This window comes from Erythranthe guttata, chromosome 11, assembly GCF_056151865.1.
Source record: "Erythranthe guttata isolate IM_541 chromosome 11, IM_541, whole genome shotgun sequence".
Lineage (NCBI taxonomy): Eukaryota > Viridiplantae > Streptophyta > Magnoliopsida > Lamiales > Phrymaceae > Erythranthe > Erythranthe guttata.
Genome location: NC_142543.1, coordinates 4,441,717 through 4,495,925, shown reverse-complemented (window position 1 = coordinate 4,495,925; position 54,209 = coordinate 4,441,717). Strand labels below are relative to the sequence as shown.

Sequence of the window (54,209 nt, the reverse complement as noted above, 5' to 3'; positions counted from 1 at the left end):
ATTGTTAAATTACGGATTCTTGAGTCTATCTTTCATTTTGGTGTAGAAACAACTAATTGCGTCGGTAGGAAAGTCGAATACCTTAAGCCGTATGCCATTCTAAGATTTTAGGTTATCTAGCTCGTTTCATCTTTGGAATTAATTGCAATGCTTTGACCAATCCGGCAACTTTGTGGGTGTGTTGTCTGAAAACCCTCACGAGACACAACTCGTCCTTTGGGGGTACCCAGGGGTTCAAAGGCTTGTTGCATACGCTAAATGCAATCGTGATTCCCTACGTTAGTGGCCTAGGTTTAGTTTTTCTTTCGTTTGTCGTTTTTGTTTTTGTGTCGTAGTTTTGTTTTGATTTACTCGGGACGAGTAAAGATCTAAGTTTGAGGGTGTGATAAGTGTTCGTTTTGCACAACTTTTACTTATCTAATCTTCGTGTTTTGGTCTTCATTCGTCCGAGTTTTCGGTTTTATTTGTATATATTATGTTGTTTTTGTTTTATTTATATTTTAGGTAAAGATAGGCTATTTTTGCCGATTCGAGACGATTTTGGAAGCGAAGCCGAGAACCAAGCCAAACACGTGCAAAAGTGCATTCTCGCGGATTGTGGCAGTGTTTGGTATTTCGAGCATAACTTTTGCATACGACCTCCGATTTAGCTGATTCAAGTGGATTTAGAAAGCTAACTTCAAGGGCTACAACTTTTGTGAAATGCATAATTGTCAAATTCGGGCTTAAAAATGGTGAAAACAGTGTTTGAAGTTGATGCAGAGGCCAGATCGCGATCCAGAATCACCGGATCGCGATCTGGGGGCAAATTCCAGTAGCAGCGAGAAATTGGGGCAGATCGCGATCTGCACTTCCTGGATCGCGATCTGGGAAGGCGGTTCACAGTTTTCAAGGTTGCCAGATCGCGATCCAAGAAGCCCAGATCGCGATCTGGGCACAGAAATCGAGACTAGATATTTTTCTTTGATTTTTCACTATAAATAGAAGGTCTCATTTTCATTTTTCGATATCTCGATAAGATCTCGACTCTCTCTCGACTTTTTCTTCGGTTTTCTCTTCGGTTCTCGCCAGTTCTTCGCGGGAAGCTTCGACGAGGGTTTCGACTCGGGTTTTTCATAAGCTTTTCTTTACGTTTAGTTTATAATTTCTCGTGTTCTTCATTTTGATGCTATGTTTGTAATGAACTGAGCATTTTCTTTTAGGGAAATGAAACCTTGTATATATTGATTTTGATTTCCAGATCTGTGATCTATTTGTCGTTCTTTGATTCTGTTTATGTTTTCCTGTATTAAATGCTTTCGATTGTTTGGCCAACAATTGAATTGATTCTAAATGGGAATGAACTCGAGAGAGGATTTCTCGTTTGATTTTAGGAAAGCATAGCTCGGGTTGTGGAAACGGAGACGTGATGCACCTCGGGTAGCCCTTAAGGACTTGACCTAAATGCTCTCTTAATATCAGGTTCTGAACGGAGACGTCGGACCTGTGGGTAGACTCTAACTACACTGGAGACGGGGGTTAGGGTACTTTAGTGTCTGGGTTAGCGAACATAGAATTGACAATAGATTCGGATTTGTAGATCTTTATCGATAATACACTGGTGGATTTTACCCTAGAAGCCATCACACGTCGGAATTCCTCGCGTATACTGGCGGACCGTTGTTTTTATTATTTTTGTTTCCTTTTGGCTTCATGTCATCTCCCATCTTTTTCTCCCGTCTAGATAAAGTTTAGGATAGTATAATTACGGTACTTGGTAGATTTAGGAACTTAATTCCCTGTGGATCGATATCTGGAATTCACTATTCTACAAAACGCGATACTGTACACTTGCGGTTTTTCATACGTAGGTTTTACGCGTATCAACAACTCGGACGACTCAAACCAATACATTTTGCTCTGAACAAAACAAACGTTCGTAAATTGCGAACCAAACATTATAATCCATGGACAAAATAAAAAAAAAAAAAAAAAAAAACAATTCCCAACAATTTCTGATCTTTTTCACGCAACTTTTCTTCAACACCAAGCAGCTATAAAGACGACGACTATGCACCTCGATCTCGCCCAAAAATACTTGCGTATATCTACCCAAATCTCGCATACAGATTCACGCAGAGAATATCTTGTACAACTACAAACAAGGAAACGGTTATGGAAAAATATTATATATATATATATATATATATATATATATATATATATATATATTTGATTTATTTAAAAAAGCTACTGTTAAGGGTAATTATGTCTAATCCTATTTTAAAAAGGGGCCTCACTAATTAAATTGGAATATAAGTGTAGGCAAAAGTCTTAAAAGTCAAATACTTTTTACTCATAATATTTTTCATTTGAGGGGTATTGCATATTTCCCCTTAATTCTAATTAGTTTTGTCACGATCTATATATTAAGACGACATGCAATAAAGCTCAAGTACTAATTAAGTGCGCGTGCAGCATCAACACCTTGAAAGAATATTCTAGTATCATCTAGATAGGGCTACTGGGGGCCCCCTCAAGATAGATATTCACACCAAACAAGATATTTGTGTAAGGCATTAACATCGTGGTTTAATATTTGTGACATTGTTTATATATAATTAATTATAATAATGTAATATAATAGAGACGACGATATGTAAAATATCTTCTTTTGGGCTGAGTTTTTTTTTTTTTTTAATTCCATGTTAACTTTATTTTTCTTTCAATCGAATAACAATTGGTCCGCTTAAACTTTGGGGTGCGTACCACTTATGCCCTTCTAATTATTTAAAAAAAACGAAACTTATTGACAACAATAGAAAAAATATATAAATTACCTTAATAAAGATTATGAAATCCAGTACATCATAAATATTTGGGGGTTTTTGTGATAAAAGTCACCAACCAAGCATGTTTATTATTCTAGGTTTACGGGCTATATCTCTTTCACAATAAGCTCATCCCTTAATATTTATTATAAATAAAGGAAACACTCATGTATATCCCAATATTATCCTCAACCATTTATACCCAATTCTTAATTGTAACCCCAATTTAATCAATTTTGTCCACAAAAATCCAATTTTGACTACAAAAATTCAATTTTATCCTCAACCATTTATTCAATTCTTTTTTAGTGTTTTTTTAAGTATTTTTTTTTTTTGGTTTTTTTTTTTACGTCCGACGCTAAACGTTGACCGTAATTGTGCTGTCACTGACAGTAAATTAACGTAATTATACTGTCAATGACAGTAAATTAACGTAATTGTACTGCCATTGACAATACATTTATGTAATTGTGCTGCCGTTGACAATAAATTAATGTAATATTATTATTTTTTATTTTTTGTTGTTTTTTTTTATTTTGTTTGATTTGTTGACAAGTCAACGTTATTATATTACTGTCGTGGACAGTAAAATAACTGTAAACACAATAATATTACTGTCAACAACATCAATATTATTATGTTTTTGGGTTTTTTGTTTTGTTTAAGTTATTCACGGAGTAACGTAATAATATTACTGTCTATTATTGTAATATTACTGTAAACACAATAATATTACTGTGGTTGACGGTAATATTACTGTTGTTATAGTAATATTGTTGTCAACCACATCAATATTATTATTTTGTTTGAATTTTTTGTTTGTTTGTGTTATTCATGGAGTAACGTAATAATATTACTGTCTATCATTGTAATATTACTGTGGTTCACGGTAATATTACTGTTGTTATAGTAATATTACTGTCACTCACAGTAATATTAATTCTTTTGGCTTTTTATTATGTTTACATTTGTTGAACGGTCAACATAGTAATATTACTCTATTACACAATAATAATGAGTTTTGTTATGTTAATATTATTGTGCTTGAGATTAATATAGCAATATTACTGTGTTAAACTGTAGTTTAGTTTAATTTTACTGTGTTTAACAATAATATAGTTAATATTACTGTCAATCACAGTAATATTGATGTTTAAACGAAAAAAAAAGGTTACAGAAAGATAGAAAAGAAGAAAAAAAAAAGTCAACGCCGGAGACCGGCGAAAAAATCCGGAAGAAATTTTTTTTTTTTGAAAAAAATAAATTTTGGGTCAAAATTGAATAATTTGTGAAATTTGGGGTCAAATTGAGGTTAAATAAAGTTAATGATGAAATTGGAGCATATTAAAGTATGAGGGGTTATTTTAGTCCTTTACAAAAATATGGACCATGTGTGGACTTATTGGTAAAAAAGTTTTTTGTCTTGATCTCTTTATAAATAAGTACACATTGATGAGCTTATTTGTAAAGACCCCTAAATATCTATATATAATATAAAAAGAGGATCTATGCCCTCAATGATTGACATGTGGCAAATTATGATGTCATTTATCAAAATTGCTTAGTTGGAGTTCAATTGATGAGGTGGATTCTTCAATTGGTCAGTTGTCAATTTTATTTTGGTATGTATTCAATTTATTTTCTATTTAACATTTATACACTCATTTAAAAAATTACCACGTGTATATATATTATTTTCAAAATTAATATTTTATAAATTCGTAATAAAAAAAAATCTTATTTACATTTCCTGTATTTCAAAATATATTTATTGGTAGTCTTTTTAAAAAAAATCAGTATACTCAATTTTTTTACGAATATTCAAATAATTTTCATTTTTTTTAATGTTCAACTATTAAAATGAAGGAATACGGTTTTTTTTTTTCCAATATTTTGTAATATTCGAATATCCATTCAATAAAAAAAAATATTAAAAAAATATATCAATATCGTTTAATAATGCATTAAAATTCGATTTCAAATTAACATATTAATAATATATTATGAAATTTATAATTTTATTATTAAAATACAAAAAAAAAAAAAAAAAACCGTGTATGTTTTATGTATTTTAAAATTTTCTAAAATCAGAATATACATTTTATGATATGGACTTTGATTTCTTACCGAATTAAGATGACTAGATTTAATTGATATAGTTAGTTTAAGGAAAATATTCAATAACCATAAATATTGTTTAATATCTTAAAATCGGTTCCTAATCAAATAGAAATCAAATCATCCGAATTGAATTGATTTGATTTCTTACCTTTTCTTTTTTTCGGTTTCCATCTATAATCGTATCATTTGAATTTTGAATTCAAAAATTTTCCTAATTACTATATACTTATCAAAACTATATAAACCCCCATCTATTTATTTCACCCTACACTACTCTTCTTCACCCATTTCATTTGAGTTGTTTTTGTTTTTCGTTTTTCGTTTTCTCTTTTTGGTTTTTTTTTGTTGTAATTTTTTTTCAATTGATTTCATGCATTTATCGTATTATAATTTAATTTAGATGGTTTAAATCCGTTTAATATTTTTATTTAATTGAAGAACTATGCTAATGCTTTTTCGTTATATATTTCTTGCAGATGTTGTTTACGAATCCAACTTATGTTTTATGTGCTACATTGTTACGGTTTGCATATAATCTTTGTAATTTCATTTATTTATTTTTTTATGTAAAAGTTTGTATTTAGTTTTTTAATTTAATTAACTTATATATTTATCATTATCCAAAAAATCGATTATTGTTTTGTCAAACAAAAATGAGAGAATAATTGACACTGAATCATGTATTGCATGTGGAAACGTGAAAATCAAAGATTTTTTATTTTTCTTTGGTTTTGAAAAGAGGATTGACAGTATTGTTGTATGTACAAGTTTCACCACAATTGACATGTATCATCTTTTGAATGTTTTGTTATAAATAATAAAAACAAACAATTTATGTACTTTTGCCTCATTAGTGCAATTTGGAGTTTTATTTTATTTTCTTATAGTTTACATATTTTACATTCATTAAAGTTTTCTATTTGATGTTTCAATCTTAATTTTTTTTGAACAAATTACTACATAAACATTAAGAATATTCAAATATATTACTTTGAACGTCCATTTTTTATGAATATTCAAATAAATTTTAGGAAAAAAATTTCATTGTAGTAATCGACTAATTTTAATAATAAAACACATTTTTTTTAGTTTTCGTAATTATAGAATATTGGGATATGCATTCAATAGATTATATTTGTTTAAAATACAACATATAAATATTTTTATTATTTTATTATTTTATTTCATAAAATATAATCGTATATTAATAAAATACAATAATGTACAATAAAAATTATTCTTTTCTTTTATCTAAAAAATATATAATATTATTTTTTTGTAAGAGATAAAATTTCCATATGAGTATTACTTTTTCTTTCATAAAACTAAAATAATAATATATATATATATATATATATATATATATATATTCAATAATCTCTATTTTAAGATTTGATTCATTCAAATCAACTTTATCTTTTATTCTTTATTCCGGATTATGAATATATCAAATAAGGACAATTTTTACATTTTCTCAGAACTATATTTTTCCCATATTATATGCATCATAAAATAAGATAAATTATGTCTTTTATTGTGGTTTAACTTTTCTCGAATTAGGTGGTTCAATTAGATGTCAATCAAAATTAGTTATTTCCAAATTAACTTAATACTTATTTATTATTTGCCATGATTAACTATTTCCAAATCAATTCAAATCAAATCAAATCATTTCATTATATAATCAATGATTTGAAAATTTTAGATTGCCGCTCATTTCAAAATTCAAATTTTGAATTTTTAAAATATTTCCAAAATTATGTAATAATCCATGCTATATAATCTCCTACAACAATGTGATTTTCAACACTCGATCCAACTACTTCATATTATCATATCCAATTATGTTTCCGTTTTAATATTTATATATAATTTGCAGCACTTGATCCAACTACTTCATATGATGATCTACTTCATATTATCATATGTAATTGTCTTTCAATGTTAATAATTACATGTAATTTTCAGCACTCGATCCTCCACCTTCTTTTGTTCCAATTTTTTTTCCTCAACACGCACTCGATCCAAATACATATCATTAATATTCCTCACGTTTCTTTTAAATTTTAATGTTTTTTTTATTCAAATGGGATTTATAGTTGTAGGATCTGGTATTTTATAAAATTAGATCCATTTTCAAGCTTAATTTAAATAAAATATTAAAACATCAAGTAAAACATTTTTTAGTACGCATTTTTCAACTATTGGCACTACGTATGTTTCATCGCTGTAAATTTTTATTAGTTGGATATATACCCCCTAACTTTATGCAATTCGTTTTTATATATGAAATTAATTACTAAAATTTTGGATAGCTTTATGCCCTAATTTTAATTACTCCTCATCATAATCTTCATTCAAATTACTCTCATCAAACTAAATCAATAATGTTTTCACCTATATTTTTTTTTAGTTTCTTCGATTATTCCAAAATCTAAAGGGATAGAAAATTCTATTATTGGTAATAATTGGTAGATGGTTTATTATTTTTTTTTGTAATGATTTTTTTTTAATAATTTCCATATACTTACTTTTTATTTACCCGTCATTTTCGGTCAAAATTATATTAGTATCATTATTTGAGTTGCATCAGTATTAGTAGTAGCATTACCATTAGCAGTAGTAGTAGAATTAGAATTAGAATTAGCATTAGTATATTAAGATTATAATTAGTATATTAGGATTAACATTAGCATTAGTATATTCGAATTAGTATTATCATTAGTATATTAGGATTAACATTAGTGTATTAGGATTAGCATTAGCATTGGCATTAGCATTAGTATATAAATATTAATTTAGTATTATTATTAATAATAGTATTTGTATTAGCATTAGGATTAAGATTATGATTAGCATTAGCATTACCGTTAGCATATTAGAATTAATATTAGTATGAATATGAGTATGCATATTAGTATGAATATTAGCTTTATGATTATGATGCATATTAGTATTAGCATTATGATTAGAATTATTATTGAAAATTAGCATTAACATTAGCATTAGCATTAGCATTGGCCTTAGCATTAGCATATTAAGAAAAATATTAAAATTAGTGTTAGCATTAGCATATTTGCATTTCTATAATGATTAGAATTATAATTCGCATTATTATTAACTATAATTAGAATTAATATTAGAATTAAAATTAGGATTATGATTATGATTATGATTAAGATTAAAATTATGATTGAAATTAGTATTAGGATTACAATTAGGGTTAGTATTAGTATTAATGTTAGGACTATGATTAGGATTATCATTAGAATTACTAATAGTTGTAGTATTATTATCATATTAGTCTTACTATTAGTATATTACTATTAGTATTAGTAATGGTAATGGTAATGGTAATGATAATGGTAATGGTAATTGTAAAGGTAATGGTAATTATAATGGTAATGGTAATGATTGATATTGGTATCAATATTGATATTGGTCTTTGTATTGATGTTAGTATTGGTGATGGTAATGGTAATGGTAATGATAATGGTAATGGTAATGCTAATGATATTAGTATTGGTGATGGTAACGGCAGTGGTAACAGTAATGATAACGATAAATGTTATGGTAATGGTAATGGTAATGGTAATGGTAATGGTAATGGTATTGATAATGGTATTGGTATTGGTATTGGTATTGGTATTGATATTAGTATTTGTACTGATATTGGTATTAGTACTGATAATGTTATTGGAATTGGTAATTGTATTGATATTGGTATTGGTATATATTGGTATTGATAATTGTATTTATATTGGTATTGGTATTGCTATTGATATTGATATTGGTATATTAGTATTGGTATTAGTATTAGTATTAGTATTAGTATTAGTATTAGTATTAGTATTAATATTAGTATTAGTATATTAGTATCAGTATTAGTATATTAGTATTAGTATTAGTATTAGTATTAGTATTAGCATTTGTATATTAATATTAACATTATCGAATCAATATAAGTAATAGTATTAGTAATAGAATTAGTATATTAGGATTATCATTAGCATTAGTATTAGCATTAGCATATAAGTATTAGTATTAGGATTAGTATTAGTGTTACTTAGTATTATAATTAAAATTAGAATTAACATTAGTATATTAGAAATTATATTGGTATGAATATTAGTATTGATATTAGATTATATATAATTAAAATTAGTATTAATATCAGGATTAGAATTATAATTAGAATTAGGATTTGCATTACCAATAGCATAAGCATATAAAGATTGGTATTAAGACTACCGTTAGTATTAACATATTTGCATTTCTATAGGGATTGGAATTATTATTCGTTTTATTATTAAGATTAAGATTATGATTATAATTAGTATTAAGATTAAGATTAGCATTACCATTAGGATTACAATTTGAGTTAGAACAATGATTGAGATGAGTATTAGAATTAAGATTAGAGTTAATACCAGAATTATGATTAACAATAAAATTAAGATTACTAACACAGTAATAGTATTATTATCATATTAGTATTAGTATTAGCATTAGTAATGGTAATGGTAATGGTAATGATTGGTACTGATAATGATAATGACAATGGTAATGGTACTGGTATTGGTGACGGTAATTGCAATGGTAATGGTCATGGTAATGATATTGATATTGGCGATGGTAATGGTAATGGTAACAATAACGGTAACGGTAACGGTAATGGTATTGGTATTTGTATTCATATTAGTACTGGTAATGGTACTGGTATTCATTACTTACACAATACGGAATATATTTTTTATTTTCTTTTACTTTTCTACTACTTTGTATTGCATATCATTGATCTTACTATTTTGAGGACTTTTTTTAAATTAAATATTTATTTTTACGATAAATACTCCGTGCAACGCACGGGTGAAGTACTAGTTTTATATATGTAAGACAATACGATCATAATTTTTTTCTTTCTATTTTACTATTAGTTTATTTAATTTATTTTCAATTTTTTATTATTATATCTAATTAATATTTCAAAATATTTTCATTTTAATTTAAAGGGAGTATTAGTTAGAATGGGTCTTAAGAGACAGGTCCCTAGTGACAAAACTAAATAGAACTAAATGACAACCTCAACTAAACATTTGCTTCACATCCTTTATTAAATTCATTCCAAAAATGCCATTTTACTCATTTTTATTTTATTGTTTTTTACTTTATCATTTTTACATTATTATAAACAAAATATTTTTTTCTGTTTTTTTTTATTTGAAAATTACGAATTTATTTTTTCGTTTTTATTAAAAATAAAGCAGATTTTAAAAACTACTATGGTGTACAATAATATATTATGGTACACTGTTGTATTATAAATTAAAGTATTAATATAAAAAAAAATCACTTTTTCTACATTATATTGAAAATTACAAAAACATCGTATTTTTCGTTTTTTTAAATTCAAATTACATTTTTTTTTTATTTAATCTATTTTTTTTAATATTGTAGTAGACTGTAGTATACTGTGGTGTACTATGATCTACTACGGTGTACTACAAAACCCTAGCAGCCAACAACACAAATCTCACCAACCCTAGCCGTCAAAACCTAGCCGCCTACCTTCGCAGCCGTCGCAATCATAGTCAACTATCGACATTGAGAAAACCTAGATTTACTATTTTTAACCCAAATCAAACAAAATTTCTTGAAGATCAAGAAAATCAGAGGCAATTAATAAAGAATATACTTTCAATTAAATTTCCACCATAACCACATCCCTCACCGCTTCATCGACCTCCACAGCCCCCACCACGGCCGCCACAACCACCATAGCGGGACAGCCCCATCGCCATCGACCTCCACAACCCCCACCACGGCCGCTACAACCACCATAGCGGGACAACCCCCGTCGCCGCCTCGACCACTATGGCGGGTCAGCCCCGGCTCGCATCGACTATCAAAGCCCCATGCCGCCACCTCCACCACCACGACCCCCCGCTGCCGCCTCGTGCAACACAACCCTTTGCCTTGTGCTACAACCGGAGAAGAAAGCAAGAGATATAGAGATGGAAAGATGATAGAGAAAAAAAACGAGAGAGAACGTGTGAGAGGGAGAGAACGCGTGAGAGAGAGAACGGAGAGAATACCGAAAGAATAAAATAAATCTGAATAAAAAAACGTGAATATATGTAGGTTAGGGGATTTAGGGTATAAGGGCAAGATTGGGATATAAAAAAAATTAGGGATGTGGCTCATATATTATTTCAAATTAAGGATTTAATTAAAAGAATGAATTTGGACTTGTCATTTAGTTCAAATTAGGTTTAGTTTGAGGGACTCCTAGCATATTACCCCTAGTTAGAACCCTCCTCTGCATTTTTTTTTTGGTAAATAACACTTAACCCCCTTGTGGTTTAAACATTTTGTACATCCCCTTAAATTAGGCACATAACCCCTTTGTGGTTTTGACATTTTGCACATGACCCCCTTTGATATAAAATTATGCACATAACCCCTTGAATAGAAAACTGGAAAATACTAAATTACTCCTAAAAAATAGACTTAGTTTCTTAAGAAAATTAAAATTCGAAATCAACTATAATATAATATATTATATAGAAAATAGTAAGTAATAATCATAGTTAATAATAATATTAAAGCTTTGAAATATGTAGAATTATTTTACCGAATTATAATTGAACAAAGAAATTGGTAGTTCATAATTTTATATCTACTTTAATCCTTTTATATTTGATTTGTAGCATATGAGATTTTCAAATTGGTTTCTAAATTGAATAACTTGTCAATCGTACAATAACTAGTATTTTATACATTTTGTGTTGTTAAACTAAAAAAACACAATAATATATTATATTTCTCATTGTACAAAAAAATATATTAAGCTTTTGATTTTATAGTATAGTCATTTTAAAATTAAAACAATAAATTTTGACATGATAGATAGAGTAACCAACGAACAGTTGATATAGTTGCAATTTGGCTAAACTTTAGGAGTAATTTAGTTTTTTCCAGTTTTCTATTCAAGGGAGTTATGTGCCTAATTTCATATCATAAGGGGGTCATGTGCAAAATATCAAAAGCACAAGGGAGTTATGTGCCTAATTTCATATCATAAGGGATCATGTGCAAAAAGTCAAAACCACAAGGGGATTATGTGCTTAATTTCATACCATAAGAGGGTCATGTGCAAAATATCCAAACCACAAGGGGGTTAAGTGCTATTTACCCTTTTTTTTTATAAGAATGAGTCCAACCATTTTCACTTATTAGTGATAGACCCACTTTATCCTTTATCCCAAATCTACCATCCCCATTATTCACTCCATATCATCTACTACTTATAATTTTTTTATAGATAATTTAAATAAATTTTCGTTTTCTTTAAAAAACTAGCAAAAATGACTTTAAAAAATATTTTTTTCTTTATTTTTTTTTAATTATTTTTTTTTAATTTCAATTTTTTTGTTTGGAATCAACTATAAAAATTCCGAAACCAACTACAATATTTCCGAAATCGACTATAATTTTGATTTTTTTTATTTCATTTTTCTTAATTTTCATTTTCAGGTTTTTGGGCTTTTATGCATTATGCACTGTACGTTAGACCATATTTGGTCTTCCACCCCAGCTTCCTCTTTTCGCCTTTGACTCTTCATGAATGTGGTTATTGAAGGCTTCGTTAAATTTGATATCAATGGGCCATTAATTTATATATCACGTAACAGTGTTATACTATCAAAGGAAATCTTAGGATGTATTAAATATGCCCAAAGAGGACTCACTTTGACCAAAATAATATTTTCAATTAATGCTTGATCGACTGCTGCCAATCCGTAATAGCATCTTTCATGATCTTCTCCTGCCTCGTCGGAAAAGGAATGCTGCTCTGATTTGGGTGTTGTATGCCAAATGAATGTTCTCCCTGATTTGTTGGGATTCTTGATCATATGACAAAACCAACGCCCCTATGTAGGTGCAAATTAAAGATTCCGTATTCATTCCCGTCGTCGGAGGCCCAGAGTTCGCGGGTCTCTGTGATGAAGCTCCAACATCCACCGGTCACCCCACCCCGACCAACACTAGCTCTTCGCTTGTCGGACTATCGCCTTCGTCGGTGGAATGGCTTTCAGTCATTCGCCATATGGAGTATGTTCATCCCTATATATCCTCTAGTGAAAGGGTATATTGCATGGCACATCCACCAGAGATAGATATGATACAAACAACCGCATAAATAACACCCAATGTGGATATAATGGCCATGGCTAAGTTCCTCTTACGAAGTGAACAAACAACACACCAGTCCAAAAATATGTTTCTAGTTGAATATAAATCGCTCGTGTCCTATCTTCTCCACCACTATTCCATGTACATGACTCCGAATTTTTGACATCGTACTTTCGACCGCTTCTCTATTTATCTCCTTTCGTGTCAAAACTCGCACAATCAATATTGTACATCTGTGTTGACGTATGTATTCTTCCATGCTTCCGAAGGATCGGAGGATTGCTTTCCACCTTCTCGTCCTCTGTTAATTTTAGCCGAGGTCGTAAACGAGTGAGAATGTCTTTCATAGATTCAATCACTGAATAAACTGATGAAAAATTATTTACCCAAGTCTCATGAAGAGAAAGAAAATCTCACGATGAAAGAGAAGCTCTCATATAGAGAGAGAGAGAGAGAGAGAGAGAGAGAGAGAGAGAGAGAGAGAGAGAGAGAGAGAGAGAGAGAGAGAGAGAGAGAGAGAGCATGAGTGTTTTTGTAGATAATTTGAAATGTGATAATCTCTCCAACTTACTGTACAAAATTTCCTAATGAAACATGTTTTTTCTGAAGGAAAAAAAAAACATAGAATAAAAATAAGGGCAAATTACAGCCACCCCTGAGGTAAGGTCAAATTACGAAGAAAAAAACCCTCTTGTTTGCATAATTACAGCCACCCCTCAACTATGTAATGCCTTACGGGAAAACCCTTTCAGTTTGTAAATTGAGAGGTGTTCATTCGATACAACCACCAAATTTCTCTATCTCTCAGAGATATGTTATCTCATTTCTCTCTATTTTCTCTTCTTTCTCTACCTCTGCTGCCCCGCTGCAACCTCTCTTGATTGCACTGGCGTCATCTTCGCCCTGATGTCTTCTCTCTGTCGTTCCCCATCGTCCCAATGACGAAATAGGTGGAGAATCATCCACACTGTCACGATGCACATTGTTTCTTGATTTCCATCATGGATTAGCAACCTAGATCCTTATTCACAATAATATCATTGATTTCAAAGTGAAGATTGGTCATTTGCTTCAAATTTTGAAGTATTCCTCTATTTTTCATTTTTTTGGGATTCTCCGCGTTAGTTTTTCGCTGGAGAAAATGATAGATATTTTAAGTTGTTTTCGCTAGAATTTGAGTATTTTTTGAAATTGGAAAGATTTGCATAAAGAGGAATCATGGGTGCTTGAGATGACGAGTATCGTAGTGTTGGAATTTTCATAATTTCCAATAATTAGTATTGAGTAATATTAATTAAATTAAGTAAAGATTAATTTCATTTATTTACTTGATCATAATCATGAAGTAAAGTGAATGAAAATTGTCTTGATTAAATGGTTAAAGTTCAAAAGATGCGCGCTCGATGTGATCGAGAGATGGACTAGTTTGGGTTTAGGTGTCTACAAATATTACTTTTGGGGAAATTTAGTAATTAATCAAATTAGTTGACCCAAAATCTAAATAATAAAATATTTTGCCCAAACCAAATATTTAATTAATTGGCCCATGACCAATTAATTTTCTACGTTTTGAACTCAACACAACCTTCTGCTTCTTCTTCCAACCATTGCAACCATCTATGAATTGATCTCTACCGCCTATAAATAAAGGCAAAATCTGGCTAGTTTTGTACTGAATTTAATCGGCAATTACGAGATAGTTCTTCATATTCTTCTTTCCCTCCGTCAAAGTTTCGTTCGTTGTTCAAGTTCGCCGTGGGTGGAATATTCGTGCAAATATTTGACAACCGATCGTTGTACCTTGGGAGACTACCGGGAAGAGATTATGCATTGTTGACAGCCCGGAAATATTGTCTTAAGGGAATTGCTTTGGCAAGCCTCGATCGTTCTTTGTGTTTTTCACAATTCCTCTTTTCGACAAACAAGTAAGTATTTTTTGTTTACGCAGATTGTTATTTATAATTATACCAACATGTAGTGGGCAATATGGTTGCCTGGGGCAAACAATTATGCGATGAGTATAATAGAGCGAAAATAGTTATTCCAGAAGACTTGACCAAAAAAAATTCAATTAAGGTAAATTTTAAAGATGCATTTTACATGTGGTGAAAATTTATTTAAAGTCGCAATAGTAGCACAAGACTTGAGTGTATAAAGGAAAGAGTACAACCATCACAAAAACGTGACGAGGAAATGAGATTACAAGGGACTTGTCCCTCCCAATTTGAACGTACAACGAGCCCATTTCACTAGCAAAATTACGATTTCTAAGAATGTCGCGACTTATTAGAGTCTTTTGATGTTTGTTCGTTTTCTTTTACGAGACGAAGTGGGATGAGTATTGTATAAGTATTACAGCCTATTCTTTAACGCAAGCGGATTTTGTAGATAATTTGGAATGTGATATTCTCTCCAAGCTACTAGGTACAAAATTGCCTAGTAAAACATATATGTTTTTCTTCAAGGAGAAAAAAAATAGAATATTAAAATAATAATAATAATAATAATAATTAATAAAAAGAAAAATGGGGTGCATAAAAAATATCGGTCCCAGCCTCAAGATTGGAGGTGTTGCAAAATCTGACAGCCTCTGATATCATTTCACCGCCGCATCCGTATTCTTCACTTTTTTTTCTTTCTTAAGAAACTCAACTTGTTATCCGGCCAATCAAAAGAAAGTAGGCAAACTTGCCCATATCATCATCATATAATAATATAATAATTTCTTACTAAAAAATATATTTATATAATTTAGGGTAAATTCCATTTCCACCCTTGTACTTTAGCTTAATATCACTTTACTCCCTATTACTCTCGATTGCATTGATTTGCCCCCCCTGCACATGAAATTTTGTCTGAAATGTGGCCCTCGCTTTTAATTGTCAGACATTTGACATTAACACCATTTGATCTAAGCTCTGAAGTTACAAAAACGTCACCCCTCTCAGTTCAAATAATTATAAAAAAAATAATAATAATAATAATAATAAACAACAAAAAAAAAAAAAAAAATTCAAGACAACGAAAAAACATAATCCACGACGGCAGCCACAACTTATTATTTATTTTCTTAATTTTTTTAAATAATTATTTAAACTCGGAGATATGGTTTTTTTTTTGTAATGTTCAAACTTAGATCAAACGGTGTTAAGTCCAAAGGTCTAAAAACTAACGGCGAGGGACACACTGCGACAATTTTTCAAGTACAAGTGGACAAATCGATGCAATCGAGAGTAGGAGGGGGTAAAGTGATATCGAGCTAAAGTACAAGGGGGGAAAGTGTAAATTTATCCTATAATTTAACATAAAAAAAGGGGATAAATACCATGTAGTATATGTATATCCATTCAATGAAGAAAGTCCTTACAGAAGAGGAAAACGCAGTTGTGCATAAAACAAAGTTTATCCGTTTACCTCGATTTCCGTTCAATTCTCCACCTCTAAATTTATCTACTAAACAAAATCTCTCTATTAAGGGACTATCTTGAAAAAAAAATTTATCGGAAAAACCAAAAAAAAAAAAGAAAAGAAAATATGATGGGAAGGCAGCAGCAGAACAATCATCAGGATTACCAGCAGTCATCCAAGATATTCTACGAGCTATCAGCTCTAGTTTTGAATATTATGCGATCGCCTCCCTTGTCGATTGATTTTTCCGATCAAACTCCGGCGATCCAACGGCGGGGTAGGGAGGTGGGGGGGCCGTCTTTTCAGCAGATAACTCCGGCGGGTTTCGCGTCTCTGCTACTTGGGGTTTCGTTATCCCTGATGCTGTGTGGATCGGTGACTTTTTTCCTTGGTTTTATATTGATGCCGTGGGTTCTTGGATTGGTCGTTTTCTTGTACTTTGTCGGCATAGTTTCGAGCGTTTCGATGATTGGGAGATCCATTTTTTGTCATAATTATTCCCCTTCTCCGCCCAGGAAAGATTTTCCTTGTAAGATTTCTTCTCTTCTTCTTCTCCAAGATTCAAGATTCGATTTTTTTTTTTTTTAAATTAGGGTTTTGTGTTATCTGCTTTGATGATTGTTAATTGTTGATTTGTTTGCTCTGTTTATATGTATTGAGGATTGATATGTGTTTTTGTGCTGTTCTTGATTTGCCCTTGATTTCATCCTGCAGTTTTATTTGTTGTTGTTGCTCAATTCTTTTGGCATTTAAATCCTTGGGTTTTCTTACAGGATAATCTATTGTTGACTTTGTTTAGATTTGCCTTTTAAGATTTTTTTTTTCCATTTTTTAAGTTCTTACATGATAATACAAAAGTAATCACAAAAAAAAAACCCTTGAGTTTGGGTAATTAGAACCCCCATTAGTTATGAATCTTCATACACGTCCACCCTCACCGTGTCAAATTTAGTGGAATCTTCTCGATTATGTGGAATATTGTACAGTTTGTATCCGTTTTACCTCATTCGAGCGTCACATTTTGAACCAAGATGATCATAATATATGTTCTTGGCTTGTAAATATCAGATTGGTATGATATTGATACATTGATTGTGGTGTATAAGTAACTGCAGTTTTGCACAAAACGAATATACAGTAGAGAAGATTCCTCAGAATTTAAAAGATAAAAGATAGTTGAGAGGTGATTTTAATTACCTAATCAAAAGGAGTTTTTTTCATAATTTAACCTTACCTCGTGGGGTGGCGGGAATTTACCGTACAAAAATTGTAGCTAATTCTTCTTATCATACACTCATTGAGTTTTCTAGCTGCGCCTGCGTTATTACAGGGCAGGCCTATTGGTTTATGGTTGACCAAACATTTAGTTTTTTTTTTTTTTTTTTTTTTTTTTTGTGGTTAAAAGATTCTCATTATCACTGGATAGACAATATTGAATGCCGGGCCGGGCGCACATGAAATTTCGTCGACAATGTATATGCTATATCTTTTATGATATTTTTGGAGCTTGTAACATTGGATGATAAGACTTTCCAGTGTGTGATTAATGATAATTAGTAAGTTTACTCTTCAGAAATCAAGAAAGTTCGTGAAAATCATACTATATTTTTTGAAAGAAAAATTAAGTCGGGAGGTCCGTGCTTTTTTGTGCAATAGCTTATTTACAGGACTTACTTTTATGTTCTTGAAACATTTTGTGAGATATTTTAAAAGAGCTTTCAAACTCAGCCGAAAAATCCTCCCATGTCGATAAGGCTTTCATTTGCCGAGATTGTAAAAGGGATCTCATTCAAATCGATAATGTGCATTGCTCGAGATCTTAAGGCTAGTATATAGCCATTTTTTTTAATTACTCTGTCTCTTTACAGTTCCTTCATCCGTGGTTGGCTTAGAAGTTTATTCATCGAATTACGTCTGGTTCAGAAGATGAACACAATTTTCCTACATCATTTAGCTTATATATTAATTGTTATAGGGGGCACAATTCTTCATGTTTATTTCTCGAGAAAAATGTAATTATTTTTTATTTATTTATTTATTAATTTATTTTATTGATCCCTTGCATTGCAGCGTGGAAGCTTTTGTGACGACAATTTAGATATGAGCTGGTGCGAAGGACTTAAAAGCAGCGCACTTTTGCTGTTTGGTTTCCGTACCGGTTCAAATTGACGTACTCCAGTTGGGGAACTGTGGATACTACTTTTCTCGTTCGAGGGATTCTACGAACATGTGGATTTATTGAAGAATGAACTGTGATACATTTCATTAGCCTTGTTTTTTTTTTTTTTTCTTGCTGGTTTGCTAGGAACATCTATTATATGTTGCTGCATGTTCTCTCTCTTGAAAGAGATTCTTTTTTTTTTTTTTTTTTTTTTTGGAGCTTTTAAATATGTATATGAATTGTAGACTGTATGATAATTCCTATCTTCTGAGAAATGAATTATGTTTGCTGAAATTGATAAGATATGTGTTGGGCATATACAAATTGAGGGTATTCTGGTCTTTGTTCATTGTGTTTTACTCTTTTTTTTTGGGGCCCATTTGAGATACCCTGTGAAAGTGAAACTACTACAAAATAATTCTTTTTATTATTAATTTTTTGAATTTTTTTTCTCGTACAAATGATTGTTATTTATAGTTATGTTCTTTCTTTTTGCCCAGAAATTATGGTCGATTAATTATGTACACACATAATATCATCACAAATTTATACCAAAAAAAATTCACCAACATCAAAAACAAAATTCACAATTTAAAAATTATATTATACATCAATTAGTAACCAACAAATACAGATCAAAACACACCAACACATGCATATAGTATTATGTCACTATAAGTTACTACACATGACTATAGCAATGTGTAGCATGTAGTTGACTCCAATAAACACTATTGTGGGCCGGAAGAATCGTCGTCGTCGAAATAGACGTGCATTATTAAAAGACCATAGGAACATATCCATAGCTCCAAAATGTATGACATTACCATCAAAAGAAAGAGCTTGACGAGAGCAATCCAATGGCAGGTAACCCATCGAATTCTGACCGGTGGAGAGAAAGCTATGGCTCCAAGAAACACCACTATTGGCCGGAAAACTGAGGCGAAAATTCGGACCAATATACGGTAGAAAACTCAAGTGTTCACGAGTCCACTATATATGGACACTTAATTGAGTTTTAAAATACAGTTCGGTTTCGATTTTGGATTATAGATCCAATTGAGTCGGCTAACAAGCCCGTCAACCACGAAATGAATGAGTCCAATCGAGACTGGATATGACCGAGAAACATGAACCATGAACATGTCTAGTAAGTCCTATGCTTAGTAATCTTAAATTCACAAGTAGATTTTTAACTTCAAAATCTTTTTTCGATTTTGAATTTTTGTGTGGTGTGCAATTTTTTTGAATTATACTATTAAAAGAAATATATTTCTCAAATATTGAAATATGAAAATTTATTAAACCTAAAACGATACTTTTTCTTATTCCTTTTAAAGAAATTCAAATATATCAACATTGTGTTTTTTTTTTCTTGAAATAAAGGGAAGCCCCACACAACTCACATATTGCCCATTGACTAAATTTTTATTATCGTGCAATACTCGCGAATTGCAGAAAATATGTAAACTACGCAAGGCATAAGCTGCAACAACTTGTAAATGGGTTCAAACTCGGTGATTCAATTCGCGCTTTCTTAATCTACCAACTAAAACTAAGATTCAAACTCAGATCTTTAGTGATGCCTAACTGTACATTGAACGTAATAATGGAGTTAACATTTGGCGTTTATACTGCATACCTGTAATATAAGAAGTGAATAAAGTTGTAAAACACCATTTTCAACAACCTACTCCAACGATGTTATATATTTTACACAACTATAATTTTTTTTTTATCGCTTAAATTAATAGTTTGAATTTGCAATTCAAATCCCATATTATAAATATTTATAATTATAAAAACTTTTTTGATATATGTTAATTTCAAAAAAAAAGTTGAGTTTTGAATGGCGCAGTTATACTATTCGAATATTAAATTAATTAATAGAACAATAATTAACTTCTAATTATAATTAGTAATAAATATAAAGTTAATTTCCAATATTAATGTAATTATTTTAAAAATATTCAGTATAGAGTACACTAATGTATTTTTTTTTAAATATTTTCTTAGTTGTTTAAATTATAACATTGTTTTTCCAATATCAGAAACTTGATAAACCAAAGTTATAATTTGAATATAGTGTATAATTTACATTAGGTTTTTGGAGTATGGATTCTTTAGGTTAGTTTAAATTTTAAATATAAAAAGGTTATTATAAATTAATTAAAATAATCTATATAATATATAAAAGTTGAATTTCATAGCTAATTGATTGACATTTGGCAATTTCAATTGGTGACATGTCCTCAATTTCATCCCAAGTGGCGAATTGATTGGTGGAAATAAATCATCAAAAAACATGTCATCATTTTCCAAAATTAAAGCTAATTAAATATATTTAATTATTTTATTAATATATTTATAGCCTACCATTTATAAAATGCTCTAAATATATCAACTTTCTTAGAAACTATAAATAAATTTATTTTTGAATTTAATTTTATAATTAATTTAATTTTAATTTAGTTAAATTCGATTTAAATTCTTCACTTATTATTGCATTATTGGTGGTGTTACGGAAATTTTGAGTTTTAATTCATAAATTTGGATTTATATTAAAAAAAATATTGCAGAATAAATTATTTGATATTATACATTTCACATTTCACATGACCAGAGAATATGCATTTTTTTACTAATTTAATATTATATATTAACATTATCTGTAAAAAAGAAAGATACATGTTCAAATTTATTATATTGCGAAAATTGATACTATTTTTTTTCTGCCATGTGTAGTGTAATGTACTCCCAATTATTTACCATATTGAAAATTATACTACATGAATTTCGTGTTATTATTTAAAAAAAAATATTTTCTCTTCATTGAATCCAGTGAAAATAAATTTTACGATTGATTTAACCATTTAAATCATATACTAATTAAAATACAAATTTTATCATGATTATACTAATAAGTTGAATAACCTAAGTTAAGTTTAACAATTGATAAAAAAAAAACGAATTGATTGTATATATTTCAAAATATAATAATGTTATTCTAAATCTTTGGTATTAAATTCGTTTATCCACTTTATTTAATACCAAAAATTAAGAATATCAATTGTTTTATTTAAAATGTATAATGGTCGTATATACTATATATTATAATAATTAAGTAAATATATAGAGCAACTCCAACACAAAAGTATCAAAATTAGTTTCCGAATATTTATGTGCTATTTAATATTTTATTTTAATATTTATCTAAATGTATTTGCTCCAACCATATGTATTAAATAGTTGTTAATTAAATATATCTAATTGCCACATGTTATTTTCTAAATTGGCACTGAGGTGGTTAAATTCATAACTCATGTTTGATATTTTATTCTGCATGATTGCATAATATATTTTTTACATACTGAAAGATGAAATATCAAACTACAATCCTTATTTCATCACTCAATTGGAAATAAAAATTACTATAAAAGAAATGTCACGTCTGCAAGGGTAGACTACATACTTTTTGGGACATTACTTGGAATAAAAAAGATTCCGTAAAAAATCACACCATAAGGGGGTCGTGTAAGACCGAAACAAACATCCGGGGGATTTTGGTAATCACCGATAAGTGGGGGTGTTTTCTGTAATTTAGCCTAAGTTTAGGAGAATTTTCATAATTTATCTTATTAACAACAATTATTGTTCTTCTACGTCTTAACGTTTGCTTATACCCTTATAATATTTTAAATAATTTTAATGTCAGTTTGAAAATAAAATGAAATATTAATTTTTAATATATTTAAATGTGTTTTTTTATGCTTCAGCTACCACACATAAGAAATTTGATATAAAGGTTTGAGATTGAATATAATTGTTTTTTATACTAAATAATAGATCATTGCAAAAAAAAAAAAAAAAATGTTGCAAAATTAGAATTTGTGATTAATATTAGTATTAGAATTAGAATTATAATTAATATTCTTTGAATTCGTATTAGTATTAATACTAGAAATAGGATTCAGATTGTAATTAGGATTAATATAATATTAAAATTAATATTAGGATTATGATTAATATTAGTATTAGAATTATAATTAAGATTATGATTATGCTTAGTACGATATTTAGTGACATGCATTAGTATTAGGATTATGATTAGCATTAGGATTGGGATTAGAATTATAATTAAGATTAGAATTAGAATTAACATTAGCATTATTAGTATTAAAATTATTATATGATAAGTGTTAGGAATAGGATTATGATTATGATTATGATTATAATTATGATTAGTGTTATGAATAAGATTAGGAATATGACAAGGATTTGGATAATATTAGAATTACAATTTTAAGTAGCATTAGCATTAACATTAACAATATTAACATATTAGTATTAGTAATAGTATTAGTAATAATATTAGTATTAATATTAGTATTAATATATGTATTAGTATTAGTATTAGTATTAATATAAGTATTAGTATTAGTATTAGTATTAGTATTAGTATTAGTATTAGTATTAGTATTAGTATTAGTATTAGTATTAGTATTAATATTAGTATTAGTATTAGTATTAGATTAGTATTAGTAATAATAATAGTATTAGTATTAGTACAAATATTAGTATTAACATAAGTATAATTATCCATATCAATATTAGTATTGGTATCAGTATCAATATCAATATCAATATCAGTATCAGTATCAGTACCAATATCAGTATCAATATTAGTATTGGTATCAGTATCGGTATCGGTATCGGTATCGGTATCGGTATCGGTATCGGTATCGGTATCGGTATCGGTATCGGTATCGGTATCGGTATCAGTATCAGTATTTGTATCAGTATCAATATCAGTATATGTATCATTAACATTAGATCATTAACATTAAAATTAGTTTTAGCATTTATATTAGTATTAATAATAGTATTAGTATCAGTATTAGTATTAATATTACTATTAATAATAGTATTAGTACTAATATTAGTATTAATATCAGTACAAATATCCTTATTAGTATTAGTATCGGTATCCGTACCAGTATCAGTATAAGTATCAGTATCAGTATCAATATATGTATCAATATCGGTATCAGTTTCAGTATCAGTATCAGTATGAGTAACATATTAGTATCAATTCCTGTATCAGTATCAGTATCAGTATCATCATCAATATTAGTATTAGTATCTGTATTATTAGTATAATATTAGTATTAGTATTTTTATCAATATCAGTATCAGTATGAGTAACAATATTAGTATCAGTATTAGTATGAGTATCAGTATGATTATGAGTATCAATATTAGTATGAGTATCAGTATTAGTATTAGTATTAATATTAGTATTAGTATTAGTATTAGTATTAGTATTAGTATTAATATTACTATGAATATCAATATGACTATCAACATCAGTATCAATATTAACATCAGTATCAGTATAAGTATCAGTATCAGTGTCAGTATCAGTATCAGTATCAATATCAGTATTTGTATCAGTATCAGTATCAATATCAGTAAGTATTAGTATTAGTATTAGTTTTAATATTAGTATTAGTATTAATATTAGTATTAGTATTAGTATTAGTATTAGTATTAGTATTAGTATTAGTATTAGTATTAGTATTAGTATTAGTATTAGTATTAGTATTAGTATTATTATTAGTATTAGTATTAGTATTAGTATTAGTATTAGTATTAAGATTAGAAGTAGTATTAGTACGAGTATCAGTATTAGTATTAGTATCAATATTAATATAAGTATTACTATTATTATCATTATCAATATTAATATTAGTATTAGTATTAGTATTAGTATTAGTATTAGTATTAGTATTAGTATTAGTATTAGTATTAGTATTAGTATTAGTATTAGTATTAGTATTAGTATTAGTATTAGTATTAGTATTAGTGTTAGTATTATTATAAGTATTACTATCAATATTAGTATCAATATTGATATAAGTATTGGTATTATTATTGGTGGGATATACATCTTATCTCTTTTGCAATATTTATAAGTTGTTTTGTTGTTTGAGTAATGTGCATCACTAATTGAATGTTGTTAGTTATAAACTTGCAGGTTATTTGAATATCTATTGTGTTACCTCTATACTATTGTGTTTGTTGTTAAGTTAGTTATTTTGCAGAAGATTCACATGGTGTAGTAGATGCATTCCATGAAATAGAGTTTTACCATATGTTTTAAATGATTTCACTTAATCTTTATATCATGTTTTGCGCCCTTCGCATATTCTTCTTTGTTATATTTAATTGAATTTCATATGTTACAACTCTGAATTAATAGATAACTTTTTTTTTATTTCCTCCCATTTTGTTTTATTTGAATTGGTGTTGTTAGAGAGAGATAATCGTTTAAATATTATTATTTTTCTCATTTTGAAACTTACCTCCGTGCAACGCACGGGTGAAGTACTAGTACTAGGAAAAAGAAATCAGAGAGAAAAAAAGAAGGGAAGAAACAAAAACTTAACCGTCGACAGCAGGGTTCGAACCTGCGCGGGCGAAGCCCAACAGATTTCAAGTCTGTCTCCTTAACCACTCGGACATATCGACTGATGTTACTTGGAGCGGAACTAAATAACTATAATCTCTTATATATTTAATTTCAACACCACATTTCTTTCTCTGATTTAGTGTGAAACACCGTATTTGAAATTTCTTTTTTTGATGATTACCGTATTCGAAATTTCGATTTCCGATTAAAAATCCAAACATAATGTTGTATAAGCCATAAGGTATGAATAGTACTAAATTCCTTAATTACTATGTTAGTGTAATACTTTTTTTTTTTTGTTATTAAGTTATGTATTAAATTGGTCATTTTATTTTATTTTCACTTTTAAAATGTTATCCCATGCATCGTATAGGAAAAAAATGCAAGTTAGTGTTAAATCAAGAAACATATTAATGACAAATTGGGACACTATTTTTTTTATTTTAATGAACGAGGATAAACATACACTCTCGTATAACAGCTTGCAAACTATATGACAGATGTAAACTAACTAGACTAATCATGTGTGACAAACTCGACCTCACGACCATTAACAAGGAAATTCAAACCCGAATCAATTAACGCAAACTCACTTACTCCAACCACTAGATAATCTGTTACATGACGTAAATTAGGAAAATGTCATTTAGTTGAAGAGTGTATGACGTGAAAAACTGGGATTCTAATGTTGCTTCCACAAGTTTATTGCTCAACCAAAGTTAGTTAAAATTTAACTAATTTCTAGTATATTTATTTATTGGAAGATATATCTATCAAATGGCAAATGGCAAATGTGAATATACTTATCTTTATCATGTATAAAAAGTTATCTAGAATTTTCCAAGGTCAAGACCATGAAAAAAAAAGTACTAACTCTTCTTTTTGAAATAATAAAATTTATTGCAAAGAATAAGCTTCCAAAATGGCAAAATAATTGACACTCATAAACAAATTATTTGCTCTTGAAATTATAATGGACCAAGATTCAATATTAAGATATTATTGCATATGAAACTTATTTTTTAAATTGTATATAGTGAATTTCAATTTCGATGCAAGTCTAGTGGGGAAAAAATTATAAAAAACTTAAAAAAAAAAACTGAAAGTAAAAAATAATTATTATATAATGGATTTTGATACCCAAAAAATCATTTTTATTTAAAAAAAAAAAAGAGAAAAGAAAATTTATTTATTTTAAATCAAAATGAAAAAAACGAAAATATATATAAAAAACTAATTTAAAATAAAAAACTGAAAAGAAAAAATAAAATAGAATTATAAGAATATATAATAAACAATGAAATCAAATTCACTAAATATATATGGGTAAATTTTGGTAATCTACATCTAATGATTTTATTATATAAATTTAAAATTTGGGATTATCATAATAAGGAACTTCATGGTTTTTGTCAAATTGCCCTTATATTATATTCTAAGTTGAATTAGAATTATGCTCTAATTAGGATTCAACCACTGATTAATATAAATATTACATCGACCCCATTGTATGTTCCGACGAATCTATTATAGAATTTCGTGCTCTCTACCATATTCTCTGTACTAGCATCTGAGTTGAGCATCGAAGGGGTTTTCATCGGATCAACCTCAGCATTTTATAGGTTTGATCTTCAAGCATCCATCTCTTCGTGGTTGGATCATCCGCTTGCGTGCAAGAAATATAACTCGTGTTCCCGTACAAATCTATCAAGGTAATCTTTTTATACATATATATATATATATATATATATATATATATATATATATATATATATATATATATATATATATAAAAGATGATTTTGTTTTTTCAAATTAAGGTTAAGGTTATGATGCTGCACTGTCAATGCTAAACAATGATAATGATTGACATAATACTAATAGGCCCCGTTTGGTTGCCAAGATAAGCCATGATTAACTAAATAGTTGGACTTAATTTGATGTTTGGTATCCTCAATAACTTGCCGGGTCGACCCGCCAAAATTATATAATCATGGTTTATCTTGTCTTATCTTGGCTTATCTTGCCTTTTAATGAGTTTTTTTTGTTGGACCTTTCAAGCTCCAATAAAATAATTGGGTCTCATTAGATTATTTAATCTTATCTCGGCTAATCTTATCTTGTCAACCAAACGGGGCCATAGTATATAAAAATATTTAACAAAAGAAAAAGTTAACTCATGTTAATAGTAACCATAGTTGAGTTTCCCAATGCCATGCCATGATTAAAAATTAACCACGGTTAGTTAAAATTATCCCCAATTAGATAGATGCCCATATCGTAATTCTCAAGTGTGTGTGTGCGCCTCCTCCTTTAAAAAAAAAAAAAAAAAGAAAAAGAAAAAAACCAAAAAAAGAAAAAAATAGAAAAACAAAGAGCAGCGAAAATCGTCTGCGGAGAATATCTTCTTTTCCCTGAAAAATCAAAATTGGGAGAAATTTTTGGGGGCGAATTGAAAAATAGTAAACTTATTTTCCAGTGATGGAGCTCTGCGATTCAATTGAATAGTGACCATACGTATTTCTCTCGATTAAGGTAGTCCTCTCTCTACCCTACGGTTGTATTCTCTGCTTTATGGTACTGATCATCGTTTTCTAGGGTTTTGTTTTTCCGACAACGATAATGTGATTTAACCTACATGTGAACTCTGTTTTTTTTTTTTTAGCATTTTGATTCAGGCTGCTAATTTCTGAGTTCTGTTAATTCGTTTGGGTTTTGGGCTGCTGTAATTTTGTTTTTAATTAGTTTTTTTTTTTTTTTTTGACGCAATTATGTTTTGCTGGTGTGATGCTTGAACTAATACTTAGCTTGATCAAGATTCAGGCTGAGAAAATATATGTCAGCTAGTGGGTGTTTGTTATTAAACGCCATATTTTTGTTTCACGGTGATTTTCCGATTTTCGGTATTGCTTATATCTATACTGTTTTAATTATTGATTTCACTACTTCAAATTTGCTGATGTTGGATGGAATGACTGTTTTTGCGCTATTTTTGCGTACTCCCGTTTCGAATTATTCGTGTTCTTCTGGTGTTTGGAAGTAGTTCTTGATTATATACCGTTGTCTCGTACGCAGAGGGAAGTGTTTTAGTGAGAGGCGACGTGTAGATGGAGTGCAACAGAGATGAGGCTGTGAGATCGAAAGAAATCGCAGAGACAAAGTTTCTAGCAAAGGACGCCAAAGCTGCGAAAAAATTCGCGCTCAAGGCGCAGAATCTGTATCCCGAACTAGAGGGCATCACCCAAATGGTCATGACTTTCGAGGTATATATTTCCGCCGAAGAGGATAAAACGAACGGAGAATCGAACTGGTACGGCGTGCTTGGTTTGACTCCTCTAGCTGACGACGAGACAATAAGAAAACAGTACCGGAAACTTGCTCTTCTTCTTCACCCCGATAAAAACAGATCTATAGGAGCTGAGGGTGCATTTCAACTCGTTTCTCAAGCGTGGAGTTTGCTTTCGGATAAATCAAAAAGAGCAGCATATGATCTAAGGTACGGTGCGAGGAGAAATCAGAATAATACGAATCAAGGTCCTTCACCGCCTATGCAAAACGGATTTTACAACTTTGCAAACACAGCAGCAACTCCACAGACGAAGGTCCCGAAGGGTAGTAGTAATAATAGTAACAGCAAGAGGCCTCCCTCTTCTGTTCCTCACACATCTCGTAGGAAGGAGCGTCGTACTTTTTGGACAGTGTGTCATAGGTGTAAGATGCAGTACGAGTATCTGAGGATGTATCTCAACCACAATCTTCTCTGCCCGAATTGCCACGAGGCTTATTATGCCGTCGAAATCGATCCCCCATCCACCAAGATTTCCAAACCGACGGATAATTCACAGCAGCGAAAACATACAAAGCATGGATCTGATGCCTCGAGAAATAATAATAACTTCCAGTGGGTTCCTTTCTCCGAATCAACTGGTGCTAAGTCTGCTGCTCAAGCTGCGAATATGGTCCAGCAGGCTTATGATAAAGTCAAAAGGGAGAGGCAGAAGGCACAAGCTGCTGCAAGAAAAGAGGAAGCTTTGCGGAGGAAAAATCTCGCCTCGAAGAGAAGAATGGATGCGGAAAGTTCCGGGCATGCCGATGCTGCCAAGAGGAGAAAAGGGGTCGAAGATTGTGGTACGAACAAAGAGAACAACCTTAAACAGATGAACTGCAAGAGTGGAAATCTTGAACAGGATAATTTGCAGAAAATAAAAAGGAAGGAAGATGGGATACGCCGTTTCGGCGTCAACCATTTCGTGATGGAGAAGGCTCGTGAGGAAATCAACAATAAACTAAAGGAACACAAGGTTCCTGAAAAGATCGAAGAAAATGAATCTGCAAATTTAAAGGATTCGAGTTTGACACGTTGTTCTTTACCCGATCAGAACAAGCTCTGCGAGAAACTTGTTGACCACATGTTATCAGTAGATGTGGAGGATCCCGATTTTCATAATTTTGATGAGGGCAGAACAGAAAAATGTTTCGGGGACAACCAAGTGTGGGCGGTGTACGACGATGTTGACGGAATGCCACGTCACTATGCCATGATCCGAAATGTCATATCTCTAAATCCCTTCAAGGTGAGTATGAGTTGGCTGAGTTCTTTAACGCACGGTAGACTGGGCCATATGAGTTGGTTTCTAACCGGTTCTTCAAAAACATGCGGAGAATTCCGAGTGGACAGGCATGAAATTTGTGACTCGATAGATTGTTTCTCACACAATGTAAGATCGTGGAAAAGCACTTCTAAGACTATTCAAATCTTTCCACGAAAGGGGGATGTGTGGGCTTTGTACAAGAATTGGTCACCCGAGTGGAACGAGCTTACCGAAGATGAAGTAATACACAAATACGAAATGGTCGAAGTACTCGAAGACTACGACGAGGAAATGGGAGCAATCGTGGTTCCACTGGTTAAAGTTGCCGGTTTCAAAGCCGTTTTCCATCAGCATCTCGACCCGAGTGAAATACGACGGATCCCTAAACGGGAAATGTCTCGGTTTTCTCATATGGTGCCTTCTCATTTGCTGACCGGTCAAGAAGGAACAAATTCGCCAAAGGGTTGTCACGAACTTGATCCTGCAGCCACTCCTCTACAGTTTCTTGAAATTATGTCGAATATTGAAGAAATTCAGTTTGTCGAGAGTGATGACGAAGTTGAGTTTGTGAATGCAGTTGATTGTGATGTGAGTACGAAAACCAATACAGTGGAAGTAATTTCTTGATTTCGTAGAAGTGGAGTTTCCTTGGAGAAATTAAGGATAAGGTCAAGGTTAGTAAATTCAAAATCATGGCCCAAATGGAAATCGAAAAAACTTATTTGCTCGTAGCTCATATATATATACGACAATAGCGAAATAATCGATGGTATAGAAGAGAACAGAGTGTTCTCTCCGACACGGGTTTCTGTAAAACAATCGACTCCATGCAAAAGGCAATGCTGGAATTGCCGTTTAACTTGGAGTTGCATGGAAGGAGTACCTTGTGCACGATGGCGACGAAACAGGTATAGAGGCGGGAGAGCTGTATTTACGGACCAGCTTTTGATTTATCCTTTATTTAATTTTTTTTTTTCCGTTTTTTTTTTCCTTCAACTGCCATACTTTTTTGTTATTTATGTTAATTGACATATTGGCTATTGCTTAATCTTTTTATCGTTCGCACATTTGAAGTATTGTCGACGGGATCACTAAATGTACTTAACTGTATCGGTTCGGTTCTCAGTTTTTATTCTCATTTCACATTATTTCCGAACTCGTTAGTTGTTCTTGATTCATTTCGTCCTTTTTTTTCGTGATTGGTTTTGTAGTTTTCGTATTTTTCAACCTTTCGTCATTATATATATGTTTAACCATGATATTGAATCTTCAGTTTAACCATGGTTTGTTACTCTTTGTTATAGGAAACACTAGAAAGTAAATAAATGTATGTATAGTTTTGACTTTTGAGGTATATATGTTCGTCTTAACATGAGTGAGCTGAATTAGAAACGAAAGGGTTAATAAATTTTATATTGATTCATTAAATGCATTGAGTATTTAAGTGCAATTTTTTAAGAAAATGAACTTTGACTTTATGTATTCTTAAATAAATTTATGTAACATCTACACAGTTACTCCATCTGTTTCATGATACCTGTCTTTTTTTGAGAAGTTTGTTTGTTCTATAATATATGTCATTTAAAATTCTAATACTGCATTAATTACATAGTTTTCAATTATACATTTATTTACACATATGAGGGAATTAATGTTGGACTTATTGGATCCTTAGCAATTTATACAATTGGGGATCTCTAGAAAGCTCGTTTTTTGAAACTTTAGAGAGATCAACAACGTTACGACTGTTTTATTTATCACCAGGTAGAGATGAATACTATATGTTCGCGGCAGGAAATTCTCCAACACAATTTCTGCATTAATTAGTAAACAAAGGTATTTAGGTCTATCAATATTTATTTTCTTAAAATTAAGACACATTTATCGAAATTCTTAAAATTAAAACATATTTATTGAGATTCTTAAAATTTGTGCCAAAATGAAAAACAACACCTATTTAGCAACGGATGGAGTAGTATGATGTGCATTCTGTTTCTTAAATTAGTTCTTGGATTAAATCTATGAAATTCCAACAAAAAATATGAGTGGTACTAATTTAATGAAACAATAACATTTAATTGCAAATTTTAACTTTTGTAGCGAATTTCAATAAATACAAATTTTATCGACTTAAATTGGTACAAACAATAATTTCAAGAGATAAAAGAATCATAAAGTGATACCAAAGAAAGAAGATATTGATTAATATTAATTTTTTTTTAATTTCTTTGTGACTTCTAATTTTTTTTGTGGTTTAGGTAATTACGGAGTCAAACAATGGTTTATACCATGCTATATCTGGTGAAATATATCGAGTAAATTTTTACCGTTCATAAACACATAAATACGCACGCACTCAAATCGGTGTGCGTAAATCAATGGAAAAAATCCATCAAGTATAACTTTCACCGGGTGTAGTAAAAAAATAACTCTAAAACAACCATCTTGATTTCTTAGATCATATTTGTATTTATTTTATCTTATTTTCTTCTGTCACCGCTACAAAAATATAGGACCAATCAGTGATTGCCACGTCGGCAGTACACGTGTTTTGACCAAGGCGAGTTCGCCACGGACTCACAACTCACCTCACCTCTACGATTTTAGCGACTATAAATACCCTCAACAGTCATTTCTGCAGAAGAAAATTAGGGAAAAAGAAAAAGAAAAATTAAGAGATCGGTGTGCAAATTGCAATCGCCGTCGCCGGAATTCTCACAACCTACACATCGGCCAAATTTTCCGATACCTATCTCATCGCAACAATGGTAAACTTCCTATTTTGACTCATTTTTACGATTATTTGCCTTTTTACCCCTTTTTTGTTTGCTATGTGAATTTTTATCTTCCCGTTCGAAGTTTTTCAATCTATTTGTAATTTTTGTGGTTGATGATAATATGTTCTTTCTGTTTTTATTTAATTTTTGTGGATCTTCAATGTAGATCTCATAGTAGTATATATTGCTTGTAAAGTTTTTGACGAATTTGATTTTTTTTTTTAAATAGTTATATTTTTAATAGAACATTCTTTAGATTTCGGAAAATTATTGTTGGCTTAATTGGAAGATGGATAAAGAAAATTAGAAGGGGTAAACAACATTTTTTTTTTCATTTTAATTTAATCGGTGGTGATCGATGTAGAAAATGATTATATGAACAATCATAAAGTATTAAACTTTTAATGTTTTATCCCATATAACATAAAAAATAGGATCATATCTACAAAATTTTCAATAATATTACATAAGTTTTTTGGAGATCTTCTATGTTAAAATGATTAAATAATATTTGTATTTTTTATATGTTTCGGAATAAATTTTATGTTAGCATATATGGATATGTATATTGTTAAATATGTTTATGCATTATGATGTGAATCAGGATTAAAAAAAAAGTTATTTAGCGATGTGTGTAATCATAATTTAATGAATGGTAAAAGTTGTGCTCGGTGTTATTTGCCCTTGTCTGCAAAACAGAAGGGGTTGGATTTTCCGAAAACACACCCCTTTCCAGAAACAAGAGGAGGTAAAATACCGTCTCTTTGTTCTTTGTAGAATGCTGATGTCGTATTTCCTCATTGGGTAGAAAGAGGTTTTTCACTTTTTGTATTTTTTTTAGTTGAAGTAATGAAATGCCTTCTCGCGCTTCTTGTTGATCCGATCAAGTATAGAATGGATAATATGATTGAATGGGAAGAACAGTGTTTATTTTATAGTTTGATTTATCATTTCCAATATCTCGAAGAAAACCTCTAAATCCCATTTGAGTAGTGACCTTAGTTATTTACCTTCAATCATTTGGAGAAATCCAATTCACCAAATTCAATTCATTTTTTCCTGTTCTCGTATTGGATATGCTCTTATCAGACAACTTATTTGTGACTTTTATCTGATATTCAGACAACTTCAAGGAGGCTTGCTGACAGGAAGGTTGAGAGGTTTGAGAAGAATATCACCAAGCGAGGTGCTGTTCCCGAGACTACCACAAAGAAGGGAAACGACTTTCCAGTGGGCCCAGTCTTGCTTGGATTTTTCATTTTTGTCGTCATTGGTTCATGTAAGTCTTTCTCCGACATCTTACCCCGTGAATTCATCATCCCATATCATTTTGTTGATTCAACTTGCTTGATTTTGATATTTAATTGCTTATTGACCGTTAAAAAATTTGGGTTTCAGAACCTTAATGTAAGTGTTACTAAAAAAAAACAGAATCTGTGAGGGAGAAGTTGAGTTCGTTACTAAAAGTTATAGAGCTAGTTCATGGAAGTTTAAACAATTGGTACTTGTTTGACAAGTTTCTGGTTTGTGTCTAACTAGCTTTATTTCAATTAATCAATTACAAGTATCTTAACGTTTAGTAATTTGTCTATGCCGGGTCACATGCTTATTTTCACATGTTCTTACTCTTTTTTTCTTGTTGTTTTTCTTTTTCACATGTTCTTACTCTAATTTGTGTCGAACTAGTTTTTTATCTTTTTGGTTTTCAATAAAGGAAGTATTGTATGCTATTTTTTTTGTCCTTAAATGTTTGTGTTGGACTTGAAAAGAAAACATTTACTCAGTTTAAAAAAATGTAGTCGAAGTGGTTTAGATGTTTGGTGGGCTGGATTGTGTTGTTATATATCGAGTCACCTAAATAGTAGCACAAATTTCTTGTTGCCCGTCCGAAGATGTTACAACATTCAATTTGCAGCACTTCCTTTCTGTACTCTTTCTTTATTTTTTTCTCTTCCTTTGAAGTTATTAAGGAAGCCCAGAGATTGATTTTCATCGAAAACCAGCAGCCATCTATCTCCGTTTTTACTTTTACTTTTGTTTTGTTTTGTATATTTTAGGTGTGAATTAATTAACACTCTGTGTTTGTCTCCCTCTCTCTCTCTCTCTATCTATCCACAGCTTTATTCCAGATAATCAGGACAGCAACAAGTGGAGGGATGGCTTGACTTCAGTTCATCTTCTTTCAATATTGGACAGCTACTGTGGTTGTCTTTTATTGATCTTTCATTATGTGTTGTTTTAAGGCAGTAAGCCAAACTTAGAAATCTAGTATCTTACAGTGCAGTTTTGTTGTGAATTTATTTACCGAAACACCCCTCCGTACTCTTTTCTTTCTTCGACAATGAAGTTTGTTTAGACTTTTGAATCGCACATTCCTAGTATAATACAAGTTTATTATTAGTTATTGTAATACTTAATTCTATGTCTGCTCCGCCATTGTGATACGAAAATTAGAGTCGACTTCTCTAGTCTGCTCTACTGTGATAATCATTATTAGTGGTGGTTCGTGAGCCAAAAGACTGAAAAATCACTGCTTGTGTGTGCTTTATATTATATGCTCAATTATTTTTCGGAGTTGGTAAATCGTAATAACAATCGTGTCCTGATGATTATCGCACTCACCGTAACATATAACAATCACTCTGAATTTAACTTTTAAGTTTCAACTGCACAAGCCAGCTTAACTAGAAAGAAAGATGGAACCCATTTAGACAAAAATGTACACTGATTATTTGATTAAAAAGTAGAGCTTACTTAGATAATAATAATATTAATAATAATTAATAATAGATAATACATCCTTCACAAGCCCAGCTAAATAGAAAAACTAGAAGCCATCAACTCGTTCCTGGGAAATACAGATTTAAACATTCCACTATTATACACCATACCCCAAAAAAAAAAAAGAAAAAAAAAAGTCTTTAGTTTTTACCTCCAGATAGTCAGCCACCATACAAAGAAAAAAAAAATCGATCGGCAGACGCGTAAAAAGACTTTTTAAGCCAAGGCGGTCAAACAAGGATGAAAGGCGGTGCCGCATGCAATCCACTGCCTCTTCCTCCCGCGCGGGAGCACACACCCCGGCACTTTCAGCCACTCGCCGCTCTCCAAATCATAAGTAACCAACCGATTCATCTGCCTCGATCTCAAAGACAGCATCAGCAAACCCTTATTACCCAGGCAATTCATTCTAACGTGCTTCCCGTAAAACTCCAAGCACCATACGTTTGGCATTCTGTCGACCTCCTTCCACAGCATAGTCATCCTCTGCAGCTCCCATATGCACACGCACGTCGCCGCATTCTTCGTCACCAGCCCCACCATCACCACCCTGCCGCCGCCCCCCTCCGCCAGCACCTGGTCAGTCACGTGCGGCGGCACCGGAATCACATCCTGCCCCCAAACCCCATTCTCCATATCGTAGGATAGTATTCCTTCCGGGTCCGAACGCATCAAGTAGACCGTTTTACCGACCGACACCACCTGCGACCGGAAGTTGATCGAAAGCGGAATCTTGATATTCCCCGGAATATTCCCGGGCCGGCCCCACATGTTCTTTTCCGAGTCGTAGACTTCGTACTCGCCGTCGCAGCCAACCCAGAGAATCTTGTACGCTGACGTGGCCGATTTTGTCATACCGACAGCCACGCGTGACCAGACTTTGACGGACCTAGGTGGCAGCTCCTTGAACGACCTGGTTAGAGGGTTGCAGACATAGAAGCTTCGGTGGCCGATGTCGAGGAAGCAGATGAGGCCGCCGGCAGATGCCACGGGCAAGACGATCTGCTTAGTTGGCAGAGCGGGGACCGTTGGATGGTGCCATTTGTTGGACGATGGATCGTACATTGCTCCTGTGTTGACGTTCTCGTGGGTGATTGTGTAGAACCATGGTTGACTCTGTTTGACTCGAGAGCATTGGTTGGAGAAGCTCTGGGAATTGAGCAATGAGTTCCAGGTTCGGCAAACGGAGCGGAAGCGGAAGAATGCTGCGATTGGGAGTCTTGCTATTACGGCTTCAAAGAGGTCTTGTGGGAATTCTTGCCAGATTTGCTGTTCCATGTTGTCGTCTGAGTTTGAGGTTGTAGTAAGAGTGGTTTTCCCTCGGCCCTTTCGAGCTTTCTTTGTAGGCGGAGGTTTTCCGGGTTCGAGCATTTTCAGGTTTTCGGATTTACCGGCGGTCATTATTATGTTGTAGCAGCTGTCTTGTAAGGAACTACCTTCGAGATTAAAATAACACCATCTGCAGAATCACACCGAGTATATTTAGATAAATGGGAATTCAAAACGATAAGGGACAAAGAACATTATTCTTGAAACTAAGTCTCGTCGACAAATTAATCCTTCAATAGAGCAATGGAAGTTGTTCAAGAATAACACTTTTATTTGTAAAACACCATATTTATCAAATAAGACGTTTTGAGAAATACCGTTTGTAAATTTATTTAGTTGGCTTTAGATTCAATTGCGTACAGACAAAGAACAATTCGTATATGAGCAGTTAAGTCATTAAACAAAGTGACGATATATCAAAGTCTTCAATTCCAACACCACACACTTCGCTTATGGTTTTTAACCCGTGACGATAAACTCAATTCCCGAGGTACTCACTGAGAAAAGTAAAGATGGAGGCTTTCCTATCTTGAAGAAACTAGGCTACTGCCCTAGTGGCTGTTGAGTAATGTCGAAATGAAATTCATTTAGTAATTATAAGTCGGCAGAGATTATTTTAAATTGTAATGAGAAATAGAGGAACGAAAATATTCGAATCCACAGAGGTTCTAATTGCTAGTTTCGACAAAAAAGGATAAGCACGTACCAATTTTAACAGCATAAGAGCATTCTCTCTACAATCTTATTCCGTACATATAGTGTGTGTTTGTGTGTCTCGTCGTATGTATGTGTGCGTGTAATTCAACTTTCAATCACTCGCTCTATAATCTTAAAATCCGACAAGAATTTGACACAATCATGAAAACCAACAAGATTTTAACCAAAGTGCTCTAAAGGGAGAGAGAGAGAGAGAATCTTCAATACAAATCTCACCGATTTCTTATACAGCAGAAATATTCGAAACTATTCGAATTAAAATGTTAATTTATATCTCATCAAAACGAATATCCCGGCAGGCGTCAGAACATTTTCAACTCGACAACTAGCACAAAAATAATCATGCTGAACTATCTATAAATTACAGCAGCTCCTCTTGTAATACACTAGAACAATTCCAATACAGCGTGCAATTAACTAATTCGTTTCATATAGCTTCGTGTTTTTTTCTTCTCTACGACTTAAAAATTGATAAATTAATGAATGTTGATGTATGCGCGCGAAGAAGAACAAACAGCTTATTCCCAAGTATCCAGACAATGCAGAACCAGATATACTAAATGTACCCCCAGATCAATGTGCCATGAAAGAATGCGAATAAAACGAAAAATAAGACCTCGACAAATGAAAGTCTTTCGAGTCTCGTGTTCTCTCCATACGCACACGGAAAAAGTACGAAAGAAAGGAAAAGGTAGAATATAAAAGCTATGAACCTAATTCAATTATATTTCAGTGTATAAAAATTACACGCTTACACATGCATTTCAAGATTCACGCAGATACTACGGATTTCAGTGGGGGGTTAACCCAAAAGAAGTGATCCGTCAAAATCACATACCGTACTAAAAAGAGCAATCTCGAAAAGAAATCCTCAAATTCTTCTTGATTATAAACAATCTATAAGGATTTCTATCCTGGACGACTCGAAATATTGTGAAGTATTCACAAATGAAGCAACGAAAATAAGTCATATTCTAGCTTTCTTAGTCGACTCCAAATAATTGAATCCACATCGTTCAACATGGTTTTGACACTTCATTTAATTTGCTCAACTGCTCTCATATCGACACCGAGATGGCATGCATTTCTATCCGTAACATCGATTTTGTAAGCATAAGTCATGACAGTTTACATTATAAAGCTTACAATCATTAGATTCTCGCACCTTATTTCGGGCATCCTAAATTTGAATGGCCTCTAAAATTGGGAAAAAGTCGGGTTAAACCATTGACAAAATAAACTAAAATACCCAAACAATTCTTATTTTAGTGACCCAAAACTCGTCCCGATTTCACAAAACAATACACAAACTCAAAGATTCAATCTTTCAGTCGACACCGAATCAAAGTATCAGCTTTTATACCCCAAAAAAACACTCTCCATTCGTATTTTTTCGAAAACCAATAAACCCAGAACAACTACAAAAAAAATCAGAAGCCACCAAAAAAAAAATTGTCAAAAAATTAACTGGAAAACCCTAGTCCAGATGGTGATAAATTAACCAATTAATTAATTAATTAAAAGATTAAAAAATATATACATAAATAAAACATTCTAAAATCAGAACCACCATATGCGCAGTAACGAAAGCTTCAATTGAAAAAACAAATCGAAATTAAAAAAAAAAAAACAAAAATTGAGAGACCTGAGAGGTAGCAGCTGTTCTGATGAGGGTTGTTGCGGTTGAGGTTGAAATTGGATGAAGTAATTGGAAGGAACCGTAGGAGGAGGAGAACCGTAGAGTTCAAGAACCTCTTGCAATTGTCCAATAAGTTGCCTTAACATGGCCACCCCTTCCATCATTCACTCCATAACTACTATACTCACCCCCTCCCCCAAACCCCTCTCTCTCATTTTATTTTTTCTCTCTCTATATCTAAAGGTTGTACGTATCTGTTTTAGTGTGTGTGTGTAGTAGTGTGTGTTGGTGGTGTGATGGAGAGAGGGGGGTTTTGTTTGTGTTTGTTTGTGTTGTTGAATTTGGGTTATTTGTTGTTTAATTAATTTAAGCCATTCCGGTATTTACACGTCACCATGCCCATACGATTTGATGAGTAGTATTGACCTTGTACGCATATATATACTTTTTTCATCCTCCTACTCGATTGATTTTTTTTTCCTCTATTTCTTTCCCAAATTACCCTTCTCATTTTCTTTTTTTTTTCTTTTTTTTTTAAATGGCCTTTTTGAGTTTTAGGTAGAGAAGAAAATAGTAGGGAACGGATCGGAATCGACTTCTTCGGAATTTTTTCGATTTTTTTCGGACGTAAAAACCCACTTCCAATTTCAATTTGAAAAAAAAAATATCAAACTCTAGAGATCCATTCCAATTCAAAAAGTTTTGGAATTTCGAAATTTCCAAATATTACACAACTTTTGAAAATTTCGGAAAGTTCTGAATTTTTGGAAATTACATAAATTATCAAAAAACAAGTATTTTATATATAAAAAAAAAAAAAAACAATACCAATGACTCACTGTAAATTTAAGAGAAGTTAAACCATTTTGAAAATTCTTAGATTTTTTGTTGGCTAGCTCATTTTATCTTTGAAATTAACTGCAATGTTTTGACCAATCCGGCAACTTTGTGTATATATTGTCTGAAAATTCTCACGAGTCACAAATCGTCATTTGGGTACCTCTAGGGGTTTAAACTCTTGCTGCACATCCTACATGCAATCGTGTTTTCCCTACGTTATTGGCTAGATTAGGTTTTTGCTTTTTGCTTGTAGTTTTATCTTTTTTTACTCGAGACGAGTAAAGACCTATGTTTGAGGATGTGATAAGAGTTCTTCGCACAATTTTCACTTATCGAATCTTCGAGTTTTGATCTTTGTTCATCCGAGTTTTCGGATTTATTTGTATATATTATACCTTTAGTGTTTTATTTCAGTTTTAGGTATAGATAAGCCATTATTGTTAATTCAAAGCAATTTTAAAGTGAAATCGATTTTCAAGCCAAAAGGTGGCCAAGAAGGCCACCTTGATCGCGGTCCACAATTCTTGATCGCGATTTAGGGTTTATTTCAAAAGACAAGTGATCAAGACCAACACACCTGATCGCGATCTGAGGAGCAAGACAAAGAGTTTGATTCAAGACCCAGATTACTATCTCATTTCTTGATTGCGATCTGGGAGAAAATTAGAGGATTCAACCTCCTATCTGGATCGCGATCCACACATTTCTTACCGCGATTTGGCAAGGCGGTTACCAGTTTCTTGAGGTCACCAGATCACAATTCAAGATGCCAAAATCGCAATATGGGCACAAATTTCGAGGCCATATATTTTAGTTACAAAGTTTCTTTAAGAAGTTTTTAAAACTATTGTAAATAAAAGAGTCTATTCATTTGAACGTTTTTTTTCGACTTTACTTCATTTTCAAGTTCTTTGCGAGAAGTTTCAACATGGATTTCGGCTCTGGTTTTTCTTAGGCTTTTTCCTTACAAATAGTTTATGATTTCTTGTCTTCTTCCTTTTGACGCTATGTTTCGAACTAATTATGTTTTCTTCTACGAAAATAAAACCTTGTATATGTTGATTTCGATTTCCAAATTTGTTATCTATTTGCCTCGTCTAAATTCCGTTCATGTTTTCCTATACAAAATGCTTCCGATTGATTAAACACCTGTGAGATTGATGTTAAGAATGAGCTCGAGAGAGGATTTCTTGAATTTGAGAAATACAGCTTGGGTTGTGAAAACTGAAGCATGATATACCTGGGGTAGCCCTAAAGGACTTGGCATTAAATATTGGATTTGTGGGTAGACTCTAGCAACTTGCATTATATACCAGGTTTGTAGTTCGTCTTTGATAGTATATTGGTGGGTTTTTTGCTGTAAGCTTTTTTTACAAATAGAAGCCTTCCCATTAAATTTGTGATTGTTACATTTACAATTATTTGTATTTTCATGTTTACGATCATTATTTTGTTTCAGTTATTAGTGTTAATCACAACTCCATCCAATTACGATCAGTTAGATAATATAATTAGATTACTCGACATCATAATTTATAGGTTCTTCTGGATCAATATTTGAAATTCATTATTTTGCAAAACGCAATGTCGTACACTTACGATTATTTGTACATAGGTTTTACGTGTATCAGTAATATTATTTACTAAAGATTTGGTGAAGGGTATAGATAAAATTTTAAAAAAGTCACCCTCAAGGGAGGTGGTGTAATACTGTAATTCACCCTTTATTTTTACTATCACAAACTTCCTTAGTCTTAAAAGATCATATTTTAAGAGACAACACACTTAAATACGTAATTAAAAGATATCAAATTTTATCATTTTCTTTGATTAATTTTTTTTTAATATTTTATCGTTATAGAATTTTAAGGAATGCTATCATTAAATTAATGTAGTTCATTACAGTATTGAACATAATCAATTAACATAATATACATTATTATTGAATAATTTAAAGACATACTATTTTTTTGCATTTTTTGTAATATTTACGTTTATTTATAGTTAATTTGTATGATTTTGCAAGCTCAATCACAATATTAATTTTATGTAGATTTTTAGAGTATTTATTTATTTGACAAGTAAAATTAAATAAAAAAATGAAAAAATATATATTTGAAGCTGAAAATATTGAAAGGGATATCTTACGTATTAAATTTATTGTAAATTAAAAAAAATTAAGCCTGTAAGGAGGACATTGTTGGATGAAAATAAATTTTGGCGGTTTTCAGTAGTTATGGATACCTCAGAGGTTTGTTTGGTAATTCGACCATATTCTAGGGGGTTTAGGGAAATTGGTAGTTTGTTTTATTTGACTTAAGAGTATTATCCGGTTCCTTCGACCCTACACCCGGTGAAAAACACCGGGTGGGTCTTCTGCTGTCACGTGTCCATTTTTTTTTATTTTTCTAAAACCCTTAAAGGTAAACCCTAGCGGGGAATATATTATAAAATACAAAAAAAAAAAACACGTGGCAGCAGAAGACCCACCCGGTATTTATCACCGGGTGTAGGGTCGAACAAATCGTATTATCCTTATTACACATTTTTTCTGTAATTAATTTAGCAACCATTAATCAAAATGTATGTGGTAATTATGATTACTTGATGGTTTTTGACATTTTGTTAGTTAGAGCAACTCCAACCCATTGTTATCAAATGGGATTATCAAATAGTCATTTGATAACTAGGATTATACTTTGATATCTCTATACAACTATTGTACTCCAACTACAAGTATCAAAAAATCGATTATCAGACAAATTTATGATTATTTATATATTATTTATTTTTTTAATCCATTTTTAAATAACAATACAAACCGATCTTTCAGGTAAACTATCCTCAAATCAATATTAATCAAGTTTTTACCTTTTCAAAACCGAAAAAAAAAATTATATATACATTTAGATTCTTTTTTTCCGTGGAACTATGTTGAAGCTGTAGAGAAAACAAAAATCTGTTGAGATGTTTTTGAGATTTTAGTGGAAATTTGTTGAAGGCGTAGAGAATTTAATTTTATTTTGTTGAGATTTTTACGTAAAGAAAAGAAAACTCAATTTTGTTGAGGTTTTTCTTTTTCCACGTGCTCCTAGTTTTTAGGAGAATATTTGATAATTATTTATTTGGGATGTATTTTTACTTCTCCATGAATGAGTTATCAAAATAGAACTCTATTTTAATAACCCCATTGGAGGAGAGAATTTTTAAACTTGGGGAGTCCGATTTGATAACCCATTTAATAACTCGTTAGAGTTGCTCTTAGAGCAACTCCAACCCATAAATATCAAAATGAATTATCAAATATTTATTTGATATTTTATATTTTACTTTGATAACTAAATAAATTTATTTGCTCCAACCATAGTTATCAAATAGTTCATAATTAAAAATAAATAATGTGATTATATATTTTAATTAACACATGTCATTTTCTAATTGGTTATTAAGGTGGTTAAGTTATGTAACTTCCAATTGGTATTATTTCTTCCGGATGTATTTTTACATCCCAAAAATTAAAATATCAAAATAGAAACTCATTTGATAACTCCATTGGAGTGAAAAATTTCTAATTTCAATTATCAAAATGGTAGTTAAGGGTTTTGATACCCCATTTAATAACGCCATTGGAGTTGCTCTTAGAGCAACTCCAATGGAAAATATCAAAATTGAATTATCAAATACTCATTTGATAATTAAGATAATATTTTAATATTCATTTATAGTTTATCTACTCCAACCATGATTATCAAAATTAATAATCAATTGGAAGTTTTTTAGTGGTTTTATTTGCATTTGCCACGTGTCATTTTCTAATTGGACGTTTAGGTGGTTAATTTTTTGATAACTCAATTTCCAGGATCTATTTTTACATACAAAGAGGTAAAATATCAAAATACTTACCCATTTTGATACCCCCATTGGAGTAAAAAAAATTAATTTTGGGATATCAAAAAAGTGGTTTATGGGTTTGATAATCCATTTGATACTCCCATTGGAGTTGCTCTTAGACTTCAGTTTTAGGGAAGGATTTTAGTAATTTACCCTTGAAATATTCACATTTAAATTAATTATTATTTATTATTAATTGGAAATGTATTATGAAATAATAATTATTAATGGAAAATATATATCTTCCGTGTATCGCAGCGGTGAAATTACTAGTTATACATATAAACTGCAGACTTGAGGTTTGAATTATTATAGACCATATGTTTATAAAATATGATGCATCCATAGTTTATTTATTATTTTTTTTCCTATATAAATTCTCTTTGAGTGTTTTTCTATACGCTATTCTATGTAGTATATTTTAATTGAATATTTTCTAAATATAATATAGTATTATATTATTAATATATTTACCACTAAAAGTACCGAATATTTGGTGCACGGTTTGGTAGTATTATCAATTAGCTTCAAGGGAAGCCAACCTACATTTTCACCAACTCTCTTAAGTGTCCAATTATTTAATCATTCTATACAATAAAAAATGCTCAAACTAGCTAACATTTTTTATGACCTAAGTCTAACGAATCTAAAGGGCAAATTACGCCACCACCGACCTGAAATAAGGCTAAATTACCAAGAAAAAAAAAACCTTATGTTTAGGCAATTACAATTACCCCTCAATTATTATTTTTTTACGAGAAAAACATCTGATTCAGTAAAACAATTTGACATTGTAGGGATGAACATGTAAGACAGACAATACATAGTCGATGGTAATAGTTGTAAGTTGGAACTACCCAAATAAGAGGGATTTTTTTCTTCATAATTTGACATTACCATAAGGGGTGGTCGTAATTTGCCATACATAAGTAAATATCAATATGTACACCACTAAATCCAATTTCAATTTCACCCAATGGTAATAAAAAATTAAAAAAAAAAATAAAAAAAAAAAAAAAAGGTTTATTGGGGTGAGTTATTGAGTATGTTTGAAATTCAATATATAAATTGGTTTTTTGCCAACCTTCTATTTATATCAAAGCAAATTATATCCAACTTTATGAAGCTAGTAGACAAATGTATATTTATTGTGCAATAGATTTTGTCAGGGAGAAAATGATGGATCATGGACAACACAACAGAGTCCCAAAAACAAAGAATGAATGCAAACATGTGATTAGCACATAAATCTTTATAATGGACCCTCCGTTTGGCAGCTACCATAATTAAGTGAACTCATTTTTTCGATTTTCATTTAATACGTATATATATACAGTTAAACCTCTATAAACTAATACAGTCGGAACTAGTAAATTTCTATTAATTTAATAAAATATTATATTATCGAACTAATAATTTAGTAGGTTTTCACCGAGCCGGAACCAGAAAAACTATTATTTAAGCGAATTTATCAAATTATCGAGTATTAATTTATCGAGGTTCTACCGTATATATTTATATACGTATAATTAACCATTTATGTTGGGAGTGGTAAATCAAACAGTAAACTTTATACTATATTCGATGAAATTTATATCAGATGGATCAAAATGAGTGTGCATATTTATGTGGGAAAGATTAAATCGTGGAAAAATCAAAACGATAGTGTATCTTTATGTAGGAAAAGATTATTCAGTGAAGTTTATCTGGTACTAACGTGGAATAAATCGGGCAAAAACGTAACCAATACAAATTGGTGCTTTGTGAATGGAATTTGTTCGGTGTCTTGAGAGACGGTATGTATCCATCGTAAAATGTAAATCGTCATGATTATTTTAGTAATATTTTTTTCAAGAATTATGATCTTATAGAAGATTTGATATACTATATATAATTTAATTTGATAATGTTCAAATTATATTGTTGTCTAATTCGAGTTAAAATACGGTGTAAAATAATTTAGAGAAAAAGTGGGGGAAAAAAGACTAAAACAAGGGAAAAGCTATTTGCTCAAAAGAAAGGGATAAGCAAAGGAAAACACGGACGTCGGACGTCGCGGTCGATCTTCCTCTCACAGACGGGTGTTGTTGTCCGATGTCGCATCCGCGCGTCATTACATCAAGATATTCATTTTTATTTTTCTTAAAAATTAAACATAATTTTGTGATTTCGATATTTTTTCTAATTAAATTCTCCTTTACATTTTCCTGCTGTTCATTTTGAAATCCACGATCCAAACATAGCCTCTCAATCATTCAATCAAAAATAATAATAATAATTAAATGACATTTCATCCCAAGTCGACTAAATAATAAAAGTTCTCACATTTTCAACTATAAACATTTCACAATCTTGCTTATTTTAAGGTATATATGCCCAGTATAACATACTTATTTATTGTGTTTAAGCACTAAATTCTATCAGCACGCAATATTTGACTTGATCGTCGGAGGATAATCGTCCGACAGTATCACTCGGTGTATTATTGTACTGTAGGTGAGATAAAAAATGAAAACCAAACTTTTCGACATAAGGGGAAAGAATATTTGTTGGTCACTCAACTATCTTGAATTATTCTTGCTTTCTTTCACCTTTTAATTTTATGGGCTAAAATGCCCAAAAAAGGTGTTCTCGAGGGTAGAAACGTAATTGAAGCAAGAAGAATTTTTTTTCTTTGCCTTACAATGATTCCCCTCGGCCTCGAGGAAATTGATGGCTATTTTCTGGTCCAGTCCAGCCTTTATTGGTCAAGGTAGAGAAATTTTAGAATCATCTTTTCCAATTCCTATCAACGGCCATGATTTTTCCTAGATAAACATCCAACGGTTCAGATTGCTTCTCACTTGGCTCTTTTTTTCTCCCTTCTTTCCACGCAAATGATATGATTATGCCCCCACTTTTCTCGCGTCCAACTATTCATTTTAGTTGAAAATATTTAAGTTTTTCATTATTATATAGTTCTATATTCTTTTTTTTCTTTCCTTTTCACTAATTTTTTGGATAAATTACAATCGCACCCTAAGGTAAGGTCTATTTAAAAATAAACCCCTAATTTTTTTTCGTAACTACATCCACCCCGACAATTTAGTAGATTTCTTACAATTAACACCAATTTGTAGGGGGTGTGGATGTTAGAAATTTATAAAGTTCGGGGGGTTAGATGTAATTTCGAAAATATGAGGAATTTTTAAAAAATATACATTATCTTAGGGAGGTGGTTATAATTTACCCTTACTTTTATAATAGATGATGAAATGTATTCGATATAATTTTATCCTTTACAGTTTTTCAATAATCATTAACTCTCTATTAATTATCATAATTTATTATTAGTTTTATTATTTAGAGCTACATTAGACATGATCATATACGTATACGCTACACTGAATAAACTACATGTGGATGAAATTATAGATTTGCACACAACTACACATATAACGTACATTAAATATATGCATACACACGAAAAAATTACAATTAATGAAATCAACCGAGTATGGTATAAAAAAAATAAGCACAAAAGTTAACCTAAAATGATTGAATATTGTTGCTTGAAGTATTTACCAAGAGTATTTGGTATAAATTTGGTAAAATATCAACCATTTTATTTTTTTTATTATCTTCAATGAGTATAAGAAGCTAAAAGATAATGATGTGCCATCACACGTTTCTTTGAGATGATAACACGCCTATTAATTCAACCATTCTAATCAATTTCATTAAATGGTTCCAAAAAAAAAAAAAAAAATCAACTTTTTTTTCAATAAAAGTGATTATATGACCAATTTGTTTAGTTTCCAAAATTTTGGTCACTCTTTCCTTAGCCCATACTTTACTCACAAGTGGGTGCTATATCTCATTCATTATAATAACTTGAACACCAAAAAAAAATAAAAAAATATTATATAAATTTGAATACTAGGATAGAAATCTACTAATTGTAGGATTATTTTTTAATATATTTTTATTTAATATAAGTATTCGAGTGTCATCTCATTATATTGCAAAGGTAGACTCTCTTCTCTCTCTTTTTTTTTCTTTTTATCATTCATTATATAAATCCGGATATCTATCGTATTAATGATAATACACTTATTAGTTAAAATAAATTACGCCAGATAGGATAATCTCATTAATCAAACAATGAACACAGTGCAGTAATGGTCTATACTATGTTAAACAGGGTGAAACACACTGGGTGTATCTTTACTATTCGTATAGGCACAATAACACGTACACCTATATCGGTGTGTAATAAATCAATGTTAAAAAAAACATAATATAAGAGTGAACTTGTCTATAGCCATGTTTGGAAGGTTTTTTGAATTATAATAGCATATAATAAATTATAGTGTGATTAATAATATTATTTTTATTTTTTATTTTTTCTTGGGGAGGGTGTATTTGGTTGATACTTGATACTTGTAATGATTATATCTATATGGAGAAGAGCTAAAGTTATAGGCAAAGAGGAGATAAGAGGGTTAATATAATGATGATGAGTTTGGATAAAAATAGTTGAAATAGGGGGTAATCATTTCATCCAATTTTATCTTTATTGGGAAGAGAGGTGCCCAAAAATGAATCATAACTCGTAATTATTGATGATAATCATATCATATTTACCTAATTAACTTTATAATCCTTCTTTTACGTGTGCATTCGTTTATTAATTTGAATGTTTGATTTGATGTTTTTTTTTTTGGCTTTATTGAATTCCATAGTACTTCACTTTTACAATCCTTGATATTGCGTTTTGGTTTTGAGTTTAGCTTTTTCTCGTCTAGTGCATTTTTATCCTGGTGTGTGCGAGAACAAGCTGAGCTCGGCTGTTTTCGCAGGCTCAACCTTGAGCTCGAGCGCATTATGTCGAGCTCGAGTTTTTCGTTATTTGTTTTGCTCGAACTTGAGCCCAAACTTATTTTGGCCTTTTTTAATTATAATTCTTTATTATTAAAAATTGCTTATATTAAAAAAACAAATAATGAAGTGTAATTATATATATATATATATATATATATATATATATATATATATATATATATATATATATATATATTAATTTTATATGTTCTTTTTATACTTATTATATCATTTTATGTTATTATATAATATTTAAATAAAAAATAATTTATAAAAATTATAAAGGTAAATGAATAAAAAGAAAGCTCGCTAACCGGCTCGTGAGTTCACGAACAACTTAGAAAACACTCGGGCTCGACTGGTCAGAAAGCTTGTCTCCTCGAATTTACGAGTCGGCTCGGCTCGTTTACCACCCCTGATTTAAATGAAATTGCAAATTATTGGATTGGTTGTATATGTCGACATAGCTACTTTTACTCGAAAGTACCGTCATTTACACAAAATGATCCAAAATATAATTACATATTTTAAATTTTATTTGAATATTAATTATCTTTTGACTCAAAATATTATCATATAAAATAACTTAAAATATTAATATGGATTGAAAACATTTAAATATACTAGACAATATATAAATTCCTTACAATTATAGGCTAACATATTTCTAATTTGGGCCACAAAAGAATCACATCAGTAAGTTTAGGGTGTATTTGCAATAATAGTCGAGTTCAAGAGTTTAAGGGTGATGGGCCAAATTTTTAATATGGTAAACCCAATAAGATTAGCCCAATATAATATGGGCTACAATTAACAAACTAATCATGTTTTTATTTGACTGAAAACCCCCCGTTTCAACATCGGTCAATCTCGCTCCAAGAATAATCGACCCCGTTCCAGGAATGGTCGACTAATATAATCGACTATCCAAATAGATTAATCCAAGTCTATCGATATAATCGTCATATATAATTGACTAATGTCGTAAGGTGGTGTTTGCAAAAGCTTTTTGAAAGTGATTCTGAGCTTTTTTTTTTGCTCTTAATCTGTTTTTATGTGTTTCCAAAATCAACTTTTGTTTTTGCTTCTTTTCAAATAATATGATTTAAGCTATTTTCTAAAAGCATCTCTAAATCTATTTTATCTATTTAAGTTCATTTTCCGGAATATTTGCAAACACTCCTAACTTTTAGAAATAAGCACTTAAAACCGAGTTAACTCACAATCACCAATTTCAGCTTTTAAATAAACTTTTGCAAACACCAAGCAACTCCAATATGGTTATTAAATGGGATACTAAAACCCTTAACCACAATTTTCATACTAAAATATATAAAATTTTAACTCCAATGGAGGTATCAAATGAAGGTTGTATATTGATATTTCACCTTTCTAAATGTAAAAATACTCCCTGTAGAAAAAAAATATATAATGCGATTTACGAATTTAACCATCTCAATGTCCATTTAGAAAATGACATGTACCAATTAAATATATAAACTAATATAATTATTTTTAACGATCAACTATTTGATATATGTGGTTTGAGCAAATACATTTAGACTATCTAGATCATGTAGTTGATTATGTATACTGTTATATAACAATACTAAAATCGATTGAAGGAAAATGGTGGCGATTTTGAGAAAAGAAAACTTCAGCGGAGGTACGTGAGACGAAGTAGCCATGCTTGAACAATTTTGTGTTTAGAAAAGTTGTGAAAATCTAGGGTGAAGGGAATTGTAGTATTCGACTACTCAAAGAGTAAGAATTTCGTGTAATATAAATGGTGTGATTGGAACTTACTGTATTTATAACTTACTACCACGATTCAAATCAAAAGGAGATTATTGTCATCCAAAAATTAGGAAAATCAAAAAAAAATCGGTGAATGTATATCATCATCAACGCTATCAATCACCATTAGTCCGTCAAACATGTCCAACATGAGTTGAAAGATATGTCATAAACGATAGCAATATTACATCTACATCAGCAAACAATGAGAGCATTCCTGGTTCATGTACAACAAACTGTGAACCTCTCTCTCGTTCGATCGATCTCTTGCAGTAACGCAAGTATATCTCTCCCCGACCTGAGATACACCCGAGCAGAGCGATCCAACTTATACCATCTATTACTTTTATATGAAAAATTACATTTCGGTTGGAAGCTCCGACTAAAGAAAATGTAAAAGAGTTGTTTTCATTTTCATACGCTTGAAAAACTCTTATAAGAGATATGACAACATCCAACACATCAAGTAGGTTGAGTTCCACCTAGTTGGGACACGAAGTCACAACATCTTGTTCGATTCCAAAATTTCAAGTTTAGCACAACTAATGAACTTTTGGTACCTAATAGTAGAACTTCGTACTTACTTTACATCCCCTCTTATACGAGTGCTAGTCGCGCTCTCTTTTTCGGCCTTCAAACCATCTTGCACAATCGAATTAATAATATGTGCCACACACCTCGCGTGGATATGCATCCCCTCTAAAATTGTACCACCATCTGCATCTTCAAATATAGTTTTCACGTAAGTCACGATAACATCATTAGCAGAAGCAATATCAACAATATAGTGATTTTTTTCTATTAATTCCCCAATCTTTTAAACATCCGACTATGAGTTTGCCCAACTATTCTCCTTTATGACCAAAAATAGAAAGTTCAAAATTTTCTTTTGCAAATTCCATACGTGATTGACATAGTAAGATGGATTATTTGAATAAAAAATACTTACTTATTAAATTTAAACGGTAAATAGGTACTCGTAGGCATCCGAATATCAGTTGTTGATAGTTTTGGTATTTCAGCTAAATTTTTAAATGATTTCGATATGGAATATATTAGATGGTAATATTTCATTTATTGCATTTTTTTACGAATATCCACTCTGTTGTCATCCCTACATTCAAATATTGTAGAATTTGTTTATAAGATTTTTTTTTTCGATTGGTATCAAAAGTAGAAAATTACTCGATAAAAGTTACGGGCGTAGAATAAAATATAAATATTTATTAATGGGTTTTTATTAATCTACATTTTTTACTTCCAACTATAACAGTTGGATGTCATTTATTTATTAATTGCTGCATCAAACTGTCAAGTGGTCCATCTAATTGTTTGATTAATTAAATTATTTCGTGCTAACCCAGATTTAGGTTTGCTTTTTGGTCAAAAAGTCGTTCCTTCAACCAATCAAAACACATATTTTAAAAAAACATGTTTTACATGATTTGTTTAATATATATTTATATATATATATATTAGAAAGTTAAACAAAGAATGTAATGCTAATTAAAGAGCTAGTGAAAAGTAGAGCAGCCCTAAATAGTAATTATACCCCAGATTGAAGGAAATAGCTCAATGCATATTCATCTCTATAATTCATTTCATCATAATTCTTTGGTGTATAAATTTGTTAAATTTAGCGGAATCTCTTTAGATTGGATGGAACATTCCATTATTAATTATATTTTATGAAGTACGTCAAAAAATAATAAATAATTTATTTTATAATTTAAAAAATAATATTTACAATCAAGAAAAGTAGCTTATTAAAATATAGCTTAAAATGTTACACGAAATATTAATTTATATTAATATACATATAGTCATCATTTTGATTTTATTTTCTTCATATGACTTGAATTTAGAATTATACTATCATATATTTATATATTTAAATTTATTTATAATTTTTATGATTTCATGTTGATATTTAAAAAACTAACTCAGTTAGATATGTTTTCCTATTGTTACTATTTTGTTTATAGTTTATTAAAAATAATTATAAGAATGAAATATGCCATCCAATAAATAAAAGATTTCGTTAAAATTAATTAAATTATACACCAAAGGATTATAATGAAATGAATTGTAGGATTGAAGAATGAAAATGAGACGATTATAAAAATACGAGGGACTAAAGCAGAACTAAATACGAAGATGATATTTAACCATTTTGAAATATATAAACTGCCCTTGAATAAAAAATATACATGAAAATCTTTGTTTTCCCACACTTTTTGTTTATAAGAAATACCCCTCTCTTCTAATTGAAGAAAATAGATATAAGTTTTTCTTAGCAGAAAATCAGTTTTGTTAATTTTTTTTTTGAGTAATTCAAGTCATTACGAGGGGAAGTAGGGAGTTTTGTTAATTTATGCATTATCATTTATCAATCCATTTAACTCATAAAAAGAAAATATTTATTATGATATAATAAACTCAAATTAATTAATAAATTAAAAAATAAATAAATAAATCATGTAAATATTGTTGGTTTTAGTTTTCTTTAGCTAATTACGTAATTATGTAGAAAGAATCTATAGCCATGTCTAAAATTAGACATGCTATATATATATTAAAGATAAAGAAAAATGAGGTTTAAATGCATTAATTTTCTAGTTTTACTTATTTAAATCCTATGGCAGATTGACACATGATCTAACCTATTCTCTACACTACTGCCACAAGATGGCTTGATTAATGTTTTGGTCAATCTATTATGTAGCGTTGACTTTGTGACTTAGTTGAATAAATAAAGCTCTCTATATATTCGGCAAGCTCATAAATTTTGAATTAATTAATTTTCAAGAATTTAATTTCAATACTAATTACTTTTCAATATAAACGAAGAAAAAAAGTCAACAGTATCAAAAAAAAAAAAAAGAGTTACAGTAAAATACGGTAACAATAATTTAGGAGGATTGATCGATATTGTATTTTCGAACTTGGGTTTTTTTTTTTGTTTCGACCCGAAAGAAATCGACAATTTTACTAGGATTTATTGATCCGTATTCATGTTTATAAATGAAACTAAACATGTTTTATTTGCATGAAACGACATTTTTCCATCTTTAATTATGATATTTTTATTTGTAGGAAATAAGCTCGTGTTAATGAAACGGCTTTGTTTTAATGGAATTATAGGGCCGCGTTCCGATGAAATTAAAGATCCGAGTTTGAGTTCGAGTAAAATGATAAAATGATTTGTTGTTTCAAACATCTCTATATAAAATCCACTGATATCACCCGAAATACATGGCGAATTCAATTCATGTACAGTCGTGTAAAACTATTCTCTGAAACTATGTACTTAAATCCACACATTTCCATTGAATTGCAACTTTGGACGTCTTAAAAAATGTTTATCTGAATTTTAGTAAAATATTTATTTATTGTAATAATCAAATTGATTATTTCACTAAGGCTAAAATTATTCTTTTTTAAACCTTAAAAAACAAATTTATTTTAGTGAGAAGAGTGGAAAACTTTGAGAAATGAGAAATTAATGGTTCATGTTAGAAAAAACTGTCGCCATAATTAGCTTTTAGTACTTCTTATTAATATAAGGGTTAATATGCTAAGAGTCCCTTGAATGAAACCTAATTTGAACTAAATGACAATCTTAAATTTAATCTTTTAATTAAATCCTTATTTTGAAATAATATTTGATCCACATCCCTAATTTTTATTTTATCCCTAGTTTGCCCTTATACCCTAAATATAATATCCCACGTTTATTCAACTAATCAGATTTATTTTTGTTTTCTCTCTCGCATCTCGCCTCTTCCTCTCGCCTCTTCTTCTCCTTCTCCCTC

At 30.7% G+C, this 54,209-nt stretch overlaps 4 protein-coding genes and 1 non-coding gene across 5 annotated transcripts; 3 read left to right on the top strand and 2 right to left on the bottom strand.

The window, feature by feature from the left end:
• The first annotated feature begins 16,584 nt into the window (after positions 1–16,584).
• Positions 16,585–19,020, top strand: LOC105962386 (uncharacterized). Its single transcript, XM_012986688.2, has 2 exons — positions 16,585–17,064; positions 18,606–19,020. The coding sequence occupies exons 1-2, from the start codon at positions 16,662–16,664 to the stop codon at positions 18,620–18,622; spliced, it is 420 nt and encodes a 139-aa protein (XP_012842142.2). The 5' UTR covers positions 16,585–16,661; the 3' UTR covers positions 18,623–19,020.
• A 6,125-nt stretch (positions 19,021–25,145) lies between these two features.
• On the bottom strand, positions 25,146–25,227 carry TRNAS-UGA (transfer RNA serine (anticodon UGA)). The gene has a single exon. It is a non-coding gene; the product is annotated as a tRNA-Ser (tRNA).
• A 2,218-nt stretch (positions 25,228–27,445) lies between these two features.
• LOC105962385 (DNAJ heat shock N-terminal domain-containing protein) lies at positions 27,446–30,916 on the top strand. Its single transcript, XM_012986687.2, has 2 exons — positions 27,446–27,703; positions 28,244–30,916. The coding sequence occupies exon 2, from the start codon at positions 28,276–28,278 to the stop codon at positions 30,385–30,387; it is 2,112 nt and encodes a 703-aa protein (XP_012842141.1). The 5' UTR covers positions 27,446–27,703; positions 28,244–28,275; the 3' UTR covers positions 30,388–30,916.
• Positions 30,917–32,386: 1,470 nt separating this feature from the next.
• On the top strand, positions 32,387–34,947 carry LOC105962384 (Ribosome associated membrane protein RAMP4). Its single transcript, XM_012986686.2, has 3 exons — positions 32,387–32,528; positions 33,660–33,816; positions 34,656–34,947. Exons 1-3 carry the CDS (start codon positions 32,526–32,528, stop codon positions 34,700–34,702), a joined length of 207 nt encoding a protein of 68 aa, XP_012842140.1. The 5' UTR covers positions 32,387–32,525; the 3' UTR covers positions 34,703–34,947.
• Positions 34,948–35,287: 340 nt separating this feature from the next.
• LCR (Galactose oxidase/kelch repeat superfamily protein) lies at positions 35,288–39,406 on the bottom strand. The gene is made up of 2 exons (XM_012986685.2): positions 39,010–39,406; positions 35,288–36,777 (listed from the first exon to the last, which is right to left on the bottom strand). The coding sequence occupies exons 1-2, from the start codon at positions 39,165–39,167 to the stop codon at positions 35,535–35,537; spliced, it is 1,401 nt and encodes a 466-aa protein (XP_012842139.1). The 5' UTR covers positions 39,168–39,406; the 3' UTR covers positions 35,288–35,534.
• Positions 39,407–54,209: the final 14,803 nt, after the last annotated feature.

Excerpts from the sequence above, each read along its gene's own strand:
- LCR (XM_012986685.2), bottom strand. The coding sequence starts at position 39,167 with ATGATGGAAGGGGTGGCCATGTTAAGGCAACTTATTGGACAATTGCAA. Across the intron at positions 36,778-39,009 it reads GAACAGCTGCTACCTCTCAG|ATGGTGTTATTTTAATCTCG; the intron begins GTCTCTCAATTT and ends GTGATTCTGCAG.
- LOC105962384 (XM_012986686.2), top strand. Across the intron at positions 33,817-34,655 it reads TTTTGTCGTCATTGGTTCAT|CTTTATTCCAGATAATCAGG; the intron begins GTAAGTCTTTCT and ends ATCTATCCACAG.
- LOC105962385 (XM_012986687.2), top strand. The coding sequence starts at position 28,276 with ATGGAGTGCAACAGAGATGAGGCTGTGAGATCGAAAGAAATCGCAGAG.
- LOC105962386 (XM_012986688.2), top strand. The coding sequence starts at position 16,662 with ATGATGGGAAGGCAGCAGCAGAACAATCATCAGGATTACCAGCAGTCA.